Source organism: Schistocerca piceifrons, chromosome X (genome assembly GCF_021461385.2).
Source record: "Schistocerca piceifrons isolate TAMUIC-IGC-003096 chromosome X, iqSchPice1.1, whole genome shotgun sequence".
Lineage (NCBI taxonomy): Eukaryota > Metazoa > Arthropoda > Insecta > Orthoptera > Acrididae > Schistocerca > Schistocerca piceifrons.
The window spans coordinates 185,897,472-185,969,560 of NC_060149.1; the positions used below are offsets into that span (position 1 = coordinate 185,897,472).

The 72,089-nt window shown below is 41.9% G+C and overlaps 1 protein-coding gene across 1 annotated transcript; it reads left to right on the top strand.

Moving 5' to 3' along the window:
• Window positions 1-28,881: 28,881 nt before the first annotated feature.
• Window positions 28,882-46,548, top strand: LOC124722243. Its single transcript, XM_047247433.1, has 3 exons — window positions 28,882-29,029; window positions 37,572-37,874; window positions 46,449-46,548. The coding sequence occupies exons 1-3, from the start codon at window positions 28,882-28,884 to the stop codon at window positions 46,463-46,465; spliced, it is 468 nt and encodes a 155-aa protein (XP_047103389.1). The 3' UTR covers window positions 46,466-46,548.
• The last annotated feature ends 25,541 nt before the right edge of the window (window positions 46,549-72,089 follow it).

The window sequence follows — 72,089 nt, forward strand, 5'->3', positions numbered from 1 at the left end:
AATAACAATTACACGAAAAGCAAAAGTAGTTCTATTTAACTGTTTGAGCAGCTTAGTAATTTGCTACTCTCAGTAGAAGCTTATATCAATATCTGCACTAAGAAATTTTGAACATCAGTTTACTGAATCCGCCACATATGCTACATTCCTGTTATGCCTCTGTCTGTTATACAGAACTGAATGTAGTGTGTATCCTCCTCGTAATACCACTTAATAATTATTTAGAAACGATAATTAAAAATTTCTTCTATTACTTTTTCTCTAACGGTATTTATTACAAGAGAAGTGTCGTCTGAAAAAGTATCAGTTCTGCTTGTTGAATGTCAAATGGTAAGTCCATTATATATATATAAGAAATAGAAGTGGATCCAAAATTGAGCCTTGTGTGGTTCTGTTCTTGATTTCTCCTCAGTCATACAAAGTTTCTGTCCTTCTAACACGTTTTAACTATTCAGCATAACACTTTACACTCCGTCTGTCAAGCATAATTCAAACCAGCTCTGAATGAAACAATCGCTTCCATTATAGTTACGTTTTTCTAATAGAGTGACATAATCTACGCAGTCAAACGCCTTTGAAAGAACACAAAAATACGAACAATAGACTTTTTATTATTTGAGGTTTTTAATAGTTGATGAGCGAATGTATAAATAGCATTTAAAATCGAGCGACCCTTCTGGAATCCAAACCGTGAAATGTTAACTAAATTTTCTCTCTTTAAATATTAAACTACTCTTTCGAGTTTGTTCGAATATTTTGAAAAATAATGTAGGCAAGGAAATTGGTATATAATTATTTAATCTTTCTTGTCACATTTCTTAGAAAGTAGTTTAATAATTGTGTATTTTAATCTTTCCAGTAAAATTACCTCTTACAGTGAAGCATTACATACACCACAACTGATTTTACAATAATCATCTTGAAGTTGAAGTTCTTCTGTCTGTGTTTGCTTAGAAATATACTTGTTTTTGCTGGTGACCTACCTTAACCAAAACACAAGAAGAAAAGAAGGAAAAATGTGTATTTATCAAAGTGGATCAGCTTCAGAAACGAAAAAAAAGATATTATCTACTTAGCTAGAATACCTTTCCAAAATTCTGTCTGAAATTCCCTGGACACCATGTCACTTTTGCTTTTTAGAATTTTTGGAAATTTATGAAGCTGTGGAGGATAAAGGGTTTGTGCCTGTAAGTAAGAGTGGCTGATAATTTATGTGGTGGTATACTGAGGGTACTTTCCAGCTTACAATGAAATGTTGTAGGGTAAAGGAAGTGTGGATCGTTCTTCCGATAAAGGACAAAGGAAGACGAACTAAATAGTCTGAAATTCGAATCAAGAACAGCTGCCAACCTGAGTAACGTAGAAGTAAATATCCTCGGAGTAGTGAAGCAACTTAAATCACTTAATAAAAGCAAGTCTTCTGGTCCAGAGTGTATACTAGTTAGGTTCCTTTCCGAGTATGCTGCTGCATTAGCTCCATACTTAACGATCATATACAGCCGTTCGCTCGACGAAAGATCCGTGCCCAAAGACTGGAAAGTTGCACAGGTCGCACCAATATTTAAGACAGGTAGTAGGAGTAGTCCACTAAATTACAGGCCCATATCATTACCGTCGATATGCAGTAGGATTCTGGAATATATATTGTGTTCGAACATTATGAATTACCTCGAATAAAACTTTCTGTTGACACACAGTCAACAAGGGTTTAGAAAACATCGTTCTTGTAAAACACAACTAGCTTTTATTTGCATGAAGTGTTGAGTGCTTTTGACGAGGGATTTCAGATCGATTGCGTATTTCTGAATTTCCGGAAGGCTTTTGACAATGTACCTCACAAGCCGTTTGTAGTGAAATTGTGTGATTATGGAATATCGTCTGAGTTATGTGACTGGATTTGTGACTTCCTGTCAGAGAGGTCACAGTTCGTAGTAACTGACAGAAAGTCATCGAGTGAAACAGAAGTGATTTCTGGCGTTCCCCAAGGTAGTGTTGTAGGCCGTTTGCTGTTCCTTATCTATATAAACGATTTGGGAGACAATCTGAGTAGCCGTCTTAGGTTGTTTTCAGATGACGCTGTCGTTTGTCGACTAGTAAAGTCATCAAAAGATCAAAACAAGTTGCGAAACGATTTAGAAAAGATATCTGAATGGTGCGAAAATTTGCAATTGACCCAAAATAATGAAATAATGAAAAGTGTGAGGTCACCCACTTGAGTGCTAAAAGGATTTCGTTAAACTTCGTTACACGATAAATCAGTCAAATCTAAAGGCCAGAAATTCAACTAAGTACCTAGGAATTACAGTTACGAACAACTTAAATTGGAAGGAACACATAGAAAATGTTGTGGGGAAGGCTAACCAAAGACTGCGTTTCATTGGCAGGGCACTTAGAAAATGTAACAGATCTCCTAAGGAGACTGCCTACACTAGGCTTGTCCGTCCTCTTTTAGAATACTGCTGCGCAGTGTGGGATCCTTTGGGATCCTTACCGGATAGGACTGACGGAGTATATCTAAAAGTTCAAAGAAGGGCAGCAGGTTTTGTATTATCGCGAAATATAAGAGAGAGTGTCACTAAAATAATACAGGATTTAGGCTTAACATCATTAAAAGAAAAGCGTTATTAGTTGCCACCAACTTTCTGCTCCGAAAGGAAAAATATTTTGTTCAAACCGACTTGCATAGAGAAAAACGATCACCACCATAAAATAAGGGAAATCAGAGCTCGTACAGAAAGATATAGGTCTTCGCTCTTTCCGCGCGCAATACGAGATTGGAATAATAGAGAATTGTGAAGGTGGTTCGATGAACCCTCTGCCAGGCACTTAAATGTGATTTGCAGGTTATCCATGTAAATGTACATGTAGAAGGGACGCAGTTGCATTTACTGTAAGCCAAGATGAACATTTGCGATGTATGGAATGCTACTTCAGCTGTTGTCTTTAGTGCTACATCTGTTATTTATTATTATTGTTATTATTATATGATTGCAACTGAGACATTGAAAGTCACATTCTTATCATTCTGGGCTGTCTATTCCATTCAAACTGAGCCCTTGTATTTAAGAATTTCTTCAGAGTCCTCTATGCGCATGCACCACTTGTAGGTTGTGAAAAAGCTGGTAGAAAACTCTAATGAAGTGAGATTACTTGTTTCACATTCAAGTGATAGCACAAGCATTGGAAACAACCTCAACTTCGAAACAAAATAACAGTTGTTTCTTTTAAATCACCACAGCCTATGCGACGGAAATGGTCTGCGAAAATTACGGGAACTTTCAATGGATGGTAGCTCTTCTCATCTGAGAAACGGAACTTTCCGACAGAGTATATCAGTACTTTGGCACCGGGCCATCTCACTCAGACGATTACGATGGAAGGACAGAACCAATCTAAGTTGTTAGCATAGCTTACACAGAGAAGGCAATATCATTCCTTATTTGCATTCTGTAGTAGTACGAGGCACACGGATAATGTGTTGCTGGGCGATACCTTTAGAGAGGTGATTTTTTTAAAACTAGCAACTAACTGACGTCAAACTGATATCCATCGAAACTACATGTGTAATTCGCGGCAAATAGTTTATAACACATTTAAATGATTTCATAAACTCAGTTGAACATGTATATCGAAACAAATCGATACCTGTCTACAACAAGGAATCATTTTAATTCTGACTTCGATACGGGACGAAAGCATATAATCTACACTCACACGTCAAGCTTTGTTGATTGATTCTTGATGTTAAGATGAGAAAGTCAGCTACGTACTTGAGGTTGCCAAGCTAACATCAACAAAATTAACAGTGTTCTAAACGTTATCAGTTGTGGCATTCACATTGCCTTTTACCCTAGTAGGACTATCTACAGTAAGAAATATTGCAACCGACTCAAGTCAGCACATATGAAAAAACGACGCTGATCATCGAACCAGCGATGATTAGATTAGGACGTAGTACCTTCCAGTCATGACAGGTGAGGTGCAGATCCTGTAGAATATTTTCAATCAAGCTGTTTAGTGACATTACATACGGTCAACATTTATTTCGTTTACATCCGACATTTGAAAGGCAGAACTTTGTTACAGGTTTGACTTAACGTATTTTAAGCTTGAGAAATGGACATTACCAAAATCATGATAGAGTATACATAGATATGATGAGGCGATTTTTGGGGCCCGATAAAGATCTTGTAAACGTAAACAAGAGATTCAGGTAGCAGCCTTCGGTTTGTTTCCCAAAATGGTTTTATACTGCCCATCGATTATATCATATATTTATGTTTATTCGTTCGATTTTCCTGACGCTACGATGACAGCACCGTACATTAAAAACATGATTGTAAGTTCCTGTAACGAGTAATGTTGCAGCATCGACGACAATCATAAACTCTAAGCAGTGCTGAACTCCACTGTGGACACAACCCTGACATGTCAATTAAAATGCCTTTGGCATACTCAAACTGAGTGTACCTAATGACCCAGAGTGTTCCGCATTTATTAACAGGAAATCATGAGTGAATGAAATCTTAAATGTATCTCTAATTTCTCGAAGACTGTACCTTTTTAAATCATGTGGTAACAGGTTCAAAGTCGCCCTTTTTCCGTTCAGTGATTCCATCGTCAAGTACCATATATCCTAAGAATTTCGTGAGCACGGGAATTTAGATTTCAACATTTTAATAACACGCAGATGAAGGGAAAAAATATGATTTTACTGCTGCTGCTAGTTAAGAGTTTGAAGAGACTAAACATCTAAGGTCATCAGTCCTTTACTCCTTCCCCAGAACGGAATCTGTGTATTTCGTCTGTGTCTAGAGTTAATCCTATGCACAGATATAACTTTTCTAAACGTTTGTGTAACTTCTGTCTAAGGCGGGTCACGTGTACCAGCTACTCACCTAAAGGGAATTGGAAAATCGTCTAAAAACTTCATCCAGGTTGGCTAGCTCGCCAGCACACGTCGTTAATCGGCTTCACGAGACCGGCTCGCCCTGCCCAGTGCGGGTACGGTATGTCAGTGAGCTCGGCTATCCGGGCGAGAGGTTAAAATAAAAGTATGACTTTCAACCTGTTACCACATGTTTAAAAACAGTATAGTCGCCAGAAAATGAGACGCACTTTTAATTGACACCCACTGATGACGCATTGTTAATAAGGGCCAAACGCGTCTGGCTGATTAAAAACACCCAGGCTACAAAAGACGTTTTAACTGATACAAATCTTGCAATGGCAAAGGAAAATAGTCATGACAGGGGACGATATTTTAAGGCAGTGTCACCAGTGTCGATGTAGTACGCTTTTCTTCGGTACGAAGCATAAGCAATTTGCAAACAAGATACTTACACGCATTTGTCTCTTCAAACGCACATTAAATACTGCTGTCATATCGTTGGTTCCTAATCTCAAATCACACAGATTATGGTTCTTTACACTTTTTAGAATTTTATTCTAAATGACCATAGAGCCCCAGTGTGTTCCGCAAGTTACTGTACATTTTATGTCAGAAACTGCGCGAACTTAGTTTTCTGAAAAAGAAAACGTGCTAGTCTGTCCTCTGAAATGATATAGGCAGTGTTCTCATTTTCATAGGTTTTGGAGACGAGGGGACTAGAGCAAAAAGTAGAATAAGGTATCTTCATTAGTGAACGAGTAGGAGAAAAAGTCTAATTTTCAGTGATGGAACTTGGGCTCTGTATTGTAATTCGTATGGCGCCTTTTTCAGTAGGGTCTCGCTTTCCTTCAGCAAGCAATCCACAGGGAGCACGCCGTCAGTCTTCTGCAATCTGAGAAGAGAGGTAAGCAGACAACAAAAGATAGATCACTCCACGGGATACGCCTACGATGAAGCCCAGCAGTGATGCAGTAGAAAAATTCCCCCAAGATTGCTTGAAGACGTACGTCTTTCCAATATTACGTTTGGCTATTTTGATTGCTGGAACTCGTATGACTATAGAATATAGTGTTTCGCTATTTTACTAAGAAAAAGGGGAGTCATTTAATTGGCCATAAGGAAAAGGAAGGACGTGTGTCTCTAGTTACACGGTTCATGGTGCCATCATGTTCGAAAACATCCGAGCTACCAGAATAGCGTTCCCCCTAATTTACATGCAGCCCAGAAAACGTTACTGTCTTGCATGTCCTCTAATTTCTTTGCGGTACAGTTCAAAATGGTTCAAATGGCTCTGAGCACTATGGGACTCAACTGCTGAGGTCATTAGTCCCCTAGAACTTAGAACTAGTTAAACCTAACTAACCTAAGGACATCACAAAAATCCATGCCCGAGGCAGGATTCGAACCTGCGACCGTAGCGGTCTTGCGGTTCCAGACTGCAGCGCCTTTAACCGTGCGGTACAGTCATTTGACGATAAAACATCGATACCACGAGAGACCACTACGGAACACTGTTCTTTATGACGATCAGTCCAGATATAAAATAACATCAGGATACTGCAAATACTACGAGACATATTATTAGAGATGAGACACTCCTCAACGTTTGTAAACGCAACATTAATACAACATATGACGTTTCAAAATCATTACCACACTCATTAGAATCTGAGAAAATTAACTATGTCACATAAATCATAAAGTACTCCCCAAATTAAATATTTTTGTGAACAAGGTATTTTGAGGCAACACCTGCGTGTGTAACCGTAGGGACCGATGACCCTAGCTGTTTGTTCCCATAAGACCTTATCACAAATTTCCAATTTATTAAAGTTCTATCACAAACATAAGCAGTTTCGCTTTCTATTTGAATTTCCACAAACCTGATAAACGCCGTACCTTAGCAAATCTACACTTGAAAATAAATGACGAAAATATTTGTACTGAACGGGAAAGCCATCAAGACACTTCTCTCCCTGTTAACTAACCACTAAAGACGTTTAATATACGTACGTTCATAAGTAACAATTTCATGATGTAAAGTTTTGTAATTCGCACACAGCATGTAATCGGATAGTTAACAAAGTAAAATCAGATGTTAGATACCGAATTTTCTCACCAGCAACGAGATGTTTGAATCTGAAATGAGGATACAACTATTTGTACCTGACTGGGTATCGAAGACGCAACGGCACCTAGTGTAATTGTTGACAACACATCAAGAGACATTAAAAATGAAAATTATTTTTCACATGCTAAAACTTGAAATGATATTATGAATATTTTTGTGCAGGACTTGGATTAGGACCCAGATACTTGCGTTTTGTGACTGAACTGTAGAGTTTCGAGAGGGTCAAATACTGCGAAATCGAGTCCTAGTACAATACCAAAAGTTACAGCATCTCAAGTACATATAAAAATGAGCCCTTTGACCTTAAACGATCATTAGTTTATTAAATAAGATAGTTTCTGCTTTAAGAAAGTTTGCTGGTGACAGAGTTGTTGTTCGTCGTGAGCTACGTTCGTATTACGGGCCAACGTAAACTGGCACTGTTCAGTTAACTGCGAAGCGATATGTTTAATGCGATTTCTTAATTGCGGTGCAACCTGACGTTCATCCTTTGGCGTTACTAGCGGTGAAGTATATCTTTATCTTTTCGTGCCTGTTAAAACAGATGGCTGAAATCGGAATCTAACCCATACCTTGCATCTATAAAACTAAGATGAATCAACAAAAGCACTGTAACCCACAATTTGGTAACCCCCAATGTGGTAGCTTAAGTTGTGGTTAGCTTACAGATTATACAAGGCGAAGTAAATCCGACTCTCTGTTGACTTATTATCAGCAAGCTTCTGACATGGAAATTATTCATGTCAGCGGGATATAAAGACTCTTCTAGCCATCATGACTCGGACACAAACCATTCAGAAACTTTCACTACTTCAACAAATTTCTTGGTTCGAGAAATACCACTGTAAGTGAGAAGTTACCAGAGAGTTCGATTATTACTGTCATTACTGCTATCGTTTTCTTCATTCAGCTGCTGCTACACGTGTGCGTGAAGGAAGCGTTTAACGTTTTTTGGTCATTTTTAGAAGCAGTTGCCCAAGCACAGGCGATTGTTTAATTCTTTCGATGTCTAGGGCATACTTTTGAAGCAAATATCGGACATCTCCAACTGTTCGTTCATTACATTAAAACTAATCTAATTGATGAAGACATTACCTGATAACAGAAATCAGCTTGAATTGCTACATTTACTTGCGCTGAGCAACGACGCATGTAAAACGCTAAAACTGGCCCTAAATGCCAATACAAAAGCCAGAGGATGATAATGTCTTCCGTTAAATATCACGGTCATCTTTCAACATGATATGGTCGACGTCAAATATTTCAAGTGGTATCAGTTACAATAGCAGTACCATAATCTCTGCTTCCAACAACACCAATCGAAAATGTTTTATAACAGATAATATCTCTGTCGTAGTAAGCCTCCAATCCTTGCAAAGGCTTTTCACTTCCTCTCACCAAAGCAAGTGTCATCCATGAATTGCCTGGAACAACTTCATTTGTGGTACAAGAAAACGTAATTTTACATCCAACAAATGTTATTGGACCAGAAAGTATCTCCTGTTGAGAAACAGGGCTTGGTGTCTCATCAAAACTGAACACCGTTTTATAAACTGGCATTCTGCTCCTCCTAGTGTATCTCCTACGGCGGTACGGCATTGCTGTGTGCTGCGTGCTGCTGCCTGCAGTCGACTGACGCAGAAACAGGAAGCGCGCCGAGCGCTCCATTCACTAGCGTCTTATCGCTACGTCACTTCCGCTGATAAAGTTTGATTTTTGCCCGACGCGGCCCTAGTAATACTAGGGGCCGCGTCTCGCTGGCTGCCTCGCTCAGCGGCTAAGTCCCGTTCAAGGCCACCCGCCTATAAGGCGGCGCACACAGTGACCGAGAGGTTCTATGCGCTTCAGTCCGGAACCGCGCTGCTGCTACGGTCGCCGGTTAGAATCCTGCCTCGGGTATGGATATGTGTGCTGTCCTTAGGTTAGTTAGGTTTAAGTAGTTCTAAGTCCAAGGAACTGATGACCTCAGATGTTAAGTCCCATAGTGCATAGAGCCATTTTAACCATTTGATTTTCTCTATGGAATCGTTAGTCGCAACACACAAAAGGGATTTACATTATGAGAGAGCCACGAACGGGTTATTTCCTTGCGCCATACTTCATGATTATTTTGAGCTTCATGACCCAGAAAGAAAAAAAAAATACCTGTCTCGCTTTATATCGGTATGCAGGAGGCAGAGGGCTTCTCTGATGAGCTGACCTGGAGAAAAATATTATTTCTTTTATGTTTGACCGTGAAAACGGACAGCTAAGACTGCATGCTCTTGAAAAGGGTGAGAATTACAAATGGTTCAAATGGTTCTGAGCACTATGCGACTTGACTGCTGAGGTCATCAGTCCCCTAGAACTTAGAACTACTTAAACCTAACTAGCCGAAGACATCACACACATCCACGCCCGAGGCAGGATTCGAACCTGTGACCGTAGCGTTCGCGCGGTTCCGGACTGAAGCGCCTAGAAGCGCTCGGCCATTCAGACCAGCGTGAGAATTACACTCTTAATTGTTACATACTGCGCAAGCGGTCAGTTTGCAAAAGTCCAAGCAAACCAGGAATTAATCAGTTTTCACCTACCTCTTTTTACAGCCTCGAAGAACCGCAAACTCCTTCGCCTTCTCTACAGTAAAAGGTTCAGTAGGACAACAATAATAATAATTATTATTAAGTAATGAACGGTCATACTTTCACCTGCCGAAGCTATACTGAACGCCAAAAAATTAAAGGTGATGGAATATACCTCAACATATCTACTGAGTTTCTACAGAGGTCGTATTATTCCATCTAGCACCAAAATTATTTATTGTAACAATTTAAAATCAACAGTTGAAAAACTCACAACCTACTCAGAGGTCTTATAGTTAGGTCGCCAATCAGGAATTGTTACTCTGTGGAGCACCAGTTTCTGTAATCTGATGTAGGGAACCTGTTACCAAAGGTCTTTCTCACCGGTATATTCGAAGTTGACTTATTCTCACCATAAATACATTGTCACAGTACATTTGTGTGTAAGCAACGCATACGAATTGCAGAATTTAACAGGCCGTGGCTTCCAGTTACGTATACGCCTCACCTAAACTGACCGTACAGCAAAACAGGCGCCAGATAGTGCAGCATCATAAGGACACTAGCGGTGTTGTCATCCTACCGACTTCGTTGATCGTTTCGCCTGATTTTGAAATCACGGAAATTATATCACATGACCTCCAACCTGACAGGACTCGTGTTTCCCCCTTTGTAGTTTTTTTCCCTCGGTCAGCGACTCCTCCAACCAGCAAATGCGGCCAGTAACCGACTCGCAGATCGCTATTTAGTACTGCTGTGAAGATTTCTTTTTAAGTCACTATAGGTGAAGGAATTTAGCGTACACTTGAAATGTCTTGAGCAATAATGTTCAGAAATTTCCGAATAAGGAAACCTCATTTTCCAGGTAGGAAAAAGTTTAAAAACCAAGTCCGCACAGTCTGCGCATGGTCTATCTTTTTGCGTTATAACACTATAAAATTTGTTTGCCTAAGAGGTATCATAAGTTATGATCCTGTAGATGTGGATATCACTAGCTTAAACCAAGTTTAACAGCTGACATTACTGTACTGCTGAAACTGCAAGATGATTTTGATCCGAAGGCTGGGATCATCCTCAGACTGAAACGTATTTACAACATGGAATGTAGTAGAGAATGTTCGTTCTTACCTTACTCCAGCGAGCATTGAAATCTACATACACAAATGTAGATAATATTATTAATACTTTGAACGCTATGATTGACGTGACCCTCCTAGGATAATAATTCTTTTTATTTGTTACAACGAACTAAAATTTGTAGAAGTGACAGGATTCGAACCAGATAACGATGGGTTACAAACTTGCAGCCTTACCAACATCCACTGGCGTACAATGATGTTACCGAGTAGTGTGGTGTAACATGTGAGGTAACATATGTGGGCCGGCCGCGGTGGTCTCGCGGTTCTTGGCGCGCAGTCCGGAACCGTGCGACTGCTACGGTCGCAGGTTCGAATCCTGCCTCGGGCATGAATGTGTGTGATGTCCTTAGGTTAGTTAGGTTTAAGTAGTTCTAAGTTCTAGGGGACTGATAACCACAGCAGTTGAGTCCCATAGTGCTCAGAGCCATTTTATCATATGTGACTAAGAACATACGATACCCGGAACAACGTGATCTGAATCGCTACGTGAATCTTAATTTTACTTTTAATCTCTGAAAACTACATATGATGTTTGAAGGATATGCTTCTCCACGATATTATAAATAATACTTACAAGGAACTTACTTATTAAATCTTTCTTAGAGCATGCAGTCGTGAATGAATTTCAAAAATGGTTCAGATGGCTCTAAGCACTATGGGACTTAACATCTGAGGTCATCAGTCTCCTAGAACTTAGAACTACTTAAACATAACGAACCTAAAGACATCACCCACATCCATGCCCGAGGCAGGATTCGAACCTGCGACCGTAGCAGTCGCCCGGTTCCAGACTGACATGAATGGATGCAGGTGATCAAACAGGATGCTTACGTACGTGTCACCTGTTAGAGTCATATTTGGAGGTATCAGGGGTCCCATATCACTTAACCTGCACACACCCCACACCATTACAGAGGATCCAACAGCTTAAACAGTCCTCAACTGACATGCAGGGTCCATGGATTCATGAGGTTGTCTCCATACCCGTACACGTCCACTCTCTCGATGTAATTTGAAACGAGACTCTTCTGACCAGGCAACATGCCTACAGTCATCAACAGTCCACTGACGGTGCACTTATCAAGGGCACACGATAGGTTCTTCGTCTCCGCAAGCCCATATCGATAATGTTTCGTTGAATGGCTCGCATGCTGACACTTGTTGATGGCTCAGCATTGGGATCTGCAGCAATGTGCGGAAGGATAGCACTTCTATCAAGCTGAACGATTATCTTCAATCGTCGTTGGTCCCGTTCTTGCAGAATCTTGCAGCGGTGTCGGAGATTTGATGTTTTCCGGATTTATGATAATCACATTACACTCCTAAAATGGTCGTACGGAAAACTCCCCACTTCATCGCTACCTCGGAGATGCTGTCTCCCATCGCTCGTGCTCCGACTATAGCACCACGATCAAACTCACTTAAATCCGGCCATTGTAGCACCAGTAATGGATCTAACAACTGTGCCAGACACTTGTTGTATTATATAGGCGTTGTCGACGGCAGCGCCATATTCTGCCTGTTTACATATCTCTGTATTTCAATACCCATGTTTATATCAGTTTCTTTGGCTCTTCAGTGATTATCTTTCGGCGAAAGTTTGTTGTAATGCAAGAAAAATAGGTGAACTCTGTGGTTTATTCACATTTGTGAAATGATTCAAGATTATCAACAGTAATCAAAAAGTGTATTGACAAGGTAAATGCATCTGTTTTGACGCAGATACAAAAATAGTGGTATGAAAAATGTTGCAGTTCCGCTATTCCATAAATTTTCACCTCCAGGTTTGACTCAGTGGGTTCACTGATTGCACAACTTCCCCTGGGGTGACGGTGCTCTAAATGAGGAGCATTACTATCATTAATGACCCCTTCAAACGTTTGCAGAGCATGTTTTGTGAAGTAACTCAGTATTTACAAAATGGACAGTTCTGGTCATTCCCACAAGGCGTTGAATCGAGAATGTGAAACGGTTTCGGCGCAGAGCTTGTCTTTATGTTTCATAATTGAATTTCATTCTGGCTGTCTGCAGATTGAATAAAGGAAACGAGAAAAAGACCTACAATCTCTAGTGTTCTTTGTCACATTGCATCCACGATGCTCGAGTTACGTGATCGGAACGTGGAAATAGATATCATTCGTTGCTTGGGTGCCAAACACCAATCCTGGATTTAAACAATGTATTTTATTTATCGCGTGCTACATCTTAAATAGAAGACATTCAGATTATTTCATCGAGATGACAACAAATATCAAGTGAATGTAAACGGACAGTTCAGCGCACACCGGGAAGTAAGTGCAAGATCACAGCGTTGCCAAACTTTTCCTACGATCTCGACAGTTTCCTTCCCCTCTAGTTTCCGTATCTTAACATCTCGAGCGGCTCCAACAGTCCCCGGCCGCCACACAAAGTAAGTTGTTCACTTACGGCGGCCAATAAAACCGGCCGCCCCTCAGAATTCTAAATCCAGCCACATCCACAATCTGGAAACACTGTGGTATGCGGAAGTGTCTGGAGAAAGTGCTGTTTTCAACTCGAGCCCTTTCAGTGTTGTATCTGCTCGCGGTCTAGTGTTAAAGTTGCGTAATATAGACATGAAGTCGCTTGTTCGAGTCCAGTCCATTCTCTATTTTTTAAATAGCAATTCGTGTGTCTGCTAAAACTATCAATCTGATGTAACGTCAAAGAAAATTCACTTCCTAACCCACCAGTAGTAGTAAGAACTACTAGAAACAAATCCGCCAGACAACTTTGGCTCCGCCAAGATCAAAACAGTTGAAGCTCGAGAGGCTGTTCGCCCTATAGCCACAGGCTGCCGACCACCCGCCGATTAACGTCCGGTGTCGTCCCACTAGGTGAACGCTGTCCGACACTGTGAGTAAATTTACCAACCGTCATTTTCTTATTTGAAGTTCTAATACACTCCTGGAAATGGAAAAAAGAACACATTGACACCGGTGTGTCAGACCCACCATACTTGCTCCGGACACTGCGAGAGGGCTGTACAAGCAATGATCACACGCACGGCACAGCGGACACACCAGGACCCGCGGTGTTGGCCGTCGAATGGCGCTAGCTGCGCAGAATTTGTGCACCGCCGCCGTCAGTGTCAGCCAGTTTGCCGTGGCATACGGAGCTCCATCGCAGTCTTTAACACTGGTAGCATGCCGCGACAGCGTGGACGTGAACCGTATGTGCTGTTGACGGACTTTGAGCGAGGGCGTATAGTGGGCATGCGGGAGGCCGGGTGGACGTACCGCCGAATTGCTCAACACGTGGGGCGTGAGGTCTCCACAGTACATCGATGTTGTCGCCAGTGGTCGGCGGAAGGTGCACGTGCCCGTCGACCTGGGACCGGACCGCAGCGACGCACGGATGCACGCCAAGACCGTAGGATCCTACGCAGTGCCGTAGGGGACCGCATCACCACTTCCCAGCAAATTAGGGACACTGTTGCTCCTGGGGTATCGGCGAGGACCATTCGCAACCGTCTCCATGAAGCTGGGCTACGGTCCCGCACACCGTTAGGCCGTCTTCCGCTCACGCCCCAACATCGTGCAGCCCGTCTCCAGTGGTGTCGCGACAGGCGTGAATGGAGGGACGAATGGAGACGTGTCGTCTTCAGCGATGAGAGTCGCTTCTGCCATGGTGCCAATGATGGTCGTATGCGTGTTTGGCGCCGTGCAGGTGAGCGCCACAATCAGGACTGCATACGACCGAGGCACACAGGGCCAACACCCGGCATCATGGTGTGGGGAGCGATCTCCTACACTGGCCGTACACCACTGGTGATCGTCGAGGGGACACTGAATAGTGCACGGTACATCCAAACCGTCATCGAACCCATCGTTCTACCATTCCTAGACCGGCAAGGGAACTTGCTGTTCCAACAGGACAATGCACGTCCGCATGTATCCCGTGCCACCCAACGTGCTCTAGAAAGTGTAAGTCAACTACCCTGGCCAGCAAGATCTACGGATCTGTCCCACATTGAGCATGTTTGGGACTGGATGAAGCGTCGTCTCACGCGGTCTGCACGTCCAGCACGAACGCTGGTCCAACTGAGGCGCCAGGTGGAAATGGCATGGCAAGCCGTTCCACAGGACTACATCCAGCATCTCTACGATCGTCTCCATGGGAGAATAACAGCCTGCATTGCTTGGAAAGGTGGATATACACTGTACTAGTGCCAACATTGTGCATGCTCTGTTGCCTGTGTCTATGTGCCTGTGGTTCTGTCAGTGTGATCATGTTATGTATCTGACCCCAGGAATGTGTCAATAAAGTTTCCCCTTCCTGGGACAATGAATTCACGGTGTTCTTATTTCAATTTCCAGGAGTGTATTTACCTTGCTGTTACGTATTGGATTTTGCATACTAGAAACTTATGAGCTTTGTTCAAGTGTTGCAGAATAGCGCCTAAGGTGAAGACATTTGCGGCATTATGTTCGATTTTGCTTTAATAGAGGGGTGAAGGCAGCGCAGGTGCGTCGAAATCTTAGAACTGTGTGTGGGTGAGTGCTTTTTGGAACACACATCAGAAAAGAAAAACATGAAATTATCCTGTGGCATTGTTGGCCGGGATGCCCCATCGGGGAAGTTCTGCCTCCGGGTCGCAAATCTTACTTCAGGTAACGCCTCATTGGGCGACTTGAGTATCGGTGGTGATGATGATGACGATACAACACTCATTCCATGAGCGGAGAAAATCTCCAAGCCGGCCGGGAATCGAACCCGGACCTGCTGCATAGTAGGCAAACACGTTACCACTGAGCGAAGCAGGTGGACATCAGAAATGAATTTTGTTGCTTCAAGGAAGGTCGTTCTAGTATGAATGATTTTCCACGATCAGGAATCCTTGATAGTAGACATATGTGATGAACTGTGACCATTTAAGTGTCGCGCAATATTTGCAATCAACAGCCAAGTTTCAGAATGCGGTAGTTCTTTCATCAGTTCGCTCACTGACAATTCCTAAGGTGTATTGTTACTGGTAACGAGCTATGATGCCCTTATGTTGACTTCTTGAGAAGAAATTAATGGTTCAAATAGTTCAAATGGCTCTGAGCACTATGGGACTTAACTTCTGAGGTCATCAGTCGCCTAGAACTTAGAACTAATTAAACCTAACTAACCTAAGGACTCACACACATCCATGCCCGAGGCAGGATTCGAACCTGCGACCGTAGCGGTCGCTCGGTTCCAGACTGCAGCGCCTAGAACCGCACGGCCACTCCGGCCGGCCAGAAATTAATGGCTGAGCCCTAACGAAAGACAAATACTCAAGTAAAGGGCAGTGTTAACATAATATTTTACATCTGGTGGCTCAGAACGTGTATTGTGCACTGCTAGCGTATTTTACCAACAGCTGAGACACCATTCAGTCGCACTGTAAGAAAAACGACCGACAAAACAGCTTTATATGTTGTTGCTACGTGATAATGCACTTGGCTGATTTCGTAAGTGAAACTATCCAGGAGTTTGTTTGGGACATCATCACTCACGCACTTATACCTCTGATCTTATTCCCTCAATTTTGTACTATTCCTGCTCTTTATCTAACGACCGTCGATAAAATCCCGTTCCAGACGAAAATTCTCTTAAAACCTGTTTGAAGCCAACTTTAACTTAGATCCAGTAGGTTTTCATACTCATGGAATCTGTGAACTACCTGAGCATTGTCAGACAGTTTTAGATAATGTGAGACAATATATTGCTGATGATTAATTTATGTATGATGTTTACTCTTGTGTACAATAAAGTAATTGGAAACGCTATTACAGTATGCAATATAATAACGCAAATGAAATACAGCTTACCATGATAGCCTTCAGATAAAAATCTCTTTTAATAAAACATAAAGTATCACATGAGCGTGCCTATATCAGTGCAAATTAGTAAGATATTACTCACTTCGGGCTTCGAAATGGTCTGTATTTGCTCACTATCCGGCGTCAGACTCAAGCAGTGTGGAAACGTAGCATTACATAAATAAAACTGTGTATTCACAAAAACCAAAAATTATGTTGGCAGAAATGGAAAGAGGCATTAACAATTGTCCAATATCATTAATTTTGTGCCCATACACTATCGAGTTCTACAAGTCATGAGAACACATTTTTAATGAAGAAGGTTTCTTAAGCTTTCCTCATTGATTTTCGATATGGCTGCCTGTACCTCTCTCACAGAGTGACTAAAAAACCAGCGAGACTGGTATCGTAAGCCAAAGCCGCCTTTACTTTACAGGCAAGCACGTAATCTGAGAGCTAGCGTAAAGCTTCACTATTCTCCTTTCCCTTATTACCCTAGGGGTGACTATGACAGATACACTGCTACGTAGAAGACGAGATGCGTTACAATTTCCGCGAGAATGACCTTCCTGGAAACAAAAACACAAAATGATAACTTTATCTCACAGCACAAGTGAAAATCGCTAACATCATTCAACAGAAATGATACTAACACACTGATCAGCCAAAACATTATGACCGCTGCCCACCGCGGCGTTGGATGCCGCTTGGAGGCGTTGTGGATACGTGACGCGGTAACAAAAGTATGTAAGCGGAGCAGACATGGACGGGGGATCACCCTAGCGAAAACATGGGCTGCAATTGGGGAAACCCATTGAGATAAGCGACTCTGACAAAAGGCTAATTATTATTACGCAGATACTGTGAACGAGTACTTCGAAAACGGCGAAGCTGGTCGAATGTCCACGTGCTACTGTCGTAAGCATCTACGGAAAGAGGCAGAAGGACAGTGAAACTACCACTAGGCGTTAAATGGTTGTACATCCACGACTCTTCACAGAACGTGGGTTCGGAAGATTGTTTGCTCTGTGAAGTAGGATAGATGGTGATCTGTGGCGTCTCTGCCGAAAGAGCACAATGATAGTGTACGCACAAGTGTTTCGAAGCACACCGTTCATCGTACATTGTTGAACATAGAGCTCCGTAGCAGACCACCCCTACGTGTTCATGTGTTGACCCAGCGACATTGTCAGTTAAGGTTGCAGTGGGCACAGGACCATCGGGAATCGACCGTCGATCAATGGGATGTGTCGGCTCTTCGGGTGACTCACATTTTTGCTACACTAGCTCAATGGCCGTCTCCACAAATGCCGTCGTTGACGTGAAGGCGCTCGAAACGTGTAGCGTACCACGTACGCACACTGGTGCAAGCAGAATTATGCAGTAGGAGACATTCTCCTGCGCTTTCATGCAAACTGTAGCAGTAATCGAAGACATGCGGACAGCTGCGAACCACCTGCAAAGTTTGCTGTCTTCACCGACGGTGATGTCATATTTCAGCAGTATAATTGTCCGTGTTCGGAGCCAGAATCGTGCTACAGTGGTTTGAGGAGCATTATAGTGACATTAGGTTGATGTCTCGGCGAACAGATTTGCCTGGTGTAAATCCCATGGAAACCCTTTTGGACGCTATTGGGCGCCATCCCCGCGTACGGATATCTGCTCCCTATTATTTGCGCGAATTATGTGACTTGTCCGTAGACATTTAATCCCAAATACCTCCAGAAACCTACCAACAAACTGAGGGATCCCTGATACGTTCCAAAGACGGTCAAACAAGCTATTCAGCCTGTGGTCGTTATTTTTCGGCTCATCAGTGTATATCAAGTGAATTTAGCAGAATTATTCTCTGACATCCAGAAGCTGATACGTGTGCCACAGAATTGCCAAACATATCGTTGGTAAGGCGTGTTTCTTGAGCAGGCTATGAAGTGACCACAGCTCTCGTGTCGAAGACGCGGCTGTTGAGGGTCGGAACACCTAAAGTGTACGTCACTGTTGCTTTCTCACATTTCTGTAACTAAGTGTGAGATTTAGACTGTAGTTACTAATAATTCTCAGATGCAGTGACTGGAAACTAAACATCATAAATCAATAACATTCACGGTTATTTATGTTTCTTTTTACCTTAAGGATATTCGAAATTAAAACTGCCATCGCCAGACGTGATTCACATTTTTGGAGCTTCTCCGGTGGTTATATCGTAAATAACATGAGTAGGCAACTCATATAATTATAGACTTATAAAATATGTTTCTCGAAACCGCTGTCATTGGGACTATCAACAAAAGAGAGGCATTTAAATGAAGACGCAACAGCACAAAAAAAAGAATGGTTCAAATGGCTCTGAGCACTATGGGACTTAACAGCTGAGGTCATTAGTCCCCTAGAGCTTAGAACTACCTAAACCTAACTAACCTAAGGACATCACACACATACATGCCGAGGCAGGATTCGAACTTGCGACCGTAGCGGTCGCGCGGTTCCAGACTGAAGCGCCTAGAACCGCTCGGCCACTCCGGCTAACAACACAAAATTTATTTCGAAACGTAACATGTAGAGTGACACGACCCGCTGCTGGGCGCGAAACTATATGCAATCACAGGAAATATGTACTCAAAAAGCAGATTAAAATGTAGCCAGCGATTACATGCGGTTCAAGATTCAGTCCAGATTCTGTTAACACGAAAGGAGAAGCAGTTATTTTCCGAAAGTGGAACAAGGAACACGCAACGGTGACAGTAATGTCTAAAATGAGTCATGCTTAAGGAAAACTATCATTCACTCCATAAATACTTAGAGAACGACAAGTATCATTTACTCGACATGATTACACTATATCTGCTGCTCATGCTGGTGTCAATAAAAATGGAAAGCCCGTATGCTGAAGAGCTTTTCAATGTGCAATACGCTTAAGACTGAGAGATCCCAAAACAAACGATCCAGTCAAATTAATGTGACCACCACCTATGTTCTATGTCCACGTGCAGTAACCACTCACAGACGGCAGGTGGCAGCACCAGCAGAGGAGGGAATATTAAGGGTGACGGAGGGGATGTGGAGAATAATGCTGTCGTTGTCAGACGGCCTCTATGGTGGCTGGCAGCGTCCTTACATCCCGCTCACATGAGACATGATAAATTTCTGTGTCAGAAGCTTACTATTAACCAGTTAATAGAAAGCCGGATTTTCTTCACCATGTCTAATCTGTGAGCTCTGCGCATCTTCCGTTACAACACGATCGTGAGCCAGCCAACTGTGTATTACTGTTACTGGTTAACTAATCCCAGTTGGATAGTTGTAAGGTATGGGTTCGACTGTCATTTCAGGCATCCATTTTTAACAGGCACGAATAGATCTACTTCACCTCTGGTAACGCCAAGGGAAGAACTTCAGGTTGCACCGTACATCAGAATCCTAGTTAAGCATACTATCCCTTCACTACCAACCGTGGCAAAACCGGTTTACGTTGGGCTATAACAGAGGCGCATTTCGCGGCAAACAGAAATTCTGTCACCAGTAAGCTAGCTTACACTAGAAATTTTATTTTGTTTAACGAATTCAGTGATCATTTAAGGTCAAAGGCTCTTATAGTATTTGAACTTGAGAGTTGTAAATTTTGGTGTTGGACTGGAATTCGATTTACTATCTCCTATTTCGCGGATGTTCGAGTCCTCCCTCGGGCATGGGTGTGTATGTTTGTCCTTAGGATAATTTAGGTTAATTAATGTGTAAGCTTAGGGACTGATGACCTTACCAGGTAAGTCCCATAAGATTTCACACACATTTGAACATTTTTTTCCTATTTCGCAGTATTTGACTTAACGTCCATTCGTTGATAGGAAAAATATCGGTATGTGCCAGGTTCTATTCATGATCAGGTAAAAAGAATTTTATCCTCAGACCAGATACAGTGATCTCGTTGGTGGTGAAAAAATTCGGTATCTAAAATATGATTTTACTCATTTAACAATCTGATCACGTGTCATAAAATTTTACATAATAGCGTTGCAGTTTCAAACTTGTGCACACTCTGTTACTTGTGTATGAAAGCAAATCAAACGTCTTTCATGGTTAGTCAACAGGAAGACAGCTCTCTTGATAGGATTCCCTTTAAATACAAAAAATTTCGTTACTTGTTTTTAAGTTCGTATTTAATAACAGATCTGGTGAAAACTTCGATATTTCACATCTGTTTATGCCTAGGCAGCAATGACGATCTTTGCCGTGTTAGATTCTGGGTCAGACACGAAAGCTTTGCTTACTTAGCAGTGGCTATTGGTGCTGAGTTTCAAACCAGATCCAGAAAAGAAAAGGTCGTCGTGTCACTTAAATATCAAACACGGGAACAAATAATTGTTTATGAATCACGAGTACAGTGAAATTATAGGTGATACTCTGTCTGTGTTGAGGTTTCCATAGAGCGCTTGCAGCTGTTAATCACGTTTTGCTGACCGACCATTTTATGCATGATCATTTGCTACAGGCATGACGTTTAGTATGTATGTGGAAAACCTTTGTTAAAGCAAAACTGCTTCGATTTGTTATAGAGCTTTAAGAGACTAGACATTGTTTCATAATGTCTCGTTCATAAAAATGTTTACTTTAAGTATTACTGAAAGACTTGTGCTACAGATTTAGTTGTCTCAGATTATAGTGGATGTAGTAATGCTTTTGAAACGTCACATATTGGAGTAAAGTCGAGTCTCATCTCTAACAACATGTTTCGTAGTATTTGCAATGTCGTGGTTTGTTTTACATTTGTATTGATTGCCATAAAGAATAGTTACTTGTAAGACTTCATTTTCGCCCTTGACTATACGTTTATTAAAAATTCACTATTTCAGTTTCAACCTTTAGGTCATTTTGAAGTGGTTAACAGCTGCAAACAATATACACACAATATACAATATACACCGCAATCACACATACATGTCTTACAGCGCATTCACGAAACTGTTGATTACAAAAGACAAAAAATTACCTACGTGCTGTACGGCAGCTGTAGTTATCAATAAAAGGAATAAAAATGAGGGGAGCCTCTAGTATTCGTATCAGTCTTAATGCTGTTTTTATTTATTGTTATTTCATCCGCCTCGATACATACGGAGCGAGGACTGACAGCGGGGCAATAGCCTTAAGCGCATGCACCATCTAAATAAAGTATAAAATGCTAAAATGCGTCAATATGTTACGAGAACGCATCGTAAAACACAAATAAATGCAACACCCTTTACTGGATTTACCGTTATATGACAGACGGAATAGGAACCCATGAAGTGTAACTTGTGCTTACTGCACATGTCAGTAACGAACTGCGTGCTGGTCAAAAACAGGAGGGAAAGAGCTCCAACGAATTAACGTCATCCTCGAAGACTAGACTTAAGTCGCATGCAGGGGTCCTGGTTAACATCATTTGCCAGCATGGAGAACTATGTTCCTTGCTGCTAATCTTGTGGTAATGGGAAATGAGGTCAATAAGACTTTATAGACAGTATTAAAAAACACTAGGAAGAAACGCACATATCGATAAACTAGCAAATACCTTCAGCGCTACATGGTTATGAAGACATGGTCTCGTATTACACAGTTATGTGACTTTTACGTAATATCCACATACTCCATGCTCATGGTCACTACCGTGTCGTCTGTTGACATCTTGAAAGATTCCTCCTCTCCTTTCTCGCCACCCTTGAAACCTTTTATACCACTATTCATTCCACACGTTACTATCTTAAGCTGTGGAAAAACCTCCAAAATTCTCGTTTTCTTTAAATCACAGAAACTCCCTGCTGATACTCTTCCTACCGCCCCACCTGCCTCACCCCAGTCTTCAGCACCGTCTTCTAATCTACCCGCTCCCGACGAGTCCATCAACACCTGAACCAAAACCATCTCCTTCCCATTAACCATTGTGGTTTCCGTACCTCTTTCTCTTCTGATGACCACCTCCTGCACATCACCCATCTCTTATTCCACCAGCTCAACGGGCGCAAATCCTCTGTTTTTGTCTCCTTCCAGCTAAAGAAAGCCTACAACTGTGTATGTCATTCCAGTCTCCTTTTCAGACTAAATATATATGCACTTCTACTTAATTATGTCTGCCTTATTGCATCCTTACTCTATGACCATTAACGAGACCAACTCCAATACCTTTCATTCCACTGCGGACGTGCCCCAAGCCTCCTACCTCTGTCCGCTCCTCTCCTCTCCTCTCCTCTCCTCTCCTCTCCTCTCCTCTCCTCTCCTCTCCTCTCCTCTCCTCTATCTCCCCTACATGGCCGATATATCCAAACCACCGCCAGCAGTCCACCCCCTTCTTTATGCTGATGACACTGCTTTCCTCGCTCTCTGTCCTACACTACAGAAATCCTAACGATCCCTCCAAAGCCACATTCTTCAGTTTACTTCCTGGTGTAGCTAGTGGCTCCTCAAGAGCATTCCTTCCAAAATCCAGACAATAATTATAGGACGTACCACCCACACCTACCGTGTCCATGACTTCTACCTTACCATTTATGACAGTACTGTCCAGCTAACTAATACCCTAAAATATCTTGGACTAACAATCATCTCGTAACTAACGTGGAGATCTCATCTGTTAAACATCTAACAGAAAGCCCACAACAGACTAAAATTACTAACTGGCCGAACTTGGGAACTGCACTCCTCCACTGTCAACCACACCAATAAATTCTTCATCAGTCCCATCCTTTGTTATGTGAATGTTTCATAGATCCCTGCTCATCCCCAGTCTCTACAGATCCCGGAACTCCATGCACTCCAATTCGCTTTCTGCATCCGTTTATCTTCCCCCACAAGGATTCTTTGCCAACTCATCAAATTCCCGCCCCTTCTCAATCACACTGAACACCTCCAAACACTCTACACCACCCACAGACTCTATTCCAAATATCCTATCTTTTCTCCTCTACTTTCCAATCCTCATATTCTGCCGTGCCTTCACCATCACATCCCACCAACCCTCCACTACAAGTCCTTCACATGCTCTCCCAACAAAACTTCAACCATCTCCCCCTCTGAGAACATGAACTCCGTCCCAGGATTTACCGATCCCGCCAGCCATAGATCTACCCTCCTCAGACGATCTTATCAGGGCTTCCTCTTCTTCCCCTCTCCTCATTTCCATACCCCATTTCCTCCCCACTGCGTTTGTTGCCCCACCTCTTTTCCTAACAACTATTAGTGTCACCAACTCCTCCTTCTACTCCACCCCGTCTTCTGTCACAACAGTCACTCCTATCCCATCGCTGCTATGTACCAGTCTTTCGACCACATAACGCCAGAATCCTACCCTCCTCACTGGCAAACCTTTTCCTCTTTATTAACTAACTCCCTATCCCATGGCAAGTCTTCCCAGTTTCTAAAGACGAGGAACTGCTTCTTTTAAACATCAGCGCTTCGGCAACTTATTTTGAATGTTTTAGAAGTACATTTATTGTGTTTCATTTTACCTTTTATTAAAAACTGTTTTTAACTACCAGTGCAATTAGTCACCTACCACATACACCACTGGCCATTAAAATTGCTGCACCAAGAAGAAATGCAAATGATAAACGGTTATTCATTGGACAAATATATTATACTAGAACTGACATGTGATTACATTTTCACGCAATTTGGGTGCATAGATCCTGAGAAATCAGTACCCACAAAAACCACCTATAGCCGTAATAACGGCCTTGATACGCCTGGGAATTGAGTCAAACAGAGCTTAGATGGCTGCCCATACAGCTTCAACACGATACCACAGTTCATCAAGAGTAGTGACTGGCATATCGTGACGAGCCAGTTGCTAAGCCACCATTGACCAGACGTTTTAAATTGGTCAGAGATGTGGAGAATGTGCTGGCCAGGGCAGCAGTCGAACATTTTCTGTATCCAGAAAGGCCCTTAGAGGACCTGCAACATGCGGTCGTGCATTATCCTGCTGAAATGTAGGGTTTCGCAGGGATCGAATGAAGGGTAGAGCCACATCCGAAATGTAACGTCCACTGTTCAAAGTGCCGTCAATGCGAACAAGAGGTGACCGAAACGTGTAACCAAAGGCACCCCATACCATCACGCCGGGCGATACGCCAGTATGGCCATGACGAATACACGCCTCCAATGTGCGTTCACCGCGATGTCGCCTAACACGGATGCGACTATCGTGATGCTGTAAACAGAACCTGGATTCATCCGAAAAAATGATGTCTTGCCATTCGTGCACCCAGGTTCGTCGTTGAGTACACGATCGCAGGCACTCCTGTCTGCGATGCAGCGTCAAGGGTAACCGCAGCCATGGTCTCCGAGCTTATAGTCCATGCTGCTGCAAACGTCGTCGAACTTCGTGCAGATGGTTGTTGTCTTGCAAATGTCCTCATCTGTTGACTCAGAGATCGAGACGTGGCTGAACGATCCGTTATAGCCATGCGGACAAGATGCCTGTTATCTCGACTGCTAGTGATACGAGGCCGTTGGGATCCAGCACGGCGTTCCGTATTACCCTCCTAAGCCCACCGATTCCATATTCTGCTAACAGTCATTGGATCTCGAGCAACGCGAGCAGAAATGTAGCGATACGATAAACCGCAATCGCGATAGGCTACAATCCGACCTTTATCAAAGTCGGAAACGTGATGGTACGCATTTCTCCTCCTTACACGAGCATGACAACAACGTTTGACCAGGCAACGCCGGTCAACTGCTGTTTGTGTATGAGAAATCGGTTGAAAACTTTCCTCACGTCAGCACGTTGTAGGTGTCGCCACCGGCGCCAACCTTGTGTGAATGCTCTGAAAAGCTAATTATTTGCATATCACAGTATCTTCTTTCTGTCGGTTAAATGTCGAAGCTGTAGCACGCCATCTTCTTGGTGTAGCAATTTTAATGGCCAGTAGTGTATCTAAAATCTTACATTTTATTTTCCAAATTTAAAAGGTTTTAAATTCAAATTAAATATTTCCAATATGTGCAGCGCAGACACATCGCTAGAACAAAATTTAATTTACACGACACACGTGAGACGTATTGTCGTTTCATCAGGTATTGTGTGTAATTGTAATATATATACTGATGCAAGCCTTACATCTAATAACGACATAAATATACTTGGCCAACCTGTGTTCCGACACTAAATAAAGAGCTGCGGCAAAAGAATTCTCGTGCTTCTATGCTGTTTTTGTAAAGGTATCACATTTAACACCGTACATGTAGGTTTCTGTGAGGTTCACTTTGGAGACGTAATTTTTCAACTCTTTAGTAGTGTATTCGTCGCATTATATAATCACGATACATTAAAATTCCTTATCGAACCTAGAGCCAAATCAAGTTCCTGTACCTTTAGCATCCTATGTGCAACAAATTAGTTTCTTTTCCTTTCGTTGGTACTGCGATATGTTCTTTTGTAGATCAGTCAAAAACATAAAAATCGAGAAAACACTAATAAGGATTATTTCATCTGTACAGACCTTAGGTTATAACTAAATTATTTACACTAGCTTTATATTTTACATGCGATCTATTTGAGAGCTGCATTAACTGCGCAGCTTATTCGAATCCCAACATAAATGAAATATTATTTTATTTATAATTAACGTTTTTTAACAGTAAATCTTATTTTTGAAACACTGTACCAGCTCATGAATTACCTTTCATTGACCGAATATAAATTACAGGATAGATGTAACTAATGTAATAGTTTTGTGCCCCTCCTGATCTGATAGTCAGCGGGCACGTTCTCATTTAGTATTTTTAAGGTTCAAATGGTTCAAATGGCTGTGAGCACTATGGGACTTAACTGCTGAGGTCATCAGTCCCCTAGAACTTAGAACTAATTAAACCTAACTAACCTAAGGACAGGAAACAGTGCCACGTTGTGCGCACGCCCTGTTATAAAGAGGCAAAAGCATACGCTAAAACTGTGCCGTTCAATTAACGCACGAACGTACCATCGCAAATGGAAAACAAATAACAGAATTTTAAGGCAGACACACCCATCGTGGGTCAAAAGTTTACGCAAGTTCGTCTGTGTAAACATGCGAAACAATTAGAAGCGAACATTTAAAATACTCCTTAACTGTTGGTTGCACATTTATTTCTCGCTAAGCCCCAGTTTCGGTAAATGATATTTACTGTTCCTCTCTCAGTTACTGTCATTTCTGAAACAATTTATAGCAAGCATTAGACTAAATCTTACAGCTCTCTAACAGAGAAAACGCGATACAATACTTCAGTTGTGGGTACGTATAATGTACCTATCTTGATCCAGCGTCTTGAGGGGAACTGGACCCGCCTTAGTGAGTCAATATCCTCAACCAACTAGATAAGATATATTACTGCAGACTATTAAATAATAATATTGACTTGAGGACACTGCTGACCTGCGATCAGCGTGTGAATGGTTATGCTGATCCCAGGCTGGAAGCTCTAAGGCTGGGTCGAGAATGCTGAGCGAACTGCTCTACCGAGGGTTAACATTGTTCATGGGTGACTGTATCTGGCCAGACCAACTTTCCATGGACCTGCTTACACCTTGTGAGTTTCCCGGATACTGTAATTCTGTCCCGGATAGAAGACTATTAAATATGTCGTAGTTGGGGATGAAACACGTGGCTGAGGAAGTCTTCACACTTTCACAATATTCGCAATGAACCGTAATGGATCAACGACCAACAACTTCGCAGAACTCCACTCCCTAACTGTGAATTGTTAGTTAGTTACATGTTCCATAGATCATTTGTACAACTGATTTTATAGAGCTGATGTGTAACGAGTCAGCTCCCAAACTATGTACGCAGGTTAGTGTTAATATTAATCAACAAATTAAACGTTATTTCTTAGTCCTACACATGCAACCACACTTAATAACAAGGTATTTTAATGTTGTTACATACTGAACTCGTTTCTGGACCACGGACAGGGCAATAAAAGTCATTTCGTTCCTGTGTATTGTAGCTGTGAGCATCACTGTTCTTTTCAAACCTCGACGGATTATTTATGACGAATTTCATTGACTTGTAGCAGCGGAAGTTCCTGTTGTAGCACAAAAAACGTGAATATGCAACTATTTATTAAAAGACTCTGGCTGAAAAGTCTCATGTTGGATAAACGACCGCTGGTCTAGTACAACAGTTAACTTAAGTGTCATTTTCAATTCGTCGAGGCCTTTTCCACCATACCCGCCTTCAGTATACAATACAGAAGCTGTTGGAATGCGAATACAGACTAAATGAAGTTTTTGCATTTCGCAGATAATTGGCGGACACGAGTTTCCTCTGTCGGGTTAACTTACTATTACTTCGACGCTTAAACGGATACACAGTTAAAGTAAAACTGCTGCTCTGAAAGCACCCGTGTCTGCAGAACAGATTACGGGAACCGGGTTCCGCTTGTTTATGCAGACGACAGAATCTCCTCATATTACATTCTTGCCCTGATATATATCTTCACATTGTAGCCAACGGGGCCATATTTTATTGGAGTCATAATTTATAAAGAGTTCGCTTTGTGTGGACTTCATTAGTGGACAATCTTTAATGGAGAGCTATTAGAATATTTAATAAAGTCCTTCAACGCCTAACTACCTATAGATTAATACTTCAGTCAAATATGACCACAATGATGTTAGCGTATATGCACCGAAACTTGTTTGTTCATAAAAGACAATGTAAAAGAATTTGTGGTTTGCAAAAACAGAAGGGGCCCAGTTGTGATAATTGAAAATAAATTATTGAAGGCTAGCACGTGATAGCAAACAACAGAGCGAAGTGGTGCTGTGGTTGAGTCTCTGGCCTACCATTCTGGAGGACGACGGTTCAAATCTCCGGCCGCGCCTCTGTGTTTAATTTTTCCGTTGTTCGCCTAACTGCCGAGATGGTTCCTCTGTAAAAAACACGAATGGTTTCTTTTCCGTCAGACCTTGTGCCCTATCAGTATGCTACGTCGATTAGACGTTAAATGCTTGTCTTCCTTTCTCTACTTTCGTGTTGGCGAACGACGAAGAACGAAATCAGAGGTTTAGTTTCCGCAGGAATTATCACAGAATTTTCCTTAGGTGATCTAGGGAAAGCATCGTAAACTTAAAATTGGATGGTCGTTCTGAATGTGATCTTCTTGTCTTGACCAGTGTGCCACCTCGCTAGGTAAGTGAACGAACATCTTAACATCACAGGAGATAATTAATGGGTTTCTGATAGAGGCTGGACTGCCGAGAAACGTCACATACTGGTTATGTTTTGTAATTTGAAATCGCCCGTAGTGTAACATTCCGATAATGTATCGGCGACTCAGTCTCAGTAGGACAGCAGCGGAATGTGAACTGAACTTGGGAAATGGCGCGGAAGAAATGGCTGACGCGCGCCATTTCGTTTCGTGCGTCGCCGCAGATGTTGCAGTTCATGAGACGGATTTCGCCTTTTGGGTTTCAGGAGGCGTGAATAAGAAGAACGCCGTGGACAATAACGAAGAACAGCAGGATCCCGCTAGCTTTGCCGGTGAGGTATTCGAAACGCAAACAGCCGCTTTGACAGCCAGTGCTCTGTTTGGTGAAGCGTCCGCCGTTATGCTTTTCAAGTGGTTCTTCGGCTACAAAGCCTGCCCGAGTCGACAAGATCGACGAGGGATTCTCTCTCTCACAAGCAGCTCGAAGCTGCGGAGAAAGATAAACTTAGCAAAGTCTTTGCTCGGTCATTGAATCAGAAAGAATCGCAAGAAATCCGGTTTCGAGCATGGACTCTGTAAACACAGTATATTTCCCCTCACAATTAAAATTTGCAAACGAAGTAAAACTAGCAGACAGTTACGTACGGCTGGTTTGCAAGCTCTTTTTGATATGCTGAAGAGTCCGTTTCAAATTTTCAACAATGCATTTACAAGGAAAAGGCAGTGAGGCTCTACATTCTGCAGTCCCGTAAGATAACAGACGAGGGTCAGTAGTCAAATGATGAAGACAAATTTAGAAATACCGATAAAAGTCTTTCCACGGTTGGTGCAAAATAACATAAGCCTGAAAAAACCCTTCACTGTTAGGCTAAATATGAGAATAAGCTGAGGAACGATAATGAAGATATATCTGGACATTTTCGTTTTCAAATAATGAAATTGACGGAAAAAAATTAACGTTAGTACATCTACACGGTGGACTATCAGCGTCAGTGAAGAATACAAACCACGTCGTCACTCCGTAGCAGATGAAACTGAATCTGTCCTTCCTTTGCAAACCAGACATGCTAACTCAATAAGAAATATTACCAAATCCCTCTATTGCCCTAAGATTCTTTATGTATTAAAAGTGGTTCACATTAGACCGAAGTGGTTCACTTCGCCTTATATCAAGGACTTAGGGTAGCTGAGCGCTAACTGTGCACAAACACCGTGCTTGCCATTATCTCGTCAGCCCTGAGAGCCAAATCGACTGAAGCTCCACGAATTTTAATTCATTATTAGCCCTAGTCTCTTAATCTTAATTCACCACAATACATTAAAACCATGACACCAAGCAGAGGCAATTAAATACTGACACGCAGTTAGTCGCTCGCATCAGACACTTATAAATACCGAGTTATTAAAAGCAAAAATACGGTCAGCGGTAGTAGTTGAAGCGAAATCTTCATTTCTGTTGAAAATCAATTTCAGTCGCTGCGTGACCATCATCAGTGCTAGTATTAAAGGCTTGTGTATTCACAAGCGCAAGCAGTTAAACTGTAATATCTGTAAATACCAATTTGTGCAAATACCAATATGCTCAGAAAATATCCATACCTGTTCGTATACCATGGCTGGACACTCGCAACAAACGAGAAATCATCCTCTCACTATCTTCTACAGCATCCAGATACGACAAATGCCACTGTATCAAAACCTTCTCCGCACACATAGTAAGCAACTGCGGCGCTTCAACACTACATATTTACCAAACCAAACAAAAGAAGAAATATCCTTCGTTCCTGAACAACCTACACCATGAAAATGACTGTACTCTCAATAATATTTCCGCCACACATGTTAACTATTTGCCACCTGACGCCTGTTTCATAAATAAACAAGAAACCTTAACATACACAGAAGAGCCAAAGAAACTGGTACACCCGCCTAATATCGTGTAGTGCCCCCGCTAGCACGTAGAAGTGCCGCAACACGACGTGGTATAGGCTCGAATAACTTCTGAAGTAGTGCTGGAGGGAACTGACACCTTGAATCCCGCAGGGTTGTCCATAACTCCCTAAGAGTATGAGTGAGTGGAGAACTATTGTGAACATCACGTTACGAAGCATCCCATACGCTCAATAATGTTCATGTCTCGAGAGTTTGCTGGCCAGCGGTGGTGTTTAAACTCAGAAGAGTGTTCCTGGAGCCACTCTGTAGCAATTCTGGACGTCTGGGATGTCGTATTGTCCTTCTGGAATTGCCCAAGTCCGTTGGAATGGACAGTGGATATGAATGGATTCAGGTGACCAGACAGGATGCTTGCGTACGTGTCATCTGTCAGAGTCGCATCTAGGTCCCATATCCCTCCAACTGCACACGCCCCACACCATTACAGAGGCTCCACCAGCTAGAACAGTCTCCTGATAACATGCAGGGTCCATGGATTCATGAGGTTGTCTCCATACCCGTACACGTCCATCCGCTCGATACAATTTGAAACGAGACTCGTCCGACCAGGCAACATGTTTCCAGTCATCAACAGCCCAACGTCGGTGTTGACGGGCCAAGACGAGGCGTAAAGCTTTATGACGTGCAGTCATCAAGCGAACACGTGTGGGCGTTCGGCTCCGAAAGCCCATATCGATGATGTTTCGTTGAATGGTTTGCACGCTGACACTTGTTAAGGGCCCAGCATTGAAATCTGCAAGAATTTGCGGAATGGTTGCACTTCTGTCATGATGAACGATTCTCTTCAGTCGTCGTTGATCTCGTTCTTGAAGGAATTTTTTCCGGCCGCAGCGATGTCGGAGATTTGATGTTTTACCGGATTCCTAATACTCACGGTACACTTGTCAAGTGATTTTACGGGGAAATCCCCACTTCGTCGCTACCTCGGAGATGCTGTGTCCCATCGCTCGTGAGCCAACTACAACTTCACATTCAAACGCACTTTAATCTTAATAACCTGCCATTGCAGCAGCACTAACAGATCTAACAACTGCGCCAGGCACTTGTTGTCCTTTATAGGGGTTTGCGTACCACTGTATTTGAATACGCATACCTGTACCAATTTCTTTGATGCTTCTGTGCAGAAAGCACATTACAGTGAAAACATGTAACCTATCTGATGCATTGAAACACATGGCAATCCGTTAATACGATCACGAAAACGCCCTAAAGCTTATCACAAGAAAAACCTATTCCAAAGGAATGCACCTGCAAAGATCCTATGCAACAAAAGGACACCAAACTACCTTGTATATTAAAGGTTATATTTCACCTAGGCCAACGAAATTCCACATAAAGAATCTATTGATAACACACAAGATTTTAGTACATCAAAGCATGTACGTAAAGTGAGATGAAACACCTTGCTTATCATACCACATGTAAAATCTGTCCAAACAAATTCGAAAACTGTCTGGCACTTAATAACAACACTGAGTGCCCGACACATCAAAAACACGCATGTAGACTTCGTGAAATAAAGACATCCACCTGACGCTAGAAATTACCTTGGCACTGCCTAGATACACAGAGAGAATTAACTAAAACATCTCGGTAAGTTCTCTTCTAAAACTTCCGCAGCCTCGCCTCTGCGTACAGAGAGCGCGAAAGTTTGTGGGGCATACTGACCAATCCCCAAACTGCTTAATTTAGAAAGAGCTGGCGTTGCCTCCGATCATAAAACAGGAGAGGAAACTCGCACTTCTCTCGGCCTGAAATTTTGCATTCCGTTCAACAGCTGAAATTTCAAAGACCGTTTCCAAAGGCTCAGAAATTCGCGAGGATCCACATCTGGAGACGCGCGACCGCGTCAACCTGGCTTCGAAAATATCTTTCAACTGCCTTCCCAAGCAACTGCTGCCAAGCTAAATCAAGATCCTCCATCTGAATTTGCCTAGTTGCATGCATTTGTTATCATGCCCAAATTCCATTCGAAATGAACTAACATACATGTTTGCGACATGTAGTAATAGGTATATGTAGTACTGACTGTCAGCTCTAATGAAGGTGAGAATAAAGACACACAAATTCAGGTTCCCGGTATGATCTACATCCCTGGCACGCAAAAAGGAGCATGAAAAGTACTAGCAAATGCACTCCGAGAAAAGGTACTCTGGTGAACTTGATAAGGCAAAAACCCCAAAATTATATGAGGCAGGTTGAGTGACGGCTTTCGTTGTAAATTACGTGTTTCTTTATTTTTCTTTCATCGTTTCTGAATTGTATGTACTGGGATACAACAGGCATCACAACAGCGATTCGAAGTAAATTCTCCGTCAGTATGGAAAAACCGAAGTGACAATAAGTTTGGTAATATATTTTCAATGGTATTATCCCACACCCCACAGATATTTGAAAAATATCATGATAACTGTATAGCGGTGCTGATAAAACCTTTATTTAAACAGTCAGTTTCCGTCGACGGACCATCACCAAGTGCTTGTATACCAAACTGAAATAAAGCATAAGTAGCGTTACAAGATTATACTGTCACAAATGACTTAACTGAAGTAAGTGTTAAGGATGACACACACGTTATAAAATGTAGCCTGTAATTTAATGCTACTCATGTATTATTTCAATTTGGTGTACACGTACCTGATGATGACCAATCGACCAACGGTTGTTGTTTAAATAAAGATTTTTATCAGTAGCTCAAGGTGACGTTTTTCAAATAAGATTCGTGTAGCTTGAGTCCTGAGATTGATTACACAAGTAAGTAAACATTGTTCAGAACGAAAAATACTGTCAAAAACCAACTATCTTACTTCCTTTCTTTCTAACAACAATGAAAATTACATTTCATTATGGGCCATGTTTTTACTGGAGTTAAATGAAACACTGAATTTTTATTTAGGTTTTCCACTGAAAACACTGAATATTGAGGGTTACTGGAAACTGCTAGCCATACAAGTAATCGGTAATGAATGAACTGGTTTTATCGACTTTGTAGAATTCAGAGGTAGGGCAGCTCAAGGCCTTGTGTTTAGGGCGCACAGCACAATTCGCTCCTCACACTGTTTTGCAGAACTTGATTGTAACTTTACCACATTTACCCATTCTAGTACATAAATAATTCGCTTGATTTCCATATAATTCAATGAAACACTGTTACGAAACATGACTAGTACAACGCACCATTATTTCAAGCATGCACGGCGCACTTACGAGCGGTGGCTCAGATGGTTCAAATGGCTCTGAGCACTATGGGACTTAAAATCTAAGGTCATCAGCCCCCTAGAACTTAGAACTACTTAAACCTAACTAACCTAAGGACAACACACACATCCATGCCCGAGGCAGCGGTCGCGTGGTTCCAGACTGTAGCGCCTAGAACCGCTCGGCCATCCCGGCCGGCTATGAAGTAGCATTGAAGTAGGCGGGTCTCTCCGTAGCTTTTTCATGGATCACGGATGTGAGCATTAAAATATTATCATTTACACTTAACTCCTGTTACGATGCATTAAATACGTTATCAATGAAGTTATTGTTTAATGTGCATTTGTGCAAACTATTATGCTTTCATGTGTGTATTAGAACTTGAATCACATCATTACGTTTGTAAATTATATATAAATTTTGAGTTACGTCATCAGGTTATAACCGTCTACGCTGTGTACAAGAGGAAGCACGAAAAATCACCTCGTGGCTCCGCGTAATTTTTATAGCCGCGCTTTATATTAAAATTAATTATTAGTTTCCTAATACATTTAAAAATCTTTTGTTAAAAGCAAATAGCTGTTAATCAGTATATAAAGAGGTTACGTTGGTTCCGTGGTTCTTGGGTTTCTTCGGTTAGCATACTACTCAGAGATGGAGATACATAGATAGATAGATAGAGAGAGAGAGAGAGAGAGAGAGAGAGAGAGAGAGAGAGAGAGAGAGAGCGAGAGAGAGAGTGAGAGGGGGAGGGGGGGGGGAGAGAACGAATTATCTGAAAGGGACTGAAATTGGTAGCTGTGATGTACGTGTTCAGACAAACAAATGCTTAAAATTCCAGAAAAAATGGATGATTTATTCAAGACAAAGAGCTTTACGAATTGAGCGAGTCAATAACGCCCTGGTAAATGTCTGGCTCTTACTCAAGCAATTATTCGACCTGGCATTGATTGACAGAGTTGTTGGACGTTCTCCTGAGGCATATTGTGCAAATTCTGTCCAACTGGCTCGATAGAATGTCGGAATTCCGAGATGGGGATTCGCCGCCCACAATGCTGCAAACGTTTTCAGTTGGGGAGAGATCCGGCGACCTTTCTGCCAAGATAGGGTTTAGCAGGCATGAAGTCAAGCAGTATACACTCTCGCCGTTTGGAGGCAGGTATTATCTTGCTGAAATGTAAGCCTAGGATGGACTGCCATGAAGGGCATCAAAATGGGGCCTAGAATACCTTTGACTGAGGTCGTATGGCGACCTACAGTCAGATTGGCACCGTAGCACGGTCCATGGCGTCTCCGGACACGTCTTCAGCCTGCAATCTCATTGACTAAAGTAAAATTGTCTTCAGTGATGGGTCCCGCGTAGAACTGAGCCGCACTGACCGGCAAAGGCGTGTTTGGAGACATCCTGGACAGCAGTGGGGTAAATAGTTCAATACGCGTCGGAGATGGACCAACACGTCATTGACTTCTTCCACATCTACATACATACTCCACAATCCATCATACGGTGCGTGGCGGAGGGTACCTCGTACCACAACTAGCACCTACTCTCCCTGTTCCACTCCCAAACAGAACGAGGGAAAAATGACTGCCTATATGCCTCTGTACAAGCCCTAATCTCTCTTATCTCATCTTTGTGGTCTTTCCGCGAAATATAAGTTGGCGGCAGTGAAGTTGTACTGCAGTCAGCCTCAAATGCTGGTTCTCTAAATTTCCTCAGTAGCGATTCACGAAAAGAACGCCTCCTTTCCTCCAGAGACTCTCACCCGAGTTCCTGAAGCATTTCCGTAGCACTCGCGTGATGATCAAACCCACCGTAATAAATCTAGCAGCCCACCTCTGAATTGCTTCTATGTTCTCCCTCAATCAGACCTGATAGGGATCCCAAACGCTCGAGCAGTGCTCAAGAATAGGTCGTATTAGTGATTTATAAGCGGTCTCCTTTACAGATGAACCACATCTTCCCAAAATTGTACCAATGAACCGAAGACGACTATCCGCCTTCCCCACAACTGCCATTACATGCTTGTCCCTCTTCATATCGCTCTGCAATATTACGTCCAAATTTTTAATCGAAGTGACTGTGTCAAGCGCTACACCACTAATGGAGTATTCAAACATTACGGGATTCTTTTTCCTATTCATCTGGCTTAATTTACATTTATCTCTATTTAGAGTTAGCTGTCATTCTTTACACCAAGCACAAACCCTGTCCAAGTCATCTTGTATCCTCTTACAGTCACTCAACGACGGCACCTTCCCGTACACCACAGCATCATCAGCAAACAGCCGCACATTGCTATCCACCCTATCCAAAAGATCATTTATGTAGATAGAAAACAACAGTGGACCTACCACACTTCCCTGGGGCACTCCGATGAACACTCACCAACGAGGACAACGTACTGGGTTCTATTACTTAAGAAGTCTTCGAGCCACTCACATTTTTGGGAACCAGTCCCATATGTTCGTATCTTAGTTAGGAGTGTGCAGTGGGGCACCGAGTCAAACGCTTTCTGGAAGTCAAGGAATATGGCATCCATCTGATACCCTTCATCCATGGTTCGCAAGATATCATGTGAAAAAAGGGCGAGTTGCGTTTCGCAGGAGCGATGCTTTCTAAAGCCGTGCTGATGCATGGACAGCAACTTCTCTGTATTAAGGAAATTCATTATATTCGAACTGAGACTTGCTCAATTTGTGAAGCTCTTTCTCTTCACAGTAGATGTACGTCTACCCAATTTGCAGCCATTCGGACCTTCGGATATTCCCTCCGTGGTTTGTCGTGCTTTTTTTGTGTTAGTGGTTTTTTAGTCCGCTACAATTTCTTGATAGGAGACAGAATATAACAGAGCTGTTTTCAAAGACAAGTTAATAATATGTCGGTAGATGCCTTTTCTCAATTCAGCCTCATTACTAGTCGTTCTTCTGGGAATAAATTGAGGGGATCGATATACAAAAGAGGTCGATGGTGAAACTTACTGTGCTCTACCTTTAGTGTCCTACGGTAGTTAATATCCGAAGGTCTGTGTCTGGTGTTCGGTCAAGTTACAGGCCTCACAGGAAAAAATCCAACACTGGCACTGAAATTACTTTGATTCACCTAACAATTAATAAATCTAATATCGGAATAATATTATTGTGAGGAGTCTTGAAGTAGGATACAAAGAGTACCATACAACCGTATTAGTCGCTCATGGACGGCAGAAAATTTGCTGGAGAATTCGAGGAGATGATAGTTACGAAGCAGTGTAGTGTGGTTACACACGTCTCACATGCGGGGAGTAACTGTATAACCTGATAGAAGAATGAAACGGTGGATCTAGCTGAATGACAATTCGTGTCTGTCATTGAGGAAGAGATACAGTGGTTGTTTGGCATGAAGTATTAATACCATAAGTATGTGGAAGGATACGTATTGTCAACACTCTCCCGAATTAGAAATTAAAAGAAGTAGCGTATTTTTTTTGCCGCGCGTAAATTAAATGTCCATTAAGAAATTAATGGCTCGAATACAGAGCTGTAAAATTAATTTGACGGCCTGCTCTGAATGCTCCATCTGTTTCTGGTTTGGTGTAAATGTTGCACTAAAGATACCCTGCCCTAGCATTTGTGAAATAGAGAAGGTGATACACACCATTTCTCAGTTATGTGTTGAGTGAACGTTCTTTAGCTATACATGATGTTCGTGGCCTATTTTCAATGGAATTTTGTCTGTTTCAGATATGCCCGAAATACCGGAACGTAGGATGATGAGCCAGGCGGGCGACAACATAACGTTGGATTGTCCCGGTGTGACGGACATGTCCCTGGTGCTACAGTTAGAGTGGTGGGCGAACGATATGAAGCTGGTGCAGTATTCCGACGCTGGAACCACCGTCTGGGAGAACCGGCGTCGCATCACGCTACGCAAAGATAATTACGCTCTTGAGATCCACCCGGTGAGCGCTGAAGACAACGGTCGCTACACGTGTCTCGTCAACAGCCGCCCACGCCCGGAGGCGTACATTATGCTTCAGGTGCAGGGTGAGTGCCTTACACGTACCGCCTCTCTCTGCCTGCCGCTTTCTTATTACGCTCCTTTCTACGAGGGTCAGCCAAATAAAAACGTTCCGGAGGTCTTGCAAAAAGGTAGGGCTTTTAGCCGCCGTGGTAATACACATTGAAATTTACAGACTTTACGAAAGACTCACATGAACTTGACAAACAATGGCAGTAGGCTATTGTTTTCCTATTCAGTGCGAAAACTGGTTTGATACAGCTTTCCATGATAGTCCATCTTTTGCAAGTGTCTTGATCCCTACATAACGACTGCAACCGACATCCAATTGAATCTGTTAATGTAGTCAACCCTAGGCCTTTCTCTACTTGTAACGCCGGCACTACCCTCTTTTACTACGAGGGTTGACCAGAAAGTAATGCACCGCATTTTCTTCTTCGATAGTTCTTTATTGAACATAATGAGAATTACACACACGAAAGAATGGTGTTTTATCTACACAAAATATTTTTCCACGTTATCTCCATCCCGTTCTACGGCCTTCCTCATCCGCTGAACCAGGGCGTGTATGCCCTGTCGGTACCAATCCTTGTCCTGGTGGCGGAACCAGTGCTTCACTGTGTGAATCAGCTCCTCATCGTCCTCAAAATGTCTTCCATGAACGGCATCTTTTATTGGTCCAAACAAGTGGAAGTCCACCTCTGCTCGCTGCAACATGTCGGGCGTGAGAGCCGTGGATGGTCTCCCAGACCGCTGCAAATCGTGGAGTTCCACCGAACTGCATTCTGATGAACACACGCTCCGGGCCCAGCGACAAACTTTACTTCTGTCACCAGTAGATGCTCCATAGACTTTGCACATGCTTTCGTGAATATTCCCCACAGTTTCTTTCTCTGCAGTGAGAAACTCAATGACGTCACGTTACTTGTCACGTACATCACCTACAGACGCCATTTTGAAACTGTCCTGCAGCTACGCTATCCGTCGGAAGTGACGGAAAGTTGGCGTGCTCACTCATATAATACTCATTCATATAATACATACGTAACGTTTCGCAGTCGTAGCATTGTTTTCGGCTGCGAAAAAAGAAAAAAAAAAAAACATTACTTTCTGGGCAACCCTCGTAAATAAATGATTTCACGATGAATCCCATCTTTTAGCCAAGTTGTGCCATACAGTTCTGTTCTCCTTGTTTGATTCAATTCCTCTATGTTAATTATCCGATCTGTTCAATTTTCCGCGTTCTTCGGAAGCATCACGTTTCAATAACTTGTATTCTGTTCATGTCCATATCATTCATCCTCTACGCTTAGTTTCCATGAAAGGCTATGTGCAAATGCCATTAGAAAAAATTTACTTACACAAATATCCTGTCAGATTTTAACAAATTTCCGTTGTTCAGTAGTGCTTTCCTCGATATTGCCAGTCCACACATTATATCCTCCTAACATTTTAATCGTCTACAGTCCCAGTAACAAAACTCATCTATTACTTTTAGTGTTTCATCGACCTAATCTACTTCCCACAACGTGACCTGATTTAACCCTTTCCTTTTGCTACTCTTTTAACCACATTTAATTACCTTATCCACTCCCTTGAACCGATCTTCAAGTTCCTTGCTGTCTCTAGCAGAATTACAACGTCGTCAGCACACTTTAAAGTTTTTGTCTCTTCTCCATGAACTTTAATTCCTTTCCACAATTTCTCCTTGTTTCTCTTCACAGTTTTCTGAATACCCTATTTTACTCACATATCAACCTCTGTCGCCGGCCGCGGTGGCCGTGCGGTTCTAGGCGCTCCAGTCCGGAGCCGCGCTGCTGCTACGGTCGCAGGTTCGAATCCTGCCTTGGGCATGGGTGTGTGTGATGTCCTTAGGTTAGTTAGGTTTAAGTAGTTCTAAGTTCTAGGGGACTAATGACCACAGCAGTTGAGTCCCATAGTGCTCAGAGCCATTTGAACCATTTTGAACCATCAACCTCTGTCCCCTATGATGTACCTCGTCTCTCATCACTGCAATCTGGTATCTGTAACAGTTGTGGATAACCGTCTTCCCTCTGTGTTGTATCTCCGATTCCTTTATATTTTTACCAGATAAGGAGGATTCCTCATGTGGCTAAACACTGCAGCGGCAAATGGATAATTACTGTTGAAAGCATCCTGCTTGTAGTTTCAAGTATACATCTGTTTATAAATTAGGAATTGGGATATTGCAGCGAAGAACTCTTCCCTAAGGCTTTGGTTTTCAGATAACTTGACTTTGCTAATATGTTTTACTTCTTTCGCACCAACGATATCTTTGTTACATGAAGATCAGCACTGACTGTACTTATTCACATTATAATATTTGTCAACTTGCGTATGCTCTGTTATCAGTTCAGGCACATTAAGAAGAAAACTATGTCGCTGCTCATTTTATTCGAAACATCGACTGGAGAAACTTATTCCATTTCCCCGGCAGCACATGTAAATAGCCTCCCTGACTCTTTCATTCATTTCAACCAATGAATTATTGATGCTGTGAAATAACCTTCATACCTAGTCTAGCTCTGAATGAGTTTTGAGTATATTTACTGACACTGAGACTATTTTCTAAACGTAACTCTCCCATAAGTGTAAAGTGTTTCACGCTTCCCGTTTTGCTCCAACCTTTTCGTCTCCTTGTATTTATTTCAATCAACGCCATTAGCAATTTGTAATATATGTTCTTTAATTTCCTCCGTTACCATAATAATAATTATGAAGCTTCGAGATGTATCTCAATAACCAACTTGCCCCACATTCTCATAACATATATCTATAACCTTTATCCATCCGCATTTTCCTCTGAAACATCTATGTTCCAATTCATCCTAGCGCAGTTAACATACTTTGATTTGGAAGCAATATTGACTTCCACCTCTCAAATACAATACATTCCATCGTTTTTCATTTACGACAATACTGTCCATCTTATTTCTGACAGTTACATGGAAGTGATTATGCTGGTCACTTAATCGGCGTTGGGTGTTATAAAAACTAAGTGGAACCAGATACTAATGGTCTCATGTCCACTTTCAACTTCTAAACCTGATTAAGTATTTCATTCTCGTAAAGAATAAAATGGACTGGTGTGGCAACCTGAAGACAGAAACAAATAATCTGCTCAGCCCATTCTACTGAAATAATTCGAGTCTGAAAATTATTCCTAGAACAGTTTCGACTTTACCATCCAAACGGAACAAGTATAAATATGGACACTATAGGCTGTAACAGCAGCCAACACAATCAGTAATTTACTGTCGAACATTTATTTTGCCCACTGGCTACTGGTTTCGGTACCAAGTACCATCATCTGGACATCCCCTGGTGCCCAGTCATCAAGCTCGCTTTCCAAGAAGGTGTTCCACATACCTAATTAATTATAAACAGCTAACTTCGAAACAAAAATGAATTTGTTGCGTAGTAAGTAAGATGATTTTGTTTTAGATGAATAAGTGGACTGTAAAACGTATGAGAAATACTGACTGGATACGTTTTGCTCGCTAAAAACAGCGTATCATTTGTAAAAGTCCACAGTTAACGATAATAAGCTATGTTGTCAAACTGATTTGAGACTGCTAACGTAGTGACGGCCAAAACAATTATTAACTGTGACATAGCCAGCCATATAGCAACATGACGCCTACTATCACCCAGTTTCATATAATGCTATGTCTCAAACACAATAAATCGGCACATCAGTCCTTTAACTTCGTTGATACGTCACGAAAGTAAAATTAAATGTATGTAACAAGCTTTCTTTGCCCAGGAGCTCACCATCGCTTTTTTGCTTTCGTATTATATTCTACAAATATTTCATACTGAATAGCATCTTGATCTTTCTTATGTCCCACATAATAGACTCATAGTTACTTTGCATTTGAAACGAATACTTCGTAACATAACCCTCGATATCAGGCAGCAGTTTTTCAGCATTCCTACTCTGAAATTCTCATGCGCTAACCCACTGCTACTGCTCTTATTTGAACATCTTCTTCTTCCTACGATTTTGTCTTCAGTATGGAAACTAATACTTAAGGCAAGGCAGGTTAACAGGTTAAATCCGCAGTCGATTACTGTGGATCTCTCTTGTGCTTATGCTTTAATTTTCATCAGTTTCTCTGCCTAATTGCTATTAATTTACCAGAGTTCGTAAAATTTACGTGAACCTCCCTGATCTTTCTTCAGATTTATAACTGCAATGAATATACATCATTAGCTAACGACTGTAAAATCCATCACTGAATACAGAAGCAAAATTGACAGTCACATACAGTAACCTTTATAAAAAATTTCTAAAGCGGAAATTTCTTCATTTTCAGTGCATTCAACCACATTCACGTTTACTAATCTTAACACACAATTTATCACAACGATCGTGGGATAATTTTAGCACTTACAATCTGATGCACTTCACTTTCTTGTTTTTGTGTCGTAACGTTTATGTTACCAAAGAATGCAACTAGAAAATATAGCAACCGTCTACTACCGTTAATCTGTACTAAACAGGCTGGGGAGTAAACTCACTATATTGATTTTCAGATGCAACTGTAATAAAGTCTCGAACATTTTTTCATCTTTAATTGTATGTGCACATAGTCTTAAGGAATATTTATCGGTCCTGTGATGTTTATTGTGTCTAACCACTTATGAAGAGCTGTGAAAAGTATGTAAGCTACAAGCGCAATAAATCAGTTTCTTAACATAATCAACGTGTGATAGTTTTTCTTCATTAATCCTCCACAGCTAACCAGAAGGTTGACGTTCTTATACTATAACTGCTACACTATTAGTTCATCATCATCGCTGAATTGAAGCTGAGTTACTGATCGTACAAATAGTCCGGCGAAATCTTGAATTACAGCTTATAAGATTACGTAAGAGCTCCCAAATAAAATTATTTTTTGAATAGAGAAATGCAAGTTAAACGGTGGCGTACTAGCTCGAAGTACTCAGTATCATGTCAGTATTTTTTCTCTCCTCCTATACGTCAATTTAATCACAGTAATGTGAGCCGACATTTCTTAAAAGCATCTGCCTGAACTTCCTTGTACATATTCCTTGAATTTAACAGCACTACATGCTTCACTATATACTAAACAGGTTTCTAAATCCTGTTAACCGTCCCTCTTTCCGAAGTTTTCCAGTTTTCTCATCTACTAATGGCCATTTATTACACGCTGTATTCTTCATGAGTCCAATTTAATCCGTTTATAGCTTTTAAGCATCCATTATCAGCGAATTGGTGCGCTTTATGTTTAATTTATCAGTTTTTCAATAATGACATATTTTGAAATTCATTCAACAAAACTAAGTTCTCAAACTACTTGTTTACTATTCTCACAATTATCTCTGTTACAACTGTCTTCGTAATTATTATTCTAGTCTGCAAAACTCTGTTTCTTCTTGTGTTGACTACGAAAGGTTGTACTTTTAACAACACTGCTAAAGCCGTTATTGTTTTATGAATAATGTGTAGCATTATATTGCTCCGTTCTGACGTTATAATAAGCATTCTCGTATGTCACTTTATTATCTCGCTAAATCTCTATTATTTGTTTACAATCTTACACAGTTCTGTGATGTCCATAAGCACACGCAGAAAGGAGTTTAACTGCCAGACGCAGAGTTCCGTTGTTGGTGACTTTGAGTTAGAGGAGGGAGTACATAGTATCCATCGTAACTAAGCGAGTCGCCCGTAGCCATAAACTTCCAGTTTAGAACGTAGAGCCCCGAATGGATATTTAAGACTGCAACTTTGTGTGTCCGTTTAGGAGTTTTAGGTCAGACGAAAACAGTTTACGAGATCGGGAATCAAATCGGGAACCTTGCTATTCGCAGGTAATTATCTTGTCTGCTGTATTATCCTAGAATGAAACATGTATCATACCCCGTCGGATTATCATTTCTGCTTGTATCTCTCTCCTACTTTCCAATCTTCACAGAAATTCTCCCGCATTTCTTTTTAGACAGCCACTCGTTGGAAAAAGCGTATCACGAAGAAATGGCTTAGCGAAGCCTAAATTCCGTTTCTAGAATCAAAATGTCACTCTGTTGTAACTTTACAGACTATCTAAAGCGTACTTTGCTAAATTTTCAGTCCTGGAAGAAATGGTAACACGAAGAAATTTAGGAGCTCAAACGCTAACAGTAAGGTATATTTCATTCAAATGCTCGCGTAAATTATTCAGTTAATTCTTCATAAATGCTTCTTGGGCGACCGCTGCCACAGAAAATGCGAGAAGTCAACATTTCTACATTTAAATACAAATTCTGTAAGCGACCATACGCTCCTTGGCGGAGGTTATATTCCACCACTGCTAGTCATTTCCTGTCCTGTTCCACTCGCAAACAGAAAGAGGGAAAAACCATTATTTGCATGATTCCGTACGAGCCGTTATTTCTTTTATCCTGTTTTTGCAGTTCGTACACGATGTGTATGTTCGTGGTAGTAGGATTGTTCTGCAGTCTGTCCCAGACACCTATTATCTAAAAAATTCTATGAAATAATTCGTCAAAACAACGTCTTCTTCCCTCCAAGGATTCTCATTTGGGATCACGAAGCATTTCTACAACAGTAGCGTGTTTATCGAACCGCCGCTGAATTGCTTTGATCTATTCCTTTAATCAGACTTAGTAGGGATCCCATACAGTCGAGCAGTAATAAAGAATGAGTCGCACAAGTGTTGTGTTCATAGACTCCCTTAAAGACGAGCTACAGCTTCCTATAATTCTCCCAGTAAAGTGAAGTCCACTATTCGCCTTCCCTACAACCTGCTTTATGCATTCGTTCCATATTGCGCCGTTTTGCAACGTTTCGCGTAGATATTTTATCGACGTAGCTGTATCAAATAGAACATCAGTAATATGTATTCGAGCACTACAGGATTGTTTTTCTATTTCATGTTCATTAACTTACATTTTTCCATATTTAGAGCGAGCTGCCATTCATCACACGAAATAGAAAATACGTTCAAGTCATCCTGTATTTTTCTAGAGACATTGTTGGACGATACTTTTCCGTAAACTGAAGAGTTGTCAGCAAACAGTCGCAGACTGCTGCTCACCCAAACGGTAGGATTGTTTATGTGCGAAGGGAACACGTGCGATCCTAACATAACCACTGGCGGTACATTTACGTCCGAAGAGTACTCGCTGTTCAAGACAATGTACTGGGTTCCATTACTTAAAAGTCACATATATTTCCACGAGACTCGCGCAAGAGGTACCTCTACTAAACGTTTTCTCCTTGCGTTTGTGAGGCAAACACCGTCCAGGAAACATTTATGGGCTACTGAAAATGACTAATCACTCGAAATCAATGAGCCTTTAAAGAATTTACGTAATTATTTGCTTGAAATAAACTTTATTGTTGAAGACATACTGATCGCTGATGCTCTCTGCCAATAACTTGGCAAACATTAAAAGACGATAACGATTACTGCGGTCACTACTTCATGAGGCACACCTGCTTGTATAGCTTGTCGCTCAGAGTACTAGCTTCCGAGAGAGGCCGATCTAAGTGTTGTTTCCTGGAGGGTTTTCAACACTCAACTCGTCCAATGTAGAGCTGGTTCCCTTTCTTCTCTTCATAAACATAGTGCAAAGCAATTATTCTGTGAATGTACACAGATAAATTTAACAAGATTTGTTGATTGTTGACGCTTACCTTCCCTTTGTGTAACTCACATACAGGGGAACAAGAACGATGTCTGACAGCAGAGTTGTAAGAAAATAATATTACAAGTCATGGATGGATGATTGTGTATCGTAACAGGACTGAGCCACGGCGGGGAAACGTAGAAGAAATACCAATTTGCGTGACAGTATTGATAGCAACAAACCGAGGATGAGCGATAACCCATCGCAACAGGACACCTACAAGGTGTTCGCCCCCCGGTAGCTGAGTGAACAGCGCGGCAGCCTGTCAATCCTACGGGCCCGGGTTCGATTCCCGGCTGGGTCGGAGATTTTCTCCGCTCAGGGACTGTATGTTGTGTTGTCCTAATCATCATCATTTCATTCCCATCGACGCGCAAGTCGTCGAAGTGGCGTCAAATCGAAAAACTTTCACCAGGCGAACGGTCTACCCGACGGGAGGCCCTCGCCACATGCCATTTACAGCCAAGGTGAGGAAAAAGTGGGAAAAATATAACATTATTGAACTTCACATTATTGAGCTGGATATTATTCACGTCCTAACGGTGATACACAAACACGAAGGCTATACCACCTCAACGTTGTACTTCAAAAGTTCCAATACCGAACACCTGGCTATTTCAAGGACGTATGAATGGCCACGAGAATGCCCGGCATTAATCGGTATGGCGACAAAGTTGCTTCCGATTGAGTCTCGCAGTTCTGAACGTTCGGAATAAACATGGAAGTCCATTACGTTGTTGGCGTGTAAAGAGGCCGTGGATGCTCGCTCACTCGCATCTTCCTCGTGGAAAGTGCTGGACAGTCTAAGGCTAGGACACTTCCGCTGACAAATTGTTACCTTGAGGTACGGGCTTGAAACAGGACAGTGAGGCCGTGGACGTTTGAATTTGGCTGACCCTCGTGTGTACGATGTTGCGCAGGTAAGTCGACGCTCTAGGCGGCAGCCAGGCGGTGGCGGGGTGGTAGCTGCACTCCCCACGACTGGACTCCAGCCGGCCAGCAGCACTTCCAGTTCCAGCTGCACTCTGCCATAGCATAGCACAGGTCCCTGCCACATGTTTAAGGGCTGCAGGAGACTAGCCTGCCAGATACGGTGCTGAAGCGTTCTAGATGCTGGTACATTTTCTGCGTGACCAAGAAGAGAAGCTTTCACCTCAGATGATCAGAAGAGTTTCGGAAAGTATATGTCACTGGGATCACATGTTCTATGACAATTATAATCAGTGTAAAATTTTTTAACTGTATGATTGAAAAATAATTACTTAAAAGCACACCAGATTCCATTGATAATATTTTTGATGGTAAATTTCTCACAATAAAGGATGTCAATATCACAGTTTTTCGTCGATGTCAATACAATTTACAGCCATATCTAAACGAGAAAAGTTCGAGTGCAATGCTTGACTTTTACTTTTATTATTTAAATAATGGCACTAGGTTTCGGCCAGTTGCTAATTATTTACTAGCAGTTGCTTGTAAGCAACAGAAATTCGCGTGCAGTGCTTGTCCTTTACTTTTATTACTTAAACAATGGATTAGGTTTCGTCAGTCCACTAGCAGTTCCAAGGATTTTTCTTCTTCCAGGTAAGTGAAACTTTCTTCAATCTACCTTGGCAAGACTTGTTTGAAATAAAAGTATTAGAAAACCACGTGTATCTGTAATACATATATGTTAGTTTGTTATTTACTTATTGCATATACCGTAATGGCGACCTCTCGTCGATGTGGAACAAGTCAACTTTACAGCTACAATACTTTTGTCAGGGAAGAATGTGGATGATGCTGGTTGTTTACATCATTGTCTCTTAACTACGTTATATATCTTCCTTAGAGACACACACACTATTATCCCATATTCAGAAATTCTTCTATGGAACAGAAATACTGAAGCAGAGGCGATTTTAATTTTTGTTTGAAGTTAGTGTAGGTGTTTAGATTATTAAACTCTTCACATCAATGCGTATGTGGTCAAAGATTTTTACACCTCACTCATAATCGTGTCATAATAAGGCTCATTGATGGATATTGTAAGTAAAATTTCCATCTAGTATTACATATGTGAATGTTATTGTTTTTTAGAACTGTGAAAGGTTGAAGCAAACTACATTATCTGCTATATGTACTGCGAGGGCTTTGTCACTATGCTCAACCACTTACAGCAGTTTACAAGACTCCCTAGAGTGAACGTTATGTATTACACGCTTCTGTGCAAGATACATTTTTTTCCTCAGTAAAGAGATACGCAGAATGCGATGCTATAAGACGTTAGTGATTGAAAACTCTAAAAGTAAGTCGAGGTCTTGACGTTTTCGTATCCAAAATCTGACATTAACGTAATGTAAATGCTGGACACCTTCAACGTCTTTAAAGTCTGTAACATATGTTTTTCATTTTAGGTAAACACCTAAGATTGCAAAATATTCTGTGGCATTTATTGACTTATCCTCATGCATTATTTCTAATGTTGTGCTCAAGTCTTGTGCAGTACTGACTTAGGTGTATTATATTTTATCTAAGTTCAGGTATTGTTCGTTTGTAGAGAAACATTTATTAATTTTCATGAAAAAGTGATTTACGTTTTCATCTGTTGTATTTTCTTAATTAGGCTTCATGATAATATTTGAATCGTCAGCAAAGACACTATTTATGATTCTTGGATATACGATGAAAGATGCTTTACATACACTGTCTCCAAGAAAAAGTGAAGCACCCGGGAGACATAGTCGGATATCAATGTCACTGCGTACGTGTTGGATTTGTAAGTGATTAGACTTGCATTTTCTGTGCGACATTTAAAACTGCCACCAACGTGCACTGGTGTTGTTCGTGTTAAGTTTTGTTATCAGATCTAATAAGGTATACTCGTACAAGAGGCGCCAATAGCGTCAGATATTGAGTGATCATTGTGAAAGACTCGCAGAGTCTGCGTACTTGTGTGATACAGTGGCATCAGCATCAAACAAAGTTGGCCGTCTGGTTGAGTCGTGCAGTATCCAGATTTGTGAGCTATTCGGATGTGACAGTAGACTGTGTGGGCTCTTGAGAGCAGATATATTCGTCATCAGCTTTCTATTTCGAGCCGGCCACTGTGGCCGAGCGATTCTAGGCGGAACCGCGTTGCTGCTACGGAAACGGGTTCGAATCGTGCCTCAGGCATAGATGTGTGTGACGTCCTTAGGTTGATTAGGTTTAAGTAGTTCTAAGTCTAGGGGACTGATGACCTCCGATGTTAAGTCCCATAGTGCTTAGAGCCATTTGAACCATTTTTTTCTATTTCGGCCACGTATGATCACCACAAGGAAGGATCACCAAATTGTGCGCCTAGCACAGTCAATTTCCAAAACATCTGCGCCTGTCGTTCGAGAACAAGTAATGGACTGCAAAATCCTGTGTCTTACCGCACCATTGCGCGGAGACTAGAAGCAGCCAGTCTAGGGAATTATGTGTCATGCATAAGGTGCCATTAATACAACACAGCAGCGTCATTTGGAGCGATGTCGTGAACCGGAAGTATGGACTGCTGGTGAACGGCGTCGTATTGAGTTCAGCCATGAATCGCAGTTCTGCACTACCCTCAATGATCATCGTTGGCGAGTATGGAGGGCACCTGTGGCGAGGACCCAATCTTCCATTGTTTTGGAGAGGCCCACTAGTGTTAGTCCAGGCGTCATTGCAGAGCCGTAGGGTATGTATTCAGGTCAAGTCTCATAGTGATTGAGGGAAAAATTCCGCCAATATGATAGGTCAGGGACATCGTGCGTCCTCATGTGTTACTTATCATATGATACTCTCGTGGTGGCATTTCTCACCTGCACAACGCTGGTCCGCACATGGTACGGGTCTTCATGAACTGTCTGCATCACATTGAGGTGTTCTCGTGACCAGTAAGGTCCCGAGATCTGCCCCTGATGGAATCTGTGTGGGACTACCTCGGACAGCAACTGCGTAGCAGTGCCACAATATCAAGGACCAATTACAACAGTTGTGGGTCAGCTTGGCTAAGAATACGACGGCTTCCTCACACCATTCTCAATCGAATCCCGGCCAGACAGGGTGCCACATCATACTGATAAGTCGTCTCGAACTGCAAAGTTCTTTGTAAATTTCTCTTCGCTTTGTAATCCCTGAAATAACATCACATACTCTCTCTAAGCGCGAAGTTTCATTTCGTTTCCTCCTTCCCTTCTAAGTAATTCTCTTTTTTTGTCAGGTTGTGTACACGTATAACAATAACAAGAGCGCATCCAATGTCGATCACTGTGGCGTAACTGCAGCGATTATTTCCCTTTCTCTATATGCAGTTTCGTTGTGTACAGTCCCTCGATTTCTTAACCCGACACTACATCCCCTTAGTTATATAGGATAGAGGTTCTGTATTAGAAGCTAATTTTACATAGTAGTGGAAAGGTTATGTTGGCAACACTACGAAGCCGGCCAGAGTGGCCGAGCGTTTCTAGGCGCAACAGTCTGGAACCGCGCGACCGCTACGGTCACAGGTTCGAATCCTGCCTCGGGCATGAATGTGTGTGATGTCCTTAGGTAAGTTAGGTTTAAGTAGTTCTACGTTCTAGGGGACTGATGACCTGAGAAGTTAAGTCCCATAGTGCTCAGAGCCATTTGAACCATTTTTTTAACACTACGAAACAGAAACAACAACACATACTTGAAGTACAAATACAGAATACAGTGGTGCGCACGAAACTGTGTTGTGAAAAACATAAGAAATGCATAGTGCTTCAGAACATCTAAAAATTAGACCAAAATTATCAGTATGTAACACAGAATAACAACGATGTGCTAGCAGGCGACAATTCCCGGTGTAAGCGAGAAATCTGCCGAAAAATCAACGTAAGTACAAATCAAACCTATTCTTAACAAACTATTTTTCGATCTAAAAGCAAATCAAAATGTAAATAATTTAATTACAGACTACTGATGATAGTTTACCTCAATAAAGCGAAACGCATTTTTTTAGCTGAAACGACAGAAGAAATATACCCTCAAAAATTATAAAGCAACTACGGAAACTATGGCCACACAAATGAAGAACCTCTACGTGAATTCACAATATCCACTCACATTAAAGTGACCATCTGACAAAAGCCTGAAGAAACACTTTTTGCAGCGCTGACCTCTGGGAGACTTGCAGGACGTTCTGGAAGGTACGGACATGGATATGCATCCAGGCCGACTCCAGTGAGGTGGCCAGCTGTGCTACGTTTATCGGTTGGGATCCGTAGCGTGAACAGCCCCAACGAAGTGGTCCCACAGATCCTTGATTGGTTTTAAATGAGGGGAGTATTCTGGCCAGGGGAGATGGGTAAACTCATCCTGGAGCTCTTCGAGCCACCCACGTACACTGTGAGCTGTGTGACAAGCTGCATTGTCCTGCTGGTAGATGCCATCGTGTCGAGAGAAAACGAACTGCACGTGGGGGTGGGCATGGTCCCCAAGGATGGATGCATACTTGTGTTGATCCACTGCGCCTTCAAGAAAAGCGAGATCACCCAGGGAATGCCATAAAAATAGTCCCCAGATCATAACGCTCCCTCCTAGTTCGCGTTCAGACGTTTCACGCGGTACATCCCTACCACCATCTGTCCAAGGGAGCATAATATGTCACTCATCAGAAAAGGTTGCCTGTCGCCACTCAGTATAGGCCAGCCGGAGTGGCCGAGCTGTTCTAGGCGCTACAGTCTGGAACCGTGCGGCCTCTACGGTCGCAGGTTCGAATCCTGCCTCGGGCATGGATGTGTGTGATGTCCTTCGATTAGTTAGGTTTAAGTAGTTCTAAGTTCTATGGGACTGATGACCTCAGCAGTTCCCATAGTGCTCAGAGCCATTTGAACCATTTCTATGTAGAAGAGGCGATCAAAAAGTTTCAAAGGCCACAGTGAACACCTGATGAAACTGTGCACATATGTGTAGGACAGTGTCTCTAGTACTGCTTAGATACTGGCATCGAAGTAGCTCTAGATTGCATATACGCAGCGGTAATGCTCTCAGACGGAGACTTATTGAATGGTTCAAATGGCTCTGAGCACTATGGGACTTAACTTCTGAGGTTATCAGTCCCCTAGAACTTAGAACTACTTAAACCTAACTAACCTAAGGACATCACACACATCCATGCCCGAGTCAGGATTCGAACCTGCGACCGTAGCGGTCGTGCGGTTCCAGACTGTAGCGCCTAGAACCGCTCGGCCGGAAACTTATTGTTCGCTCCTTGCAGCATAGCATAACTTGCGGGCTAGTAGTAACAGTTCAGCGTACGTCATTTGAAGACTTACCAAAATGATGCAACTTCGCAGAGTCAGTCTCTTTTGCTGGGTTTTGTGACTGCTGTTATTACGGGGAGCTTGTGGCGCACAGGTTTACTGTGGTGATCATCCGAATTATGATGTAGCGACAGTAACTCATTCGGCCGTAGCAGAGTAAAATATAAGTTTCTGACTGCCAACAGAGTAAACGTCTCTGCATCTGGATCCTAACGTATAAAAGAGGGACCGCGAGAATGGTCACGTATCGTAAAACGGTCATAAGGAAGCGCCGTGTGTGGCCAAGTGGGCGCGTTGTGGGGGCTCCGCTTATCTCGGTTTTACGACGCCCACGACTCATGCATCACCGCCTCGTCGATGGACAGGAGGCGCTGCTGAAGCCACATCCACGTGCAGTTTCCTCCACTGTCTCCGTACTCAGTGCGTAAGAAGACTGCTACAGAAGAAATAAGTCAAAAACTATCCAGAAATAATTATCATGGTGTCGACATATTACGTTGAGAAAGAGTAACACTGTAGTTGCCGAAAACTGATAAACGTTCAAATCGATCAAACACTGTACAGAAATCGATTTAATCCTTTGAAAAATTGGTTCTATACGAAGCATCTCAACCGCATTGTGCTCAGAAGTACGTGTTTCGCATTGTACTAGGTCTGATGAACTGTTGCTAAGTGTTGGTATACGAATGTGCTCCACGTATTCAGAGGTCTGCAATATTTCCCGCCTCTCTCTGCTACTGATTCTCAGCTACGTATGAGACCAGGTCATATATCTGCGGCTATACAGTCTTAGACAGAACTGGTTTACGTAAGACACTCAGTTTTCTGTTATAAAGATTTACTGTAAAGAACTGAGATGTAGCGGGCAGGGAAATGAAATGCAACCCTAGTTTGGAAACTACGTTGGAGAAATTTCACTGAAGTCAAACCTGTCGATTACAGCTGTTACATTTAGCGAAGTATTAGGATACTCATCAGTCTGGAAGTTGCACAAAACTGACATAGCTGAGCTCTGTTACGTACAATACACTTCAAACATTCCTGCCCAGCATTTCATAGTAATACCATAACTACAAGAAAACAGGTAACTTTGACGGAACAATCGGTTTTGGATGAGAGGACTCAGCATTCCCGATTTTCTTCCAAGACAACCACAAGGAAGGACTCGTAAGAGAGCTCAACAGCCATAATAACAACAAAAACATCTCCTCTTCTCCTTGAAGCATTTCTTCTGAGAACAACAACCTATTATGTCACTGTGTCCTCTTGTCCTCCTGTGAATGTTAGTACAATTTGGGACACCAAAGATCACTAAAATTATAAACAAAGTAAAGATGTTATCAGTATTTTGTTGTGTGGAATCGAAGTTTACCTGAAATAGGACGTAAATTTATGCTGTGAGCCAAACTCACACCGTTCTGCATCATTGATCCCAAATCAAGTATGTACATGGAGTCGATATATCATCATAAACTAAAGGCTATGCCTTGTCGATTTAGCCACGTTCCTCCCTCCATTTCATCCTTTTCAGTTCTTCATGCGATTTTTTCCCAATATCTTCTTTGATGTTATTAAAATACGTTGCTCTTGGCCTGCCTCTTGGTTTTTTCCGTAAGACTTTTCCTTCAAATGGTTCAAATGGCTCTGAGCACTATGGGACTTAACATCTGAGGTCATCAGTCCCCTAGAACTTGGAACTACTTAATCCTAACCAACCTAAGGACACCACACACATCCACGCCCGAGGCAGGATTCGAACCTGCGACCGTAGTGGTTGCGCAGTTCCAGACTGAAGTGCTTTCCTTCAAATACATTCTTTAGGAACTGGTTGTGTCTCATTATGTGCCCTATCATTTTTATTTCCTTCTTCCTATATAATTTAGCAACGTTCTGTTCTCATTTACTTGTCTTGAGACCTGTTCATTACTTTTTCCATCTACCCAGCTTGATTTCGTCATTCTTCTACATATCCACATTTCCACTGCTTCCAGTCTCTTTTTCTCTGCCTTTCCCAGAGTCCACACTTCACATCCGTATGTTACGTTATGGTGAATTAAAATCGGCAGATAATTGGTATTACAGAATTAAATGATAAAATGCATCAAAATCAGAGTAACATCTCCGACTGTCTCCGTCGAGCTGCAACATGAATACCAGCGAACCTGTTTTGCTGGGACCAGAACTTCCGTTATACGTCAGGAGGGCTCGGCCGAGAACCAGTCAACAACCATTTACTACATTCCATGAAGAATGTGAACGAACTCCACCTTCAGTGTTTGAGAAACATGGTAAGACACCTTCCCCGAAAGAAATGAATGCTATAGTAGTAGGGACCAACAAAATGAGAACGAAAGGAGTAATTCACCCCCTAATGCATACTGTGAGATTCGAATTTTACTTGTGAAAAGTATGTCATTTACGATTTTCCTGCCATGAAGAGACATTTCCGAATCACATCTGATTTCTTCTGGGTAAGTAATTTCTTATCGTCTGGCGAAGATAAAACAGTATTTAATTAACATTAAGAGAAACACGTCGTGTAAGATTGCAAGATGTTACTACTTGTCACTGTTACATGAATAAGTTTAAGTTAAAAGCACTCGCCCTACACACTGATATTATCTGACGCCACAGAATAATCACTCTCAGTAATTCACGCTCACTGGACTTACAGTATACACTTACAAAGGTGTACACCGTCACAGTCACCGTATCTTTCCCGAAAGGACGTATCGTGTCTCAAGCTTCTAACAAATGGTTCAAATGGCTCTGAGCTCTATGGGACTCAACTGCTGAGGTCATTAGTCCCCTAGAACTTAGAACTAGTTAAACCTAACTAACCTAAGGACATCACAAACATCCATGCCCGAGGCAGGATTCGAACCTGCGACCGTAGCGGTCTAGCGGTTCCAGACTGCAGCGCCTTTAACCGCATGGCCACTTCGGCCGGCAAGCTTCTAACAAATTTCGTATTTTTTGCTGCAGCGATAACTGCAAAATAGCTTGCTGTACTTAACTTATTCGTTGACTTTTGATTATGTTTATACACTTCCTGCGAACTGAAACGAACACACTACCGTTCCATTCCAAGTTCGAGCTACAAATGTCGCTTTCTTCTGGCGGAAATATTAAGCTCAGTGCTTTGGTCACTTGAGCAGTATACCAGGTGACATGATCGTATGGCATAATTGTTTCTGATTGCGTTTACTTAATATATGTACCTGAAAATACAAGATATTCATCTACTTGCTCATGCTGCAGCGTATTGTAAAATTCTCTTCCATTTGGAGATATTAAAAGCCAGAATCAGTCCCATGCTTAGAAAGCGTAACTCTCAGCAGTTGCTAGAATCCCACACTGCTCTCCTGGACAACGTATTAGAGCTGACTTGCTATTTCACTTCATACGACCTGTTTTAAAGTGTCAAATTTGTAGTCGTGTTGTATGGATGGCTGCGATGTGTGTTGTGTTGGTGTTGTTATCGATGAAGGGAAGGGAGCAGTGGAAACCCGGTGCCTGTTCATCACGAGAAGCACCAAAAAGCCGGCCGTGCCTGCAGTTGACATTCAACTGCAGAGAAGCTCGGAAATTAATCCAGGACATTCAAAAAATAAAATGACTCTGAGCACGATGGGACTTATCATCTGAGGTCATCAGTCCCCTAAAATTTAGAACTACTTAAACCTAACTAGCCTAAGGACATCATACACATCCATGCCCGAGGCAGGATTCGAACTTGCGACCGTAGCGGACGCGCGGTCCCAGACTGAAGCACCCAGGACATTCAAGTGAAACCTCATAATGATGAAGCTGATGCCATAAAATCTCCTCCTGTAACTGCTCAGATATAAGCGTTGAATATTTTCCCCACGGGGTTCGAACCGCTTTCTTCAAAGATTAGCACCACCACAAAATCAGCGTTGGCGACCTCGGCTAGCAGCGAGTATGAAGAGAAAAATCTGTTACATAAATTTTGTAAGTAACAGAATGGACTGTGTGTTTGTGAATACTGTGTTTTGTATCCTTGTAGGCCATACTGAACCTACTTAAAATACTCAGCGTATGTTGAGGCAGAGATAGTCAGCAATTCCCGTGAGTGAAACACAGTGGCTGCCGAATACTAGGGCTTATGTGTAACCACGAACAAAGTCATGGTTGTAAGTAAAACAGTGTAAGCAGTTGGCATGGTCTGTGATTCCTCGTAAACGAGATTGAGGTTCGGTTAGTATCATCACGGTAACATCCTAACATCCTAAGCGTAGCCACTGATGGTGAACCATCATGCGCCAACGTATGGTCCTGCTGATCATATGGATTAACGGTTATAAAGAATGACGAACATTGTCATTTATAAAGAGCAACTCTGTCTGACAGAACGTTGGAATGGGATTGCTTCTATAAGATGTAAGTTTATTTGCACACTGGAAACCATTTGGTAGCAGTAAATCTATTGGTGCTTGTTGAAATCTCAAATGGTGTAACAAAGTTCTTAGGTACTTATGGCTGACTTTACCGAAGGCATTCTTTATGCTGATATGCAGTAGCATGAACAGAGTCGTCAGTTAGTAAGTTGTCGGTGTTCGACCGGTGCTTTTAAATAGAATATTCAATTGGATGTATTAATATGGCCCTGTATAACTCACATAAATACATCGCTACCCACCAAAACAACGATGAAGGAGTTCGCTTTACTCCGAAGCAACGAAGGATCCCTATTAATTCAGGTTATTTCCCGTAATTACAAACGAATTGATTTATCAATCATTGACAGTTAAGCTAATGCCTTGGCAAACCTGGACAAAAATTTGGCATGTGATTCAAATGAACACGAATCTGGATAGAACATTCACATTCGAGGAACTCGTATCGTAATTGCCGAAGGTTAGTGCAAAATAAAGGAATGCGTTTACGTCTATGGCCGGAGATGAGAGCGTATTGAATTTCTAACAGCAACAAGTCGTCAGAATGAAATTTTAAATTTCTGAATACCGTTAGAAATGACTGGACACTCTCTACACTTTGCCTCGCTGTTGCGGCTGGATCTCAGCTTACCCGTAATTTGCAAGTGATGGCTGACGTGCGCAAAATGTGTCATTGCCTCTCTACCAAGGAATTGCGTCTGCACCTAAGTTTCAGATTAACATCTGAGGTCATCAGTCCCCTAGAACTTGGAACTACTTTAACCTAACTAACCTATGGACATCACACTCATCCATGCCCGAGACAGGATTCGAACCTGCGACCGTAGCGGTCGCGTGGTCCCAGACTGAAGCGCCCAGGACATTCAAGTGTAACCTCATAATGATGAAGCTGATTCGATAAACTCTCCTCCTGTAACTGCTCAGATATAAGCGTTGAAAATTTCCCCCACGGGGTTCGAACCGCTTACTTCGAAGATTAGCACCACCATAAAATCAGCGTTGGCGACCTCGGCTAGCGGCGTGTATGAAGAGAGCAACACATAGTGAATACTAGCTGAGGGAAAAAATCTGTTATATAAATTTGGTAAGTAACAGAATGGACTATCTGTCTGTGAATACTGTGTTCTGTATCGTTATAGGCCATACTGAACCTACTTAAAATAGTCAGCGTATGTTGAGGCAATGATAGTCCGCAATTTCCCGTGGGTGAAACACAGCGGCTGCCGAACACTAGGGCTTATGTGTAACCACGAACAAAGTCATGGTTGTAAGTAAAACAGTGTAAGCAGTTGGCATGGTTTTCTGTATTATTTATACATGGAGTCGAATAGCGTCTCGTCTAACGTAATGTCGGCATTACTGCCCTGGTGTGTAGCAACCGAAGTACAGCAGCTACAAGACACATTTGGCATCACATTCAAGTATCCGTCCGGAAATTCTAATGCACTTTTTTTTGTAGCGTGAAATCCTTACAAGCGAATGCCAAGATGATTTATTCAATGGATTTTCTCTTTCCTACGATATTATCAAGAACGAATTGTTAATCCATACACAAACACGAACAGCGACCGACGTTAGACTCAATCAAATGAGGGAAGATTTTGTACTCATTACTACTTGAATAATAAGATGCTTCACCCAGTATGTGAGTGCTCATTTAAATGGAACAGCTGCCAGTGCTAATAGATTTTTCACTAATCAGTGAATTATGGAACCTAACACACAAGGAGTTATTGACAAGGTTACTAACCGCTGCACCTAAATAACAATTGAAGCTGTCAACGTGTACTATATTCAGTCAACATCGGCATGCCAAAGACATTTACGCGCAAGATCCTGTCATAAAAATAATATCTCAGTAATGTCTAATTAATTTATTACAGTGCTCAGTTGTCTGATAATTCTGCCACGTCACTGTCAGTGCAACTTAGTATTGTCATAATGATACAAAATTCATACCGTTGAATAATTTTTTTTCTCAGGTTAATGGTTACACTTTTCATTATGCAGGATGTGTCATAATTAATAGCGAATACTATTAAAGGTGAAAGTATGCAATAATAAAAAGTAAAATTGTTCCACAAAACATAGGCCCACAAACTAGTTGTTTGCGAGATAATTCCGAATGAATGGTTTCGAGATATCGCTGATATTTGAATGAAATGTTATTGTTATGTAATGAATTGTATGTTGAAATCTTATGTAAGCTTCTCGATTAAGTCTCCATCTGATTGGGCTCAAACTTCACTCATGGATGACGGTTAGGGAATGTGACAGATACATGACGACACACCAGCACGATTAGCGGATAATGTAAGACAATATATAACTTGTCAGTATCGTCCAAGACAGATAGACCAATAGCATTGACTAAGGTAATCACGCATCTTTGGCTACTGGGCGATAAAAAATGGCGGTAAAATGGTCAATCATCCAGTATGCCAGTTCTGGAAGAGATATTGATGTAAAACAATGTCACTTTCCCATCCCCCATCACTGATGTGGGCCAACAGGAAAGTGGGAATGCCTCCTCTCCTCCTGTTCTCATTAGACTAATAAGATAGCTTCAAAATGGCGGCTACCTCCTCCCTTCCACCCATTTTTATTGCTATTACAGTTACGCAAGTTTCGTCATTTGTGCTCTGTGCGTCATAGTGAGAGATCGTCAACAGCAGAGACATCCTACTTACGAAATGGTGAAAAATATTACTGTAATTTATGAGGAAGTTGCTTTCACACTACAGTATTTGGCTGGGGCATAGCTACATAACTGTAATTTTACGATGTCACGCCATGTTCTAGAAAATTGCAGTAAAATTAACATAATTCATGATGTGAGATGCTTTGACATTACAGTATGGGGCTGAATTACTATAATTTAATGAAAACATGTCATATTTTGCAAAAAGGAGGTAAATATTAATTTAATTTTAGATTTAAGGTGATTTAACTTCACACTGTGTGACTTGGGGGCTGGTAAATTACTGAAAACTAACGACATCATGATATTTTATGCAAGCACTCAATTGATTTACCCCACTCCCATTGCTAATTACAGTTCATTGAATTTTTTTTACCAATATTCTTAAATACCCACGTTTCGATCCTAAGATATACGTAAATCTACGACTTTAAATATTTAACAATTACTGAGTGTATTAGTGTAACAAAATGCACCGATATAACATGTTAAACAATTAGCACAATGTGGTATTTTAACCTGAGTTAAACAATTTCTGCAGTGCATTATTCATCAACAAACACCCTCTTGATAAGTACCAAGTCTACATTATCCCTGCATTAATAGTATGTGACATCACTATAAGACTGCCCCTACTAGATTCATAAATAACTATGCAAAAATCTGACTACGTACACGCGCAACACATCCCTAAATATTCACTGGAAGCAGTTACCGCCACCTGTATAAAAAATGATTTCATAGTATGTTAAAACAGTATAAGACTGCTAGTAGAAAATTCGTAAACAACGAATGAAAAACACGTCCAGTCCTAATACTTTGCTATATGCATATCGTAAAAAAATTACCGCATGGGAGTAGTAAAACAAACTAAACAACTGTTTTTTGTAGATCTGTGTATGAACTTCTCAAGGCAGCTCAGGGCTCACTGGCGCAATACTCGTGGCTGCTAGATGCAGCCAAACACCTTGCCCCAGCTAGAAAGCTGGGGGAGCACTTCCGCATTGTACCTGCACTGGACAGAACTCAAACACACCCTGACCGCCAGCAATGGCCACAGCGTTCCGTGCAAACACTGGATAGTGTGTGTGTGTGTGTGTGTGTGTGTGTGAGAGAGAGAGAGAGAGAGAGAGAGAGAGAGGTGGGGAGGTGGAGGGGGGGGGACGTCCTGTCTATACCCGATAAAAGGAGAATACCGGCCTGTGTCGCTCCTGCTAAGGACCAAAGGGCATCCAAACACTTGGGGTAGTACCGGCGCAGCTCGCTGAAATCACACAAGACTTTTTCCGATATCAGTCGCACCACGCTCGAGTGCCACTTCGCTTCTTAAGGACGCAACCATGCCAGTAGCACCTACACAACTGTGAGTACACCAGCATGCTCTCAGAAGCAGCGAGAGGACATAGAATGCAGCCAGTCAAAGAAATAACCTAAAATATTTTTATGCACGTGAATATTTGAAGTAATGAGTCGTTATTAAAATAATTACATCAATGTACTGTTCATTAATAATTTTTCTAAACTTACCCCTTTATTTCGAAATTGGTAGATTCCTATAATTTCCGTACATAGTGGAAAAACTGCTAAAGATTCTCCTACCTCATTGAAGACGAATATATAAACCATGTGAGTGTTCTTGCCTTGACTACTGTAAATATTTTGACAGCATATACATTACTTTCTTCGTTTTAATTCGTTAATATTCGTTGATTTAAAATTGGTCCGTTTCCAGAGACTTACTGTTTTGCAGCAACTTTTAGTTCAGTTAAGGGTGTGTCAGCCGTTCTGCAGTGCTGGCAGTATTTATAACTTGTCAATTTTATTTCGTGGTGATCATTTACCAACATATATGCAGTTGAGCGTGTCTGTGATTTGATGGTTTCACTCATACCGTCTTCCAGTACAAGTCACTGTTCATAATGAATCACCGAGCGAGGTGGCGCAGTGGTTAGCACACTGCACTCGCATTCGGGAGGACGACGGTTCAAAAGCGCGTCCAGCCATCCTGATTTAGGTTTTCCCTGAATTTCCTAAATCATTTCGGCCAAATGCCAGGATGGTTCCTTGCAAACAGCATGGCCGACTTCCTTCCCCATCCTTCCCTAATCCGATGGGACCGACGACCTATCTGTTTGTCCCCTCCCCTCAGTTCAACCAACCAGTCAACTTCTGAATGTTTCCAATTATTCTTTGTTATATGATACCTTCCATTAGGACTCTCCTCTAACGCTTACTTTGCGGTTTGTAAGACCTCAGACATAGTTGGTCGTTTCTACCAGTAAACTATGCGATATCCCATGCAATTTTAGTAAATCCGGCTGACTTCAATGTATTTATTAAATTTTTTTACAGCAGGGGCTGAACGTTTTGTGTCACAATCTGTTGCTGATTTCAGATACACTCATCATGAACTGCTTGTGCTAAATATTTTCTATCATCGTGTACGACTAGTGCAACATACTGCTTTTTGGACTGAGGGAGCTCATTGTCGTGCACGACCCTTTGAATGATATTCGGTTTCCTTGTACTACTCGCAGTCAGATCACCTCTTTTTCTACAATTTCCTTCGAATTGACGTCAATCGGGTCATGTATGTTTCTTCCTTAGTTTCACGCCCAACACTTCCATTTCAACACATTCAGCACAGTGACAGAGGATTGTGTGCTTTCATTGAGCCACAAGACATATGTTTCATTATTGTTCAATTAGCTACAGAATCTTCCCCCTCCCCCCACCCTCCTCCCCTCTGTGCTTCCACGTAAACGAGATTTTGATATATTGGGGTTCCGTTAGTATTATCACGGTAACATCGTAAGCATAGCAACTGATGGTGAACCATAGTGCTCCATCGTATGGTCCTGCTGATCATATGGATTAACGGTTATAAAGAATGACGAACATTGTCATTTACAAAGGGCAACTCTGTCTGACAGAACGTTGGAATGGGATTTCTTCTATAAGATGTAAGTTTATTTGCATACTGGAAACCGTTTGGTAGCAGTAAATCTATTGATGCTTGTTGAAATCTCAAATGGTGTAACAAAGTTCTTAGGTACTTATGGCTGACTTTACCGAAGGCATTCTCTATACTCATATGCAGTAGCATTAACAGAGTCGTCAGTTAGTAAGTTGTCGGTGTTGGACCGATGCTTTTTAAATAGAATATTCAATTGGATATATTAATGTGGCCCTGTACAACTCACATAAACACATCGCTACCCACCAAAACAACGATGAAGGAGTTCGCTTTACTCCGAAGCAACGAAGGATCCCTATTAATTCAGTTTATTTCACGTAATTACAAACGAATTGATTTATCAATCATTGTCAGTTAAGCTAATGCCTTGGCAAACCTGGACAAAAAATTTGGTATGTGATTCAAATGAACACGAGTCTGGATAGAACATTCACATTCGAGGAACTCGTATCGTAATTGCCGAAGGTTAGTGCAAAATAAAGGAATGCGTTTGCGTCTATGGCCGGAGATGAGAGCTTATTGAATTTCTAACAGCAACACGTCTTCAGAATGAAAATTATAGTTACTGAATACCGTTAGAAATGACTGGACACTCCCTACACTTTGCCTCGCTGTTGCGGCTGGATCTCAGCTTACCCGTAATCTGCAAGTGACGGCTGCAGTCCGCAAAATGTGTCATTGCCTCTCTACCAACGAATTGCGTCTGCACCTAAGTTGAGGTCAGCCGAATGAGAACGTCCCGTCCTAGACGAGCGTGGAGAGGTAGTCTAAAAGAGAAATCTGCCCATCAAAACGCTGAAATCAGAAGAATGCATGCGAGGGTACCTATCTATCTATGCAGAGTCACTTTCTGCAGTGCTCTTCCTACAAGAAAGCCTTCGTTCTCTGCGTCTTAATAGCGTCACATAATTTTATCTGCCTGAATGATAAGTATTGAGAGTGCTCACCAGTACGATTTTGTCTTAAGCGATACAGGTCTTCCTCCCTTACTCTCATTTCAGGTGGTGAACCAGTTGGAAAATTTGTCATATTTGGTGCTCCAAAACAGTGTTCTACTCTGTCCCTCCCTCTATCTACGTTCGTAAGCTGGCCAGTAGGATTGGATCTCTCTCTCAGGCTCTCAGGCCCACTTCTAAAGTATTTAGTTTAACGAATGGTAGGTGGTTTTACATTTCGTTAAACGTTATCACCGGTGGGTCCCTAGCACAGTGCGGGCGTCTCACGGCTTTCGAAGGTACCGAAAAGTTTTCTGTTTGCTTTTCACTCTCTAAGATGTTATTTTAACGCCCTGTGTTCCCGGCTGGGCCGGAGATTTTCTCCGCTCAGAGACTGGCTTTGTGTTGTCCTTATCATCAACATTTCATTCCCATCGACATGCAAGTCGCCGAAGTGGCATCAACTCGAAAGACTTGCACCAGGCAAACGGCCTACCCGACGGGAGGCCCTAGTCACACGGCATTTTTTTTTAATGCCCTGTGTTTTTCGACGAATTCTAGTTACATATCTCTCCACAATAGCCGGTCTTCCAGGGCTTTGTCGCAATTGCAGGCGTCCCTCTGACCACACAGCTTTCTAAAAACAGTCTACATCGCCGCTGTACAGCTTAGAGATACAATCTGTATTGTGACTGGTGCGTCAGGCACCCGCGCAGTTTCTTTCAAAGCGCAGTCCAGTCCAACCTCCTGGCGTGCTGCCTTGCATGTGTGCATGTGGGCCTTCCTCGAATTCTGCTGGAGGCTTTTTCCTGTCAGCTTTTAAGAGCCGTGATGCGTCCCCTCGCTTACAGCCAACTTGTTTCCGTAGAGGCTCTTTATTTAGGGGTACATGCAACTCAATACAGAAAACTGTAATCTACGAAATGAAACACTGAAAATCACTGGAACCGATTCATATTTCATTAACGGTAGAGATTAGTTTATTCTGATTTGATTTGACATTTTCATTAGGGTTTTACATCGTTACTGAACAGTTTTAGAGAAAACGGTCGCGTAACATAATCCCTTCCTGCTCATTTTGAATTTGTGCAGATGCAGTTGTGCTCAGTAGTGGTTCTAGCGTAAGTACATCAAAGGAATTTATCCCAACGTGGCATTGGAATTACGTGCTTGCGAGCTAACATCCCATAGATGTTCGGGCTCACATGTGGTTCCTCTTCGTCGAAATGTCGTGGCTCAAACTCGTCGTGTCGCATTACACGCAATAAATTAGACACTTGTAACCTTTTGGTTAAATTGTCTGGCTGATGGCAAGTTTGCGAAATACAAAGTTAACATAAAATATAATAACATTAATAATAATATCTGGAACTAAATTAACGACCCATAAATGATGAAGGCCACACAGTTGCGATTTGACTAGAATAATGTTTATTCAGAAAGAAAACTAATAGCGAAAGTAGTCGTATTTGGAGTTACCGTTACATTCGAGCGCATATTCATTTCAAATAGTTCGATCATCACAATCTCATCGCGAATTACAAGTTCGATACTCCACCTCGTTAACTATGCCAAAAGTTAAGAGTTCACACCAGACGCGCCTGCTCACCGCTCAGAGACTAAGTCCCGCGATGCCATTCAACGCGAAATTTTCTAAGTCGTTTCACTTCCTAGCTGTCTGAAGACCGACAGTCCGCTTTCGCGTCTCAATCCGAACTCTTCCCTTTGGTGTCTATACCAGCGCTGCCTTTTGCCCGTCTCCGACCACGTTTCTCTCGCGCCGAACATTTTCGCTCAACTGACTAACGCAGTTCCTTTTCCTGAAGCCATCCAGCTGATTGGCTACAGCTTATTCTACATTACTTTACATTTTAATATTGTTAAATAATCAAATTAAATAATAACGACCATTTTCACGTTCTAAATAAAGTAACAATAATATCCATTGCGTAATAAACGTTAAATTCTTTTACATAAAACCAATACAACTTCCTTCTTAACTTTGAACGTGACGGCCAGTAGCCTTGCACCAATGTGCTTTCTGATAAATAAATAAAGAACAAAAGTAACTATTATGCACTAAGTTTTACAACAAATATTCTATTACCTAATGATTCAATATGGTGTCATGCTGTCATCGTTCAACGTGTTTTGTGTGGAGGAAATGATGATTTGATGCTTGACTGAAAATACTGATAATTTAAATTTACTATACATTTTAAACAAATAACGTTACAGAGTTGATATTTACAACGTTTGTCATTTTAATGATGTGCTTCTATGCGAAATGTAGATCGTTAAGATCGACCAAAGCGATCTGATTTTAGCATTCAGGTCTTTGTTACAAAACTTATTAATTTCACTTTAACAGAAAATCCTAAACTATTAAAGATATGATCAATATTCTAGTTTTATTGGGATCATCTTAAAAATTTATGGAGGATGGCCGATTAACATTACTATGGCTTGATTCCCTGCGTTACAACAGAATTAAATAGTTTTCATATATGTTTCCCTTTATGGCCGACCTTAGCTCCGCCATATTCAACACTGCTACGTCCCCTCGGACTTAAACGGATTCTACTGGGTTTCCCTATGACGTAAGTTCTCGTCTGTCTCACTCGCACACTACAGCGCTTAGGTCTCAATAGACTATAGACGCCTGTGAATTTCCCCATCTCGTGGTGAATCTGCATCCTTTGTGGCACACGGTCCTCGACAACAGGGTTCATTTCACAATTCCTGTGGACTGACTCTTTTGGCCATAATTTAAATGAGAGCGCAATGCTCGTTAACTCACATGTTCATCTTCTGCACTGTTTGTCTGGCGAAGGATAAGATTTTTCCAGGGTAACCGGTATAGTTTGCTGTGACATAACAATATTAGCCTGAACTCTTTGAAATGAAAGCTGGCCGAAGTGGCCGAGTGGTTCTAGGCGCTACGGCCTGGAAACGCGCGACCGCTACGGTCACAGGTTCGAATCCTGCCTAGGGCATGGATGTGTGTGATGTCCTTAGGTTAGTTAGGTTTAAGTAGTTCTAAGTTCTAGGGGACTGATGACCTCAGAAGTTAAGTCCCATAGTGCTCAGAGCCATTTGAACCTTTGAAATGAAAGACTTTTTTCAACGTAAAGATTCTTCTTATTGTCTCTTCTGCACATGTACTCGAAGTCGCAGGTATAAGTGATCACTACTGGTGACCATCATATATCTGACAAAAAATTGGAGCCCTCGATATGATCGCAGCTGGTTAAGTTTGTTTTATGGATACACGAGTACTAACAGTGTGGTAATAATGCCTCCTCATTCCTCGATAGTGTTACAAGATACATCAAACTTTCGATAATGTTACAAGATCCATCAGAATTGAGAGGTTATTGCTTTTCACATGCCCAACATTGTGAATCGTGTTTAGTGTTCTCCTGAGAAGCGGTCAGTGACCTCCTCTCGCTTGCAAAATGTTGCAGTTCATCCACAAGGTGCTATACTATATTTAAAAGTATGTGTGCTTCAAGTATCACACCCTGGGAATCGTGAGTACGGTTCAAACTGTTTCAGTGGTCATGACACATAAAGACAAAATACGTTTATCACTTCAGCAACACGTGGTGCATTTGCCTACATGACATCATCGTTTTGCATAAGTGAACAGGCTGCTGCAGCACGGCTGTATTGTAATAGGCAAGTCCTGGAACGTCCAGCGTTGTGTTCGCTTGCGACTAGGTGGTGATGGGTTCCCGGTATTCCCCGGGGGGTGTAAATTGTGCGACGAGCTCATTCAGTGGCAAGCAGGTAGTTGGCGGGTGTATTGGCCTTGCGAAAGCTTGGCTGGTTTGGCGGACTGCGACCGTGCCATAGCACGCGTCGCGGCTGGCAACCTGCTGTGCTGGTTTCTTGTTCTTAACTGCGACAGCCCAATTGTGCTGGCCAAGACGCCTCAATTACTCGTTCCAGTTCTCTTGTCCCTTCTGCCTTCTGCAGCTCTCTTCTGTCTTCTTCCAATGTGTGATTGGCCTGACCTCAAATATTTTACAATACATACATCAGTATTGCAATTCTATTGAAACACCAACTTATTTCACTCCTATTACACTTCTTTCAATAATAAAATATTTTAAATTGTTTTCTAAATCTACATTAAAATGAGTTATCTCACTTATATTACCAATATTTGTTGCTCTTAATTCTTACTTGGGTTTCTATTCTTTCAAAGATTCACCTTCGTTCATTTAATTTTGCATAATAAGTTGTAAGCATAGTTCTCGTATACAACATTTTCCCAACATTCTTACATTTAAATAAAAAAAATGACAGTCATCACAATGCATACTTCTGTTGGGAATTCAAGTGAGATTTGTGTTAGGTGTTAATTATTTTCCTGTGATTATTTGTTATTTGGGTGCACTAATTGTTAGCCAGAGAGGTCTACTGTCACCTAATAGCCGACTCACAATATTGCCAGTTCGCTTGCCCACATCTACCGTGGTCACCCTGCTTATTTTACTATCTCACCGTGTTATCTAACTTCTGTTGTCTTCATTCGCTGATTTTCTTCCGGTAAGTTGAGTACTTCACATATCCATTACCTTCCATGTTAAGAATTCGTTTCATTCCTTATTCTGTGGATTCTCTAATTTGTGGTGATAACTAACATGAAACACAAACACAACCATCATACGGTTCTCGTACCTGGAAATTACAGTACAAAGTTAACTTGCCTTACACCTTATTTGCTTCAGTGCTTCTTACCCTTATTGAACATCTGCAATAGTTTATGGTCTATCTCTCTCTGTTCTAGATCCGCAATTAAATTACTGCTTCCTTCAACTTGGATTATTTTCAGATCATTCACTTACCGTCTCTTATTCTTTTGTTTTTGTTGCGATTTTCTCCAAAAGTTCAGCTATCTGTCCTGTCAACAGTACATGGAGATATACAGCAATATTCATACCGTGCTTTCATCAAACTAGCAAATCCTCACATAAATCAGCGTATTGTTTTACTCATCAGTTGTCCAAATATTACAGCACTCTTTCACACCTGCTAAGCCCTCACAGTGCGGCGTTCCTTGGTGTCTGCTACAAACTCTCGTAATCTCATTGCTACCTAACATCACTCGCTGAAACAGAAATTCTCAATCTCCATGGGCTCTTGCTCAGCGTTCCTTCGCATCTGTCGAATATGTATAAAATAAACCGCAACCAGTACACACATCTTCATCAATGGGCAATTACAGCCAATGATACGTTTAATTGTTCTCTTCTCATTACCACATAAACTGCCTTTGTGACTTCACCTGATGATCCTTGGAAATGTTCCATACAAAAAGTCTCCTTTACGACTTCACGACTCCTTTCCTTTTCACAAGGGATTACTACATTTTGTTCCTAAGTCACCTTGCAACCGAACTGAGACCGGATATTGTGTCTCACTCATTTCTTCAAAACTTACAATTTCCTCAACAACTTGACATGTGAAATGATGTTATTTCCAATTGATTTCCAGTTTCATAGAGTATATAATGCTACCACGTTTTGGTGAACGTATTTTCCGCACGTGGTAAGACCCAAAAAATGCATAAAAAGAATTTGTTGCTTAAATATCTTCTCTTCTTTCATCATTTCCGTGATTTTAACAAAACTTTCTTGCCCACAGTAAGCATCATCTCTCTTATCAATTCTTTCTGATTTTCCTTCCTATTCTCAGCTTTTGCGTTTATTATGGCCAGTGTTATCTACTTCCTGGTGACGTTTCCACCTGGCAGGTGGGTAGTCCACAATTTCTCTTCTTCTATTAGCTTCTTTATCTAATCTTTCTCACATTGCACTATACATTTATCGTTTATAATGACCTCACTAAGTTACTTCACCTTCCTGAAATTCCAACACATATTTACTGTCCAATTATTTCCTCTGAACAAGTTACCCCACTGATTGCCTCTGCAGTCGCTATGTGCTACCTCTTCGGTGTTCTTCCCTTTCGTCTCTGCTCCTAGCAGAACACATTTGAGCATTCCCCAGTGTCTGAAAATTCCACTCTATTTCTTATTGTCTTACATTTAACAGAGCGCTACAGATCTTCTCAAACGAAAAATTGGATAGTTCTGTTCTATTGCGTCGCATCCTACATATTCTGTCTCTTCCTCTTCTGATTGGCTCACATATCTTCTTATTCTCCGTCATCTTCATCATGTAAATAACCTAGTTCACTACTTTCTGTGATTGAAGATGAAGTCACATCTTGTATCAGATCGCCTGTGTGAACCTCCTCACAGTCTCTTGTTGATTCACAGCTAACTTCGCATGATGATTCTCTCACTTATACCTCTTCATTTCCTATCATCGATCCATTTTATTTTCAGTGACAACCAGGCTTAACGAATAACTTCCTTCCACTGATGTTTCTGCATTACATACGAAGCATGTCCTTCGAATGTAGTACGAAGTGGTAATGTCTCAGTAAATCCAGTCCTAATGCGGATTTCACCTCAGATTATTCATAATCAACAAATGTGCACTAAATGCATGTGACTGGCACTGAAAAACTGCTCTCACCTGCTCCTTAACTTATCCACACATTCCGTTCACTGTGCCTCATACTCGCATACCAAGAATCTTAAATAATTGTCACTTCCTCAATCTATACCATAGCTCATAGATGTCCTTATCCAACACCGGCACTTGGCTACCTGAATCGGGTATGCACTACACTACATTTTGTCCCATGTTCCCGCTAATGGGTGGATATGCAGTGTACTCTGTCCTATTATCAAATTCCTCGATTCCTGTAAATAACACATAAATTTGTCGCAGTTTATAAATAGCGTTCATGGCAGGCCTGTCGTAACTAACTGTGATGCTAGAGTCTCTACTGCTAGTACGTATCTTGGTGTACTTTATTCTTCATTCCTCTAGTTGTGTCTTGGGTCAGGTATACGAACTCCACAATTTCGAGTCTTCCATCTTGGTGATCGTCATGTCTCCAGTTATCTTGCTGATCGTCCATTTCCCGTTTTTTCTCCTAGCATTTGGCCAATACTGAGATCCCCATCATGGTGTGTGTTTCGCTCTCCAGTTTTGGTTATTCGCTTGATGGTTCTCAAGTGGACGGTGGGTGTGAATAAAATGGACCTATCCCTCGGTTCTGTACTTCGGTTGTAGCCTAGCTTGTGCCATAATTGCTGGAAGGCACACACAGCGCGCATGTTCCAGCCAGCGATTGTAATTTCCCTCTGCAATTGACAGGTAAGTTTTGTCAACGAATTCGTATTAATTCTGCTGGCTCACGAGGTGTGTGAAACAATTAGTTTCTGTCGGTCATCTCCTTGGAGTACTGTATGGGCTCCAGCGACCTCAAATCTGTATGATGGTACACTATCAGTATTTCTCGTTTAACCTGACCTTGTTTTGTCTTGGACCAATATCCATGACGGAGAGCACATCTTAACCTCTCCTGCTATGACTCTCATTCTAGATGCAGCTTCTTCTTTAAAGTGTACGCGGAGAAAATTAATCGTCCAAACATGTGGCCATGATCTAAGCAAGATGTCTGAGAACTGCTCAGTCCAAATATTTGGGTGTAAATGGTTCGGTGCATCTGGGAACAAAGAATACTTTTACGCAGATACAAACTGTTTTTCGGTTTGTTCTCCATCTACATCCCATGACAAGATTTCAACGGTTGTAGTGTTCATTACCGGTGGAGATGGATGTGACAGTACTCCTCTCATGCGATGTAATCTACCTGTAAGCTCTCTCAGTTCTTCTCCCTCTCGATTTTTCTCTTCTTCGCCGTGACCTGTCACGTTCTCTCTTCCGTTACGGTTCTAATTTCGACTGTTCTCCTTCTCTTTCATTAACTCATCCAAAGTTTCTCTAATCCGTCGATTAATGTTAGACTGCATCTCCTTGAACTGTATTAAACCTCTGAAATCTTCATGTTCGCGTAAGTTTACTGTCATACCGGGTGCAGCTTTGTTTCCTGGCATGTTATTTCGGAAGTTCCAACTATATGTGAAATTTCCTTTTATTTTCTCTCCTAAACTCAGCTTGTGACATTTCAGCGTTAACTTGCACCTGGCTTTTCTCATTCCCCAATTTCGTTCCACTTTGTAATGCTACACCCATCCTCCACTGAAATTCATCTGCTGAATACCCTTCTGCTGTAGCTCCGTCTCTGAACAGCTGTCTACCGTTTCTGAATGAACTAAGAGTTCTCTCTCTACGTTGCTGATTCTCGCTAAACGTCCAGCTCATGTCCTTGTAAATTTTGACAAACGCTAAAAGAATTTCTACACTTCTGCACACGTTATGTTTGAATAAAACTAACGAACCTGCAGTAAAATGGTCAAATCTCATTTACACACCATAATTTAAAGTCCTCCCAACACAAAACGCTCGCCGTTTACATAGTATTACACCAGTGGCTCTGAGCACTATGGCACTAAACATCTGAGGTCATCAGTCCCCTAGAACCTAGAATTACTTAAACCCAACTAACCTAAGGACATCACATACATCCATGCCCGAGGCAGGATTCGAATCTGCGACCGTAGCAGTCGCGCGGTTCCGGACTAGAGCGCCTACAACCAGTCTGCCACCATGGCCGGCGGAAGATTGGGATCTCGCCTCAAGTGCCCTCCATACTCGCCAACGATGATGATCGAGGGTAGTGCAGAACTGCGATTCATGGCTGAACTCAATGCAACGCCGTTAACCAGCAGTCCATGCTTCAGGTTCACGACACCGCTCCAAATGCAACCACTGTTTTGTGATGTTACTGGCAGCTTATGCATAGCACGTTATTCCCTAGACCGGATGCTTCTAGTCTCCGCGCAATGGTGAGGTAAGACACAAGATTCTGCAGTCCATTACTTGCCGGCTATTACACCAGTTAACATAATTTCAGTATGTTCTTTTGGTCGTTCTCTCTGGCAGTATCAGTGGTGGGAAAGTCACTGCCTCCAGCAGAAATACAATTGGCGTAGTTTGACACGAGACTGACTCATTTTGGACTAGGATGATGGCACATTAGGGGAGACGGCCAAAGATGTGGTCTGCAAAAACTCCACACATATCACATCATCGCTGTGCGGAAGGTTAGGGCTGTCGCCGCTGAAAACACAGAGCTGCCAGGCAGCGTTATCTGACGGCCTGTGGATATCTATCACCACTGTATGGTTTAACAATTAAAGAAGCAAGTTATGCAAACAAATAAATACAGTATTCATACAAAATGGAACTGGCTAGC

What these genes read in the sequence shown, in the direction of transcription:
- LOC124722243 (XM_047247433.1), top strand. Translation starts at nt 28,882, where the DNA reads ATGGCTGACGCGCGCCATTTCGTTTCGTGCGTCGCCGCAGATGTTGCA. An exon ending in GGATCCCGCTAGCTTTGCCG is followed by an intron (nt 29,030 to 37,571) that starts GTGAGGTATTCG and finishes TGTCTGTTTCAG; the next exon opens with ATATGCCCGAAATACCGGAA.